Raw genomic sequence first — 72,089 nt, forward strand, 5'->3', positions numbered from 1 at the left:
AAATCGGCTTTTCAGGCTTTCTTTCAGGAGGTGGATACTTCGCATCCTGAGGTGTGGAAGACGATTTGGGCCTTAAAAGTGCCTTACCGTATTAGATGCTTCCTGTGGCTAGGGGTTAAAAATAGATTGCTTACTAATTCTGATAGGAAAAGGAGGCATTTGGTGGAGTCTGGAGCTTGTGGCAGATGCAGAGGTCATGAAGAAACTTTGTGCCATGCTCTCAGAGATTGTGCAAAAAGTAAAGAGGTTTGGAGGAAAGTTCTCCCTATTAAGGTGTTGTCTACGTTTTTATCCCACTTTGAGCTTGACTAGTTTGTGGATGGGATTAATGGGAAACTTTTGGCTGATTTGAAGCATGGAGTTCTCTTATTTGTGGTGGTTTGCCATCAGATTTGGAAATGGAGAAATGAAGAGATTTTTGGAGGAGAAAAGGTTGTTTTGCCTAATGTTTTTTATTTCTTTTCCAAAAAGATTTACACCTTGGTTGATAGCTTTGTTGAGGATCCTTTGGCAAAGGCTATTCAAATGAAAGAGGTCCATCTTTTAGGTTGGTGTAGGCCTAGTGAAGGTATGGTTAAGCTTAACACTGATGACTCTTGTCTAAAGGACGGGAGAATTGCCGCAGGAGGAGTTCTGAGAGATGAAGGTGGTGGTTGGGTTTCTGTTTTCTCTCAGAATTTGGGTATGGGTTCGTCCTTTTCTGCAGAGCTTTGGAGGATTTTTTCTGGCCTTAGGCTAGCTAAAAATTTGGGGGTGAAGAAGCTTCTGGTGGAATCTGATAACCTTGAAGCGGTCAAGATGATCTCGGAGAATAATGCTATTTGCTTAAATAGCCAAAATTTAATCAAAGGAATTAGAAGGATTTGCTCCTCCTTTGATCATCTTAGCTTCGGCCATATTTATAGGGAGCAAAATCGGGTAGCGGACCGTCTCGCAGTTGAAGGTCATACAAGGATGTTGGGCCTCTCAACATTTTCTTCTCCTCCGTTGTTCATTTCATCCCTGATTTTGGATGATTTGGTGGGGGTCAGCTTTCCCAGGCTGATCCCAGGTTAGGCGGCTTTGTTTGTTTTTTTTTCTTTCCTTTCCTACCAAAAAAATTGAATCGAGTTAAAAGAAAATAAAATAGGCTATAAAATGAAAGTAAAGCAAATAAATAGGAAATATTTACCAAGCCCATTAGAAGAAGAGACGGGGGTGAAATAAGTTTGCAAAATCCCATGGATCATGGTGATACAAAATTTGGATTTTTTAGGGTTATTTTACCTCATTTTGTACAACAGCCTCCACATCTATCTTCTTCTTTCTCATTTTCTTTGTTTATCTTCTCTTTCAAAAAGGAACAACAGCTCTTCCCTGCCTAGGCCATTCCGATATGCTCCCTCTCTGTTGGCTTCCTACTCTCTTCTTAGTTCTTCTCGTTTTCAAGCGCATGCGGATGACGGCGACAGCCACGACAATGGCGATACTATCCTTTACGGCTCCATCGGACCTAACCGACGGTAAGTTTCCATCGATCTCTTTGTTTCCTCCTGTTTTGAGATTCAATCTCAGGTTCTCTATTTTCTCCTTGTTATTCTTCCTTTCTTTGATTTTTCACTACGCCAAAACCCTCTTCAGACGACGGTTAAAAACCGTCGTCCCGTGAGATATAAATCTGTCACGGGGCTCACTGCCGTCTATTGCACCTTCAGACGACGGTCAGGTTCTGTCATGTTTCGTCATCACACATGACATTAGTCTATTTTCTTACTGTCATTTTACCCTTGTTACGATGCAGCTTATTTATTACTGTCGTCACCTTTAATGTCATCAAATGACATTTTACAATTAAAACCGCCAGGTTAGCATGTGGGAAATTGGCATATTCAATTTGAGATGACAGTTCGTATAATAATTTCTGACATTATAGCATGTTTAGATGACAGTTCGTATAATAATTTCTGACGTTATAGCCTGTTTAGATGACATTTTTAAAAATTAAAATGTCACTTTATGCCTTCTTCTTCGTTTGAATTTCTGATTTTTATACCTGAATACAGAAACATTCTAAAATATGAAGATGAAATTTTGTATGTCAATGGTTTTAATTTTATTGGAGACCGATACTCATAATATGTTTACATTTGTGCCTAACGTCAATCCATATCAATACATTTCTGAATTAAAACACCAAAAAATAACCAATACATTTGTGCCTAACGTCAATCCATATCTTGGAGTAATAATTAGGCTTATAATCCCAAAGGTTTTGCTATCTGCAAAAGCCAAGCAGGTCATTAATATTACACACAACCCTAAACTCAATAGTAATTACGTGACCCTTCCCCTAACACGGCCTTTCACTTACCACAATCATATCACTATAAATATATGCATCATAATTCAGAATCATACCTTCAACAGCCAGAAAACTTACCAATAATGGATCCCCTTGTTGAAACTCCAGGAGAAATAATTGCTGACTTGGGTAACTTGTACATGGAGAACCCAGAGTGGCTTCTGGCCATCAATGGTACGTATGTCAATCCATAGTTGTTCTGTAACCCTTTCTGGTTTCTTCTATGTATTTCTAATGATTCTTCTTGGATGATAACGTACAGGTCCTCTTGATGGTAACTTCTTCCAATGGTCGATCAGAATGAAAGGCCCCCAATACACCCCATATGAAAGGGGTGTATTTGAAATCAGAATCAGATACCATCTGGATTTCCCAAACAGACCTGCAAGAGTAATATTAACTCAGATCAGTAAGATATAATCCCCTATATGAAACATACACTAATAGAGCTCTCCTCTTATTCTCAGTTTTGGTTCCGAAATAGGATATATCATCCTAACATGGATACTCATGGGTCGATTCATCTTCCCCGTATCCTTAATGACCATCGCTTTTCCACTGCCACGGTATAATGCAACCATTTATCTATTTCATTTGATAAACATACAACATCATATTTTTGTTCTAATTATTCTATGCATTTTGTAGTGTCTGTGGCACATATATGATCTATTTCTACAGCCCCACACTGAGGAGCCATTTCCTAGGCAAGAAGCAGTTGCTGAGCAATACCGCAGCAACAGGGAAGAGTATGAGGGGATCGCCCGGATATGGACTGAGGAGTATGCAAAGTGCATATGAGGGTGTCCAAATCTCCTAAACTATCTTGGCTAAGAGAAAGGAGAATCGGAAGGCAATGTGAGCTCCAAATGTGGTTCTCATTCCAATTCCAAATTTCCTTTCTTTAGTCAAAATAGTTAAGGAGCTTTGGACCTTTAATTCCCTTCCTTTTGTAATATATAACGTAGAGCTTTGTGCTCCTAAACTGACCCTTTTATAATGCTCCTTCCACTTGGTAATGAGGGTTATGATGCTGTCACCACAAGGGACTCTGTTTGTGCTGAATATGAAGGGTGTTCAAATCTCCTAAGCTGTCTTGGCTAAGTGAAAGGAGAATTGAAAGGCAATGTGATATCCAAATGTGGTTCTCATTCCAATTCCAAATTTCCTTTCACTAGTCAAAACAGCTAAGGAACTTTGGACTGTCAATTACAACCGAAAGGCAACACTCATCCCCCCTTTTGTAATATAACGTAGAGCTTTGTTATTCAGTTTGTATGTATGTGCAAGTAGACTAAACTGACCCTTTTACAATGCTCCTTCCACTTGGGTTGTACTCGTGGTACTCTAAACTTGGTAATGAGGTTTATGATGCTGTCAAAACAAGGGACTCTGTTTGTGCTGAATGCATCATAGACCTATCACCATGTTTAATGTTGTTGTTACGATATCAAACCGAGTGGAAAGGAACATACAGTCAAACCTTCATAAATTAATACTTGATAAATTAATAACCTCTTTAAAATAATAATTTCTTTTGGTCTCGACTTGAGCCATATCACTAATTTTATACTCAATAAATTAATAATCTCTATAAATTAATAAAATTTTATGGTCCCAACATTATTAATTTATAGAGGTTTTACTGTAGTAAGAGTATGGCCAATGCACATACATAACCCTTTATGTAGAGCTTGTTATTCAGTTCGTATGTATATGTATATTCTATCTAATCAAAATATATCTTATCATTTGCAAGCCATATCAGTACATGCAATTAGCCTAAATTTACCCTTTAATACATGCTTCATAAACGAATTGCATTCAGAATCCTTACTTATCATTTCAAATAAAAATGAGCCAGTTGAGTTCATAACATTTTCAGCTTTAAGAGTATGCCTAACATGCTATAACAAGTTATTCAAGACAACTTATTCAAGACAACTTATTCCTTACTTATCATCATAGGTCATGTTCAATTTCAAAAAGAGTATGGATATATCTTATCATTTGCAAGCCATATTAGTACATGCTTCATACATGCTCAATGACCCTTTTACAATGTTCCTCGTACACATACTCATTAGGCACCTCAAACATAAGCATCAACAGAACATCAAACATAAACATGTTTCATACACATACACATACTCAATCACTTCTAGCAGTATAACTCATAGGTGTAAGAGTAGTGTCAATCTCAATGAACATTCAAAGCTTTAGAGTATGCCTAATCAGCCACATGCTTAATGACCCTTTTACAATGTTCCTCTAATACTTGATGCATGATTAATAAGCTACATGCCCAAATGAACAATCGTACACATACTCATTAGGCACCTCAAACATAAGCATCAACAGAACATCAAACATAAACATGTTTCATACACATACACATACTCAATCACTTCTAGCAGTATAACTCATAGGTGTAAGAGCAGTGCCAATCTCAATGAACATTCAAAGCTTTAGAGTATGCCTAATCAGCCATATGCTTAATGACCCTTTTACAATGTTCCTCTAATACTTGATGCATGATTAATAAGCTACATGCCCAAATGAACAATCGTACACATACTCATTAGGCACCTCAAACATAAGCATCAACAGAACATCAAACATAAACATGTTTCATACACATACACATACTCAATCACTTCTAGCAGTATAACTCATGGGTGTAAGAGTAGTGCCAATCTCAATGAACATTCAAAGCTGTAGAGTATGCCTAATCAGCCACATGCTTAATGACCCTTTTACAATGTTCCTCTAATACTTGATGCATGATTAATAAGCTACATGCCCAAATGAACAATCGTACACATACTCATTAGGCACCTCAAACATAAGCATTAACAGAACATCAAACATAAACATGTTTCATACACATACACATACTCAATCACTTCTAGAAGTATAACTCATAGGTGTAAGAGCAGTGCCAATCTCAATGAACATTCAAAGCTTTAGAGTATGCCTAATCAGCCACATGCTTAATGATCATTCATACATAAAGTCTATGAGTCCTAGCTTCCTAAACAGTTATATCTAACCAATCAGTTCATACCAATCATTTCATCATCACCCAAAACATCATACATATATGTAATCGTTCAGTTCAAACCCACATAACAATATATATACTAAATCAGGCTAGTTTCCTAAATCAATGAGTTTTAGGTTCCAAAACAGTACATCAAACATACACAATCACTTCTAAAAACATGACCAATCAGTTCAAATCAACATAACATTAATATATATTCAGTAAGTTAAAGAAATCTTCCCATATGCTAAAGGCATGAACCGATTGACAATCTCTTTAGTCAGCCGTCCCATGTACTGTTAGTGTGTGTTTTTGAAAATACAGGGACTAAACAGTGTGTTTTGTCAAAATATAGGGACTAATAAATTAATTACCCAAAAAAAATGCCTGTGGTATACCGGATTTGCGAACTCGGCCCTGTGGTTTTTTTTTTTACAAACGGAGGTCTGTGTTACAAACCGTTAGCAAACAGAGGCTAAATTGACTAACGGTGTTAAAATTCAAAGAGAAAAGAGTTAATTTGGTCCTTATATTTATTTATTTTATAAATTAACCCCCCTAATTATCTAATTATCACAAATAAACCCCTACTTATCTACTTATCTAATTATCTAATTATCACTCAACCCTTCTCCCACTTCAATTTGCACCCCAAATCTCCTCACACAGCTCGCAAATGGCTTCTTCGTCTATTCAGTTTCTCCATCTCCAGATCTCTGCAACTCCATCAGTTTCTCAATCAAATTCTCTCTTATCATGGTTTCAATCACTTCTTTTCTCGCAAAATACGCAATCTCGCAGATACAATCCATGGCGGCTACCTGAATTGACAGATCTTCGGAGGAGTCACAGAGATTGATGATTCTAGGGATTTCTCCGAGTAGTTCGAGTTCGTCGATTAGTGGAATCTTGATTAATCTGATTAATGAATGGAGAGCTCGAATTGAACCTTCAGACGCCATTGAAATCAAAGATTCAACAGTCGATCCCATCAGAATCAATCCGACAAACACATCTCTGTTGAATCTGACTAAAGCGACGATACAAAATGCCGATTGCTCTCGGAGTTCATTTGAGCGAGTTGAATCGGCGATTAAAGCTTCGAGAATCGGAAACCCCTTTGATTTCAGAATCAGTTCTTGAAACTCGCTGTCGAAACCCTGTAACAAACGGTTCTCGAAAGCTCTCAGTCCCTCCAATTTCTCATCCTCGGTGTCTGTTTCTCGATTCAAGTTCGCGAGAATCCGAATGCATTCTCGATCGATTAAGGTTTGAACTTCAGCTTCAATTTCGAATGCGAGTTGGTAGATTCTGTAATTGATGAGTTGGCGGCGGAGGAGGGCTTTGAGGCCATAGCTATTGGAGTTTTTTTAGGGTTTCTAGGCGTGATAATAAGAGAGAAAGATTTGAGGAGGAAGAAAATATGCTTTGTTTTTGAGTTTGAAGGTCTAACAGAGCTTCAATGGCGGGTTGGGGGTTTTGGATGATGAAAATGGAATTGTTCTGTAGATCTTTTGCAGTTTTCTTTAGGGATTGTAAGAATTGTAAAAGAGAGGGATTAGGTTTGAGTTCATCTTCCAAAAGGGGGTTTATTTGTGATAATTAGATAATTAGGGGGGTTAATTTATAAAATAAATAAATATAAGGATCAAATTAACTCTTTTCTATTTGAATTTTAACACCGTTAGTCAATTTAGCCTCTGTTTGCTAACGGTTTGTACCACAGACCTCCGTTTACAAAAAAAAAAAAAAAACACAGGACCGAATTTGCAAATCCGGTATACCACATACATTTTTTTTTGTACTTATCCCTCCTCTTTATTAATCATTACAACATCCACATAATCCTTAGGAGAATCGGGTCCCATAGAAGTTTTTCCACGTGCCAAAGTAGAATTGGTAGGGGCAATAACAGGAATATGCAAGATATTCTCTCCCCCCCTATATACGTGTATATTTGGAATAGAGATATTATGAGAACCGATATCCAAGACTTTAGGGTTTTCAAAAATTGGATTCTCGCTACCTAAAGGTTTGATTGGATGAGGGATTTGGAGGGGTTCATAAGGAAAGGGTTAGTAAGGGTTGATAGAAACCCTTGTTTAGAAGGGGGAAGGGTTAGTAAGGGTTTCTACAAACTCATGTTTGGAACACCAAAAAAATTAGAAAGGTAAGGGTTTGGAAGAGTTTTTTCACTCTAATTTTCAACCTCCCAATTTGGTGGGTTTGGAAGGGTTAGAAATTACCCTTCTTTCCCCTTCCCTACCATTCCCTACCCTTCCTTTATTTACCATTCCCTACCCTTCATCCAATCAAGCCCTAAAGGTCTATCACCAGGGGTGGAACTAGGGGGTAGGGAGGGTCTCCCGACCCTCCGGAACACCCTTGACGAACAATGGTTCAGTCCCGAACAGCCCCCCCAAAATAGTTTAAATTAATACTTATAATGTAGAATGTGATTATATGACATAAAACTAAGTTTGCATAGTTGGTTGTAGTGATAATTAAATGAATCTTTACATCCAATTGGTCATATGTTTGAATCTCACTCTCTCTTAGCTGCCAATGTTAAGGGTAAAATTACACAATTTTAGACGTTAGGTGTAAAATTATTCTTAGATGTAAACATTAGAGTATTTTTGCACCTTATCCTTACTCTATATTGAATCTCAGTTGTTTTGTACCTTAATGTTTCCAACTATGATCAAATTTACCCTTATATTATAAAAAATTTGAAAATTTTGATTTGATACTATGAATCAAAGCCTTAAGTCGTTATTAAGAAAAAAAATGTTCATGCAATGGAGCCCCTCCGAACTTTGAACTATGGCTCCGCCACTGTCTATCACCACCACCATCGCTCGCTTCCCTTAGCCACTTAGAACTGTTGTGATCACCGCCCCTCCTTGTCGAACCTTTGAACCACACCCCTCATTCCCTCTTTAGTTCAATGGACCGTGGTATAATAATTTTTCGCAGAACCGCTCTAAATGACCTAACATACCACACAACAAGTAACAGAACATGCCTAGATGCTCATACTTGAAGAGAGAAAGGACCAATCATCCTGAGACATTCTAATCTTCTTAACTCATTTTAAGGGTTTTCTCACATCAACCCTAACCTAACCTTAATACACGTGAACTATCTTTGAAGTCCATTATTGTTATTCAGATCATACTCAACCAATATGTCAATCAAGTTTGTTATTTGTTTACCCAGATGCTCGAACATAGCACTAATAGGCATATCGTAAATTTGCATCCAAATTTCCATGAAATCCAAGTCCACTTTCTCTAGATCCAATCCTTGCTTCCATTCACGCATGATTAACTTTTGATTGTTAAAGGACCATAAGCCTCCTGCTAGAACATGATCTTTATCCACTTCGTGAAAAAATTGAAAATAACAGAGATTGGCTGAAATTTCCTGAATAACAATACCATGCCTTGACCTCTACAGATTAGCCATCTTGTTTTTCATAGCCATGAAATTCACCATTTTGTCAGTGACAAATTGACCTACGAGGCACAAACCCTTATCCACCACAGCTCATCAGAAGGATTCAAACCAAGATCAATACCATCAAATTCATCGTCATTAATATGTAAATTGGTCATACTGTCTTCCATTTTTTAACAGACAAGAACAGAAAGAAAGAGCAGAGAAAGGAGGTAGAGAGAAGAGAAGGGAGTGAAAGTGGACGAAGATGAACATGGACAATAAGAATAAACTCTCACTAGGGAGAGACGAAAAACCCTCTCACTAAGACATACCACAAAATTAACTCATATTAAATATGTTTTATCATATTTTCATTGGATATACATGGTCGATTAACCAGTCCATTAAATTAAATTCGTCAACTAACCATTTTTTCGGTTTTTTGAAAATGACCACTACAAGAAAAAATGCTATCACCGACGGAATTCCGACAGATACTCATGTGTCGGTGTTGACCTCGTAGGTAAGCAGTTGCGAGAAATTTTTACCGACACAAAAAATTCACCGAGACAAATTGTAGTCGGCATTATGTGTCGGAAATTCCGACTAACTTTAGTAGGTGACTTGAGTCGGAGATCCCGACAACATCACCGACCCACATGTGTCGGTGATCTACTTTTTGAAATATTTATTTAAATAATTCACCGACAGATAATGCGTCGGAATTTTTAAATCATTTTAAATTTATTTTATATTTTCTTTTATTCACTTTATTTGGATTGAAGGAAACTCAAATATATATATATATAAATATAAACACAAATCCAGTTAAACCTTACAAGAAATATACTTCCAACAGCCAAAAGAATAATGTATAACTAAAAAATAATTAAAAGAAAAAAGTCAATCAACGAACACACAGTATAAGATTCTCTCCTATGAAGAAACATGTTTGTCAAAAGCACCTCAAATTGCATTTTCATCTGGAAATATGCAATTTTCTGGGAAAAAAATTACAAGATAAAATCTAACTAAAGATGGTGCAAGAGAATATATAAACCTGCAACTTGGATAAAAATTAGAGTTCTGCAACATTTCAATTACAATTAAACTTGCAATTTTAAATTAGTAAATTCTACAAATTGCATTTTAAATTAGTAAATTCCACCAAGGCAAATGGACATGTTTACCAATAAAACTTCAAAAACATGCTTTTTTCACTTGGTGAATGCTACAAATTAATGCAAGTCCAGCTTAAAAAAACATATGAATCAATGTTAATAATATCGAATGTCAACAAAACAAACAAATTAACAAAGAAAAAAATCTCATGAAAACCGAATTAACAAGCTATTATATGATATTATATATTTGGATAGATATTAAGACTCTTGTCACTTGGACTAAGAAGAAGAATATTGTAAATGTGTCTGCAGATATAATTAATGATGATAAAAATATTTGACTAAAAAGAACACCACAAGGAAACTCACATGATTTTGATCTTTGGAATTCTGAGCATTCATCTAAGGCTCTCTCCAAATCTCAGCATAACAGCCCTAGCACTTTCAATTTGAACAAAAGAGAACGAAATATCTTGGTTGACCAACATTTTAGCAACTTCAGAACCTTGCAATAGAAAGAAAAAACAGTTAACATGGTAGAACATGAAATGATATGGCAATATCAAGTCTTAGAAAGTGTAAAAGCTGAATTATTGTTATAGAAGTTATGATTTTAACATATAATGCAATCTTATGGTTTAGAAAGAGAACAAAACAATGCCAAATAATTAGTAAGTTTTTAACTTGAACATGTGAAATATGGAAAAACAAAGTTGAAAAGCCTCCGAGTAATAGATGCTCCCTGTAGTGACCAAACATTTATTGTAGCTGGGCAAAGAGGTAGCATATCATAGATTAGATAACATCTTAAATCATTTATACATTAAAAACATGCAGTAAAAGAAATCATATTGGTGTAAAAGAAGATTCAATGCAGTAAACGAAAGACTATAACTTAGCTGCCCCTCTTCAACATCAATTCAATGCATTAAAAAGCTCATTTTAGGTTTTTCACAAAAAGATATTCTCTCAACCACTAGAGAAATTTCCAGACCACAAAAAGAAGATTCTTGGAACAGAATTTGTAACACCACCCATCAAGTTGAAAGAATACGAAGAACACTGAGATGCCAAAACAGAGGAATATTAATAAAAAAACATGTTACTTATTAGCATCCTTCTGCAGAACAAGTCCAGCCTCAACAAACACTACAACAAAAATTTCCAATAAGAGGAAGTCTCATGATAAACCAGACTCTTATTAACAAAGCAAAAAGCTAGAACATCTTTACTTGTGTATCATCATTAAAAACGAGACGAGACTTGCTGTGTTTTTCCAGAAGATCAAAGGCATTATGATTTGCAAAATCCTCAAACTGAAAAGAGTATTGTCATTACTTAAAAACGGAATGAGGCACCTCAAAAGAAAAAAGAGAGAAGTAATAGTACTAGAAGCTCCCAGATAGACAGATGCAAAAGGAACTCATTAGAATATTGAATAAAAACATGAATTATGTCTCATTAACTTCTAAGCAAAAATACTTTTTGCTGAAATGTATATATATTCCAGATGCCTATCCAAAAACTAACCATTATATAATTCTGAAACTGATAGACACAAGCAAAAAGACAAACTCAATAAGACCAACATTTCCCGTGGCTGAATGACTTCTTATAAGTTCTGCAACCGATAAAAAATTCAAAATGGGAATTAAAAAATTCCATGAACTGTTCATGGATGCCAAAGAACTTTGATTCATTGAGATCCCTAAAAATTCCCTACCATATCATCGTCATCTTCAGCTTCTTCTTCCTTTGCAGTTTTTGTATCCACACATAGGATAACCTCTGCAGAAGTACAATAAACAGGAAATAAATAACCATATCATTTGACTATCTATATGACTAATTAAATCACGAATATCAAGTTGAAGATTCCAAAGCCTAAACCAATTGAGACTTCAATAAATAATCAACATCTAGCTGCATTGAGAGCGAAACACAGCCAATAATCTTGTAAGGGGAGCAAATAGATCTGAAATGGCATGCTTACTAGAAACAAGAATGCTTACTAGTCAGAGTCATCCTAACAAGTAGAAGTCATAACTAAAGGCACATATACTCAACAAGAGAGCAAAAGCAGATAATAAGAAGCAATGTCTAATTGAACAAATCCCACCTTGACTATCAGTTGTCAACATTCTACACATTATAGGAAGCGAAGTTATTTTACAGGTACTTCATCTTGTGGGTGAATTGTCAATAAGTTTTTGACCTAAAAGACAGGAAAATTCACTTCTTATTACAGCAGTACTGATGAATACATCCAAAGATAATCAAAATACATGCACAAAATATAAATGCTTGACCTCAAAGTCAGGAAAATGCACTTCATACAAGTTATTCAATGCATAACCTCCACAATTCTCCACCAAACATAAATAAAATAAACATGTGGCCTCTTTCATTTTAGCCTATACATAGGCATCTACAATTACCAGAACAAGTCCAATTATATTTGTAGGTTGCTCATAATAAACGGGTACTCTGCTATGCCCATTCTCCAATATCATACTCATCAACTCCCTGACCAAAAGAAGTATGTCATGCAGTAATGAGGGTCAATCTATCTAGTAGAAGCAGTTAGTTTCCAGTTTAGTCTTTTAGAGAATCTTACTTGTCAAGTTTGGCATTAATATCAATGGCAAAAGTTTTAGAAATATGAGTCATGGCATCGCCAGCTGTTTTCTCTGAGAGCTCAAGTGCACCAGCTATAATGGTTGTCTCATCATGGGTAAGTTCTCCACCTCTCCACCTTTTCCAGCCTGATAAAGATCAATAACAGGATTATAAAGCCCATAACAGATACTAAATAGAGCAGGACTATAGAAGCAATAAAATCTATTTGCATTGATGGGGACAGGCGCAGAAGGAAGTTCCAAAAAGTAGATAACAAAATCAGCAAACCTATAAGGAGCTCAACGAACAAGAATACAAGATAAACATCAAAATAGAAGGTTCCATGATAAGCTAACAAACACCCAACAATAGAAAGATATAAACAGTTAGGGGCAGACATAGCATTTAGTATTATGAAATTCAGAAATCAACAAAACGCACCTCGTTACCATCAAAATTTACAAGGGTTTTCAGTTCAGCTCTGCGAAAGAGAGCTACATGCCCAGGACCCAACAGAAAGTCTAGAGAGGAAACGATGTGAAAATCAGAGAGGAAACGACGGCGCTAGTGAGAGGAAGAGCAAGCGCAGCCGCGCTGGTGGGAGAAAGAAAAGGGGAAACGATGCCAGTATCGTGCGAACCGTCGTCGTCTTTATAGAGGCAAGGAAGCTTGACAGTAGAGAGGGTGGCGTTCCATTTTATCGGGGAGGAGGAGTGGAAATTAGGGTTTCTGTAACCAAAGAAAGAAAGAAAAAATACTTTATATGATGATTTATTTTTTTATTTAAAAATATAATAATATTTCTAATTAATTTTATTTAATATTTATATTCACCAACATATTTTTTTTTTGTAGGTCCACATATAATTTTTGTTGGTATCACCACCGACATTTATAATCACCTACAATAAATGTCGGTGATAGTTGAGGGAATACTCCTCCCAATAATCACCTACGCATTATAGGAATGTGTAGGTGAGAGTGTAGGTGATTTCCGACATATATTTTTCATCGGTGTTTCGTCGGTAATTCCTACACAAAAAATTCCATCGGTGATAGCTGTTTTTCTTGTAGTGGACCATAAACCAGTCCTTTATATTCAGTTACCCACTGATAAGGTATGAGACTGAACAAGAGCAAGCCCAATGGATTTCTTTGATCTGTACTAAAAATGGTCATTTGGAACATTCTGACGATCAAGTCACTAAGAGAATATGTGAAATAGAGAGAAAAAGTATATAGAGATAAACTATGATCTCTTGGATGATGTTATGGTATATTTATAAGTGTTGGAGGTAGACAAAATGCCCATAATGCCCCGTCTGCATATAAAGAGATGGAATCTAATGTTATGCTTATTGGTGACAACGAGGGCTTTGTGTGTTTAGTGTGTGAGGTTTTGTTTCGCAGGTCATATCAACCTGCTCTGAATTGGCCTTGGGTCCATATAGGTGAGGGCCTAGATCCAAATGCGTTATCAGAATTCCCTTCCCCCTCCTACTAGATCAGTGCAAGGTATTCGATGTGAGCTGTTAATTGATGAGGAGCTTTGTTGGATATTATAACTACGATAGTTGCTAAGAATGCTCTCTGATTGGTGTCATAATGTTTTGGACACATGTCCTTTAACGTAGTTATCTACTGATTATCTAAACATGCTCATTGTTTTCGAAGGGCTTTGTTTATTTTGCAGTTGTTTCTTATATGAACTTTTTCCTCTTTGCTTTAATAAATATTTGGACCTATTTGTTTATGAGGTGTGCCAAAAGTGACAATATAGTTGGGAAAGATGTTTCAGTTGCCTTCCAGACTTCTAACTTATAGACTTTTATTCAACAAAAAAAATATAGGAAAGTTATAAAACGAAAGACCAAAATTGATATGATGTAGAATTAAAGACAAAAAAAACACAAATAACTAAGGAGGTGTTTATTTACTATCTTTACTTCTTCTGAGAGTTTTAAGTCTTTGGTTAGGAAATTATTGTGTGAGAAAAGTAACTTTTTCCAAAAATAGGTAATTCTTATTGTTTGGGAAACCAGTTTTTTCCAATAGAAAAAAAAAAAATCTTTTTGTAACAGTAAATAGCAATAACAAAACCGCAGTAAATTAAACGGGCCAGCATTGAATTGAATAGATATTCAAAAGTGTAGGTCGATGACAACAGGTAAACAACACCGAATTGGATGAGAAAATGAGCAAAACTTGAAACCAGCCTAGCAATGATGATGGCTTGAAAGCTTAGACGGTGCAGCATGCTTCCAAAAATGCCTAACACCAACAGGTTTTGATTCGTTTATGTAGCAGATCCAACTGCTTGGCTAGAAATGCAATTCCCTCCTGTAATGTTGCTCTTCTGTTCTCATGGAAATTCCAGAGCTCCTTCACAGGGTATCTTCCACTTGCATTATACTCCTTTAATTCTATCAAAGCTTTTCTCACTGCTTTATAAACTTGGTCACCATGCTCAATCTTCAGATATTTCAAGTCCTCATCTTCTTCATCAATAATCTCCTATATAGACATCCACATTAATACCAAATGGGAATCCGATGAATGATTCACTACTTAATCGCTTATCAATATATAGGAATCTAATTAAGCGCATACCTCAACAATATGCCCGTCCTCATTAGTTACGATCTTAAATGGATTCCAGTGCGGATTTCGCAATAAGTCTTCACAGAATGAGCAATCTTTTGCTGCATTCACAATCGCTTCATGACCAGAATATTTCCTCTTGGCTGCAGCATAGAATGGTTCAGAATCAAGATCTCCCATCCTCTTTATACCAATACTATCTGTTTCACAATATTTTCTCTTGGATGCAACATAGAATGGTTCAGAGTCAAATTCAGCTGCCATCATCTTTAAACCAATACTATCTGTTTCATCTGTACTTAAACACTGTATACATAATAAGAAACAGATTAGACATTAATTGGTAAGTTCCGTTAGTGCCTCTACTATTTCATTTTGAACAAAAGCTTCAAAGAGAGATTACATCTATTAATTCTTTTCGAGCATCATGCAGTTCATCGTTTGCCTTCTTCTCCTTAACAATAAGAACTTGATTGAGATCTTTCAAGGCATCTATTTCTTCTTTCACTTCCTTCGACTCCTTCATTGCTTCCTTTTCCTAATGAATCCAAAGAGGCAACCCATTGATGAATGATTTACACGAAAAATGTACACAACAACAACAACAACAAAGCCTTAGTCCCGAAATGATTCGGGGTCGGCTAACATGAACCATCATATAAAACCGTGAAAATCAAGTCGTGTCAGTGACACAGATTCGCTCCCTCCACTCCGTCCTATCCACTACCATATTTTTCTCAATTCCCAATAAACTCATATCACTCTCGATCACCCTCCTCCAAGTTTGCTTAGGTCTTCCCCTACCCCTCACCACTACATCCCTTTGCCACTCTTCGGTTCTCCTAACCGGCGCATCAAGCGCTCTACGTCTCACATGGCCAAACCACCTTAGTCGGTTTTCTCTCATTTTATTCTCAATAGATGTGACCCCTACTTTTGTCCTAATTATTTCATTACGCACCCGGTCCTTTCTCGTGTGACCACACATCCATCTCAACATACGCATCTCCGTCACCGACATCTTATGGATGTGGCAGTGTTTCACTGCCCAACACTCCGTACCATATAACAATGCTGGTCTAATTGCCGTCCGGTAGAATTTTCCCTTCAATCTATTAGGCATGTCGGGATCACAAAGGAAACCCGTAGCACTCTTCCACTTCGACCAACCAGCTTTAATCCTATGAGCAACATCTCCATCTACTTCTCCATCCGTTTGGATAATAGATCCTAAATACCGGAAGCAATCCGAGGCCTGAACAACTCTCCCATCTAGGGTGATTGTCCCTGCCTCCCTACTCCTCCGGCCGCTAAACTTACACTCCAAATATTCTGTCTTACTTCGACTCAACTTAAAGCCTCTAGATTCTAGAGTTTGCCTCCATAGTTCCAACTTCATCTCCACTCCTTCTTTCGTCTCATCAACCAACACAATATCATCTGCAAACAGCATGCACCATGGTATACCATCTTGAAGTGAACTTGTTAGTTCATCCATAACGATGGCAAAAAGAAATGGGCTTAGTGCGGAACCTTGATGCACTCCAATCGTAATAGGAAACTCTTCAGTCTTCCCAACACTAGTACGTACACTCGTGCATACTCCCTCATACATGTCCTTTATGATGTCAATATATTTCCGCGAAATGCCTTTCCTTGTCAATGCCCACCAAAGTACTTCCCTTGGTACCTTATCATATGCTTTCTCCAAGTCAATGAAAACCATATGCAAGTCTTTCTTCTTATTTCGATAGTGCTCCATTAATTGTCTCATTAGATGGATGGCTTCCATAGTTGATCTTCCCGGCATAAAGCCAAACTGGTTTTCCGAGATCTTCACCGTCCTCCTTAGCCTTTGTTCAATCACTCGCTCCCAAAGTTTCATAGTGTGACTCATTAATTTGATTCCCCGATAGTTGGCACAATCTTGGACATCGCCTTTGTTCTTATACAAAGGGATTAAGGTACACGAAAAATGTACACGTGAAACATTATTTCTAACATAACCTTCATAAAATAGCCTACAAACGAAAATGAACACAGATAGGGAGACGAAATCAGAATCACTACTAACTAGAAGTGTAAGTGCAACATAGCTTTTAGTATGACCTTAGCACTACTGGCATTATTATCAGCCTCCAAAATTTTCAATTGCTCTTCTTTTTGGGCTCTCAATTCTTCTTCTAGTTTCTTCCTTGCCATCTGAAACGTTTTACAGTTGATAATTAACAAAACAGACAGTTACTAACACATAGATCCATATACAGAGAGAGAGATTCAAGTTTAAATCCAAAAGGAAAAGCATAGCTTACCATTGAGTCTTCGGCTAATCTTAATGCAATTTCTATACATTTATCCATATCGATCTGAAGATAAAGCAAGCAAAAGTCATGAATAGTGCACAATTTATATTTGTATATATATCAAAAAGCAAAATCTTGAAACTATATATATACAGACATGGTGGATATTAGGATATCCATGTTTGGACCCAAACAAAATACGAATGTTTAACAGAAAAGAAAGATACCGGACCAAAAATTGCCATTATAAAATAAAAACACATGAGATTATATATTATCCCAATAAAATATCCGAATTAACAAGACATGCAACATACAAAATGAGATGGAAAGAGAAATCACAGTGCGAGGTGGAGTTTCAAATTCTAATAAACCTGAAGGGAAACAAGTTGTTTAGTAGAAGGCAGAAGCAGTGAAGAGACCGACGAGAAGTAAGCGAGACTCGGATCGGAGAAACAAGACTCTCGGAAGAAAAGGTGAAGATTAGGAATTTTCCCAATAGTTCCGTTGTAGAGGATTCCGTTAATACATAAGAATCAATCAAAATCGTTCTACCACTCTATAGAAGATTATTGGTGTAATTTCCTTCCATTTTATCTTATGCGGGGTAAATTTCATCAACGGTGTACAACATTTACCTTAAATCACACTTTGATGTACAACCTTCAATTTGTCTCACTAATATGTACGAACTTAGGGGTGACCTCCCACTGTGGTGTACAGCAGGTAAAAGTGATCGGTCAACACCGGTCAACGCGCCACATCATCAATTTTTATTATATCCATTCACTAAAGTGGGACCTATTACATGTATAATTACTAACTTACCCTTAACTATTTTATATCTATTAAGAATTTTCAATTTTCGTACTGAAACTTTCTCTCTTTTTTTCACATTTTCTCTCTCCTATTTTTTCCATCATTCTCTCTCTACCCAGTGAAGCTGAAAACGATGAAGAGTTTGCTAGATTAAATCAAACTCATCAAATTCAATTTTTCCATAAAAAAAACCTCAAATCATCAAATCCTAATCCGAGTTCCTTCCCTCTACATATAGAAAAAAGGGATCAATAGAGAGAGAGAAATTGAAGCTACATACATAAATAAATAAACAAATGAATCAAACAGATTATGAATTGAGAGCAAAACAGTACAGTATTGGATTCCCAATTGGGAATCAAAACCCAAATTGAAAGACAAATTGATCAAAGTAATAAGTAAGGAAACAAAATTTGAAAGCCAAATTGAAAGAAAAAACGAAATGAAAGACAAATTGAAAGAAAACCCTTGCATATACAATATACTAACTAACCTAGAATTAGGGATTTAAAATAAAAAAAAAATTGAAAACTAAACTAATCTGGAGATCAATTTGAATAATAGAGGTTGTGGAAGAAGTGGATGTGGCAGCTGGTTGAGTCTGGTGGTCACCATCTTTGAGCTGGTGAAGAAAACAAACTTATAAAGGGCAGAAGAAAAATCGAATTCTGGAAAGGAGGATAAAGAGGAACTGTTATTTTTAGTCGGTTAACGTCGTTTCAAGCTATTAATTGAAAAAAAAAAAAGAAAATAGACAGACACCCAAAATGGAACTTCATCTTCTTCCACATTTCAAATAGAAATCAGGGGGGCTAGATTTTGAGGTTTAAATAGGTTGGAATTGGGCATTTTTTTATAACTTGAGAAATTTGTTTTAGTTTATTGTATTGCCCTTTCTTCTTCAAATTCTAGCTGCTTACAAAAATTTTAAAAAAAAATGGAGCAGCAACTGATTATGGAAGATGGAGGTATATGAGCCTAGTTTGAGAGAGAAAGAGAAAGTTAGAGACAGAAAGTATTTAGACAATAAATGGAAGATGGAGGTATATTGTTTCTATGTAGGAAGAAACTTATAGGGGGTATTTTAGTAAATGCATATATGGTAGGTCTCACTTTAGTAAATAGATATAATAAAAATTGATGATGTGGTGCGTTGACCGGTCATTTTTACCTGATGTATACCACAGTGGGAGGTCACCCCTAAGTTCGTACATATTAGTGAGACAAATTGAAGGTTGTACACCAAAGTGTGATTTAGGGTAAAAGTTGTACACCATAGATGAAATTTACCCTCTTATACCTCTTATACGGAGTTCTAAGTAAACTCTTTTCAAATTCTTACCATTTAAATAAAGGCTAATTATAAAACTACCCAATTGGGAGATAAACTTATATTTTTAGATCCATTATAATATATATTACTAAATTAGTCACTTTTATTGTTAACTTTTCCGAAATATCCTTATTATCAATGTTATCAAAACCGGACCGGACATCAAACCAGATTGATGACTGGGTCACGGGTCACTTGGTCGGACCGGATGGTTCGGATTGGTCGAACCGGATGATGTAATAAATAAATGGATAAGTTACCAAAATAGGTCTAACGTTCTTGGAAAAGTACCAATTTAGGTTCAACGTTCAAAATAGCACCAATATGGGCTTAACGTTTACAACATGATATCAATTTAGGGTTAACGTTTACAACATAGCATCAATTTAGGCCTCACGTACAAAATAGCACCAATATAGGTTTAACGTTTACAAAATAATACGAATTTAAGATTAACGTTTTACAAAATATATACAATTTAAGCTAAATGTCAACTATATTATATTCTTTTCCTATCAACTTTATATATTATCTTTTTATTTAGTTCTATTTTCTGAATTATTACAATACAATTAATTAGTTTTCTTATCTATTAAAACCTTATATTTGTTTTTCATCAACCATTTCATGACTCTTAAATTTCATGGCTCATGTAATATATGCAAACTAAAAGTAATTGCATATCCACAATATTTTGAACACTATTACATTAGCCATGAAATTTAAGAGTCATGGAATGGTTGATGAAAAACAAATATAAAGTTTTAATGGGCAAGAAAACTAATTAATTGTATTATATAATAAATAAGAAAATAGAACTAAATAAAAAGATAACATATAAAGTTAATAGGAAAAAAATATAATATGGTTAATTTAATTATGACGTTTAGTTTAAATTGGATATATTTTATAAACGTTAAGCTTAAATTCGTATTATTTTATAAACGTTAAGCCTATATTGGTGCTATTTTGTACGTGAGGCCTAAATTGATGCTATATTGTAAACGTTAAACCTAAATTGATATTATATTATAATCGTTAAGCCTATATTGGTGCTACTTTGAACGTTGAGCCTAAATTGATACTTCCCCAAAAACCTTAGCCCTATTTTGATATCTTATCCCATAAATAAATAAATAATATTTATATACATTAAATATATATAATTAATTTAAAATTATTTTTATACATTATATATATCCAAAATAAATTATAAACAACTTTTGGTTTGTTATTTTTTGTTAATTTGAGTCTTAAATATATAACGAATAAATTGAAATATATCAACGTATTCTATGCCATAAGATCTTTTTAAAAATATATTATAAACTCAAAACGGACAAATGATGAATGAAAAATTGATGCTCAAAGTGAACCACTTGAAATGGTTTGGAAGAAGATAAAATGAAATTAAACATTTACATCCCACATAGGAAAGAAAAGAAGAAACTTAACTAGTTTATAAGTAAATTGGCTTTACAAGCCTTTAACCAATTACTAGGAAAAAGGCTCTCTCACGTGCAGGGGGTGCAAACGATTAACCATCGGGTTAGGGGCGCACGACGTGGGCGACGCGAATACCGCACAATAGTAAGGTTCCATAACTTTGACCCCTTTTACAATTTATTTTTCATTGCCTTATAATTCCAGAACATAGCCCGCCCGCCCGAAAAATCCAAATTGCCAGCCCGCCTAACATTTCAAACGCACTCTTTTTTTATTTGTAAAGACTCGGGGTCACGTCGGGTCCCGGTCCAACCCTGGGTCACTTCGGTTATTTCAGCATTGAAATAACCGGACAGGCTCGATCGGGCGGTCCGGTCCGAACGCGATTTCTGCTACGAACAAATATTGTGATTTTGACTTTCATTTTCGACATATTTTTGCATCAAGTTCAAGGGTCATAAAGAATGTAAGTTTTACTCTCCTTGCATCTAATAACAAGATATCATGTGATTTTTGGGGTTTATTAGGGTTTACAGGTATAGTTTTTCGTACGATTTAGGGTTAGAGTTATGTTGAGTAGCATGTTTATGCATTGAAAACTTATTTGGGATATATTTGTGTGATTGAATGTATTATGAATACCCTTATTTCAACAGCTCGATAGTTTCACAGTCATGAAAAACCTTCCACAGTGGAAGCAACTGCGGAGGAAATTCTCCTTAGTTGCTTCCACTGCGGAAGGTTTTTCATCATTGCGAAAATAATTGAGTGGAGGAGTACATTCACAGTCTCATCCACTGCGAAGGGATTGTCGGAATCGCAAATACAATTGTCTCAGTTTTATCATCTATTTTGCAGTTACTTCAACTGCGAAATATTTTAAATTTGTTTGCTTTCGCAGTTGGGTTAACTGCGAAATATTTCTATTTTCTTGTTTCTAGTACACTAAATGCCATTTTTTTATAATGCGAAGGTTTCAACCAATGATTCTTCTAAGAATGATTCCAATAAGAGAAAGAGAGTAGTGCCTCTAGATGATGGTTTGAAAGGCATCAAATGATTCAAGTATCCCTTTACCTTGAATACAAAAGCATTAATCACAGTGAAGGCTAACTTGGAGGTAATAAGGAAAGTAAAGAGTAAATTGTTAAAAAATCAAATGGAAATATTTAAGATGAGTTCTTTCGGACATTTGGTGGATATGGAACTGCGCATATTATCTACTCCCATATGCCATGGTGTAATAACTAGAGAAATTACTCCACTAAAACCGAAACATAAAGAGATATTCTTCAACGCCAAAGTAGTTGAACTCAAATTTAGAAATTGGGAGTTCAGACTTATCACCAGGTTGAGATTTGGTGATATGAAACCAATTTTGAAAAGGATGAGTAATTTAAAGAAGAAGAACATATTGAGAGATATGTAATTTGAAGGAAGTTGGAGCTTAACTCATAAACAAATATTTGAAGCTTTCAAGAACACAAATTGGGATGACGAATCAGATTATAATGCAATATTCATGGCGATGTTGTATGTTATACATCACACCTTCTTCATTATTGATGTCAATAATAATAGCATCAACCTCACAAACTTTCTTAAGTTGTTTGATGAGTTTCTATGGAGAGTAGTTGTTTGGGAGGAGACGTATAGAACCATAGGAAGGGCTATAACTAATTGTTCGTTAAAAAAAAGTTCGAGAATTTCAGTAAAGGAAAGATCGATAACGTCATTCCATATCAACTAATGAGATTAGTACATGCATTCAAGGTATGATTCATATATATTGTTGAATTTAGATTTGTATCAACACAGTTTAATTGATTTGATTTGTATCACACACCCACTCTACCATCTGACAACCTCACATACAATGGTTCAGAGCTCCCGACCGAAATGAGGGGGCTACTTGATAAGGCATATGGGCGAAACCCAACAAGTAGGAGGCAAGGGCCAACAACCTTGGTAAATGTCTGCCCCAGACCCGACCCGCACTCAAGGCCTATATATAAGGCAAACAACCCCACAAGTAAAGAGGATCTGATCTCTCTCTCTCTCTCTCTCACTTACTTTCTCTCTCTAGTTACATTATTTTCCACTACTAACTTGGACGTCATAGTGTTCCCAGGGATCGGTCCTAGTATAGGAGGAGCGTTCAACAGAAAGGTAACTCCAGAAATCTCACATCTCCATTACATGGTAAGAGAAAAATGACAATCGTTGGATTATAATTATAAGTAGATAATTTTTCTAAATATCTATTTCTATATAATTCATATTCAATATTTATACTAACTTATGTTATTATTGATCCTTTTTTTTTTGTAAAATATTATTGATCATTTTAGTAAAATAAAAAAAAGAGGGTTGACAATTTATTCTATGGTTTAGTTTGTAGACTGCTTAGACACTTTTATCTGCAATTCAGGCTTAATACCTTCATCGCCTCCTGAACTTGTCTCATTTTTTCATTTAGCCTTATATACTTTGTGTCAAACCTATCAGCCTCTCCAACTCAACAATGCAACACTTTGTGCCTCTTTATGTACCTACATGATATTAATTAGCCCCCAAAATCACCGTGTGCATCGTATTAGCTCATCAACTCACTAAATGTAACATTTTGTGTCCCTTAGGTTTTTATGTTTGTTTCAAAGCAATGACAGAAGAGTTCACAACAGGATGTAGAAGATGTATTGGAATGGATAAAGAAGGTGTATTGGGAGGTGTACTCAATGTTATGTATGGAAATTTTTGTGTCAAAGAGGCTAATAAATTGATTATTAAATAGAAGAGGCTAAATAATAAAATGAGACAAATTCAAAATTGACCGAGGTATCAAGCCGACAACTTACTATTCCAAAACGTAACCTGTTTTTTAAAAGAAAAAAAAGCTTTATTAATAAGATGTGGAATCCTTACAATAAGTGCTTTCTAACCAATTCTGAAAACAAAAGAGCTAGCATTGGAAAGAGCTTTATGAGCGATAGCATTGTTGGACGAATTCTGCAAGTGCATGGTTTCGCTTGTAGTAATAAAAGATATTGATCCCGTATGGAAAACTATTGACTGTTAAAGAGTTATTAATTTATTAATTCATTTTTTTTTGTTCATAGAAAATGATTAAGTTGTAAATGGTTTTGTTGTACGTAAATATAAAATCTAAACTAAATTTCTATGATTCATTTCCATGCATAGCTCGGGATACATTAAAGGTTTTATTAATTATAAACCTTGTTAATACTTCTCAATCTTTTGTAGTTGTATCAGATATTACAGATTTAATCCAATCTCTCAATTCAGGATTAAATAACTTAAGTGTTTTTAGATAGATAATTCTAATTCCTCGACCTATTGTAGTGAATTAGAATTAATGATTAAAAACGGAATAAGTAAACAATGTTATAAAATTCACTTTTATGAACTGAATCTCTTATAGCTTCAAAATGATAACTATTCCTATGTCTTGCTTATATGGATTTCTCTAGAACATTCATAAAGCAATAATGAAATAAGATAATGAACATAGAATAATTTGCATTTAATTGATTTGATTTTGATAAACAAGTATTGATATTGTTGGTCATATGTCAAAAGTAAAGAATACAGGGAATAAAGACTATAACAGATGAAAGTATAGGGGTTGTGAATCCTTTTTACTGTCTTTGTAGGGTTGTCAAGCCTCAGGTTCGTCTTCTTCTATTATATCTTATTCTTTGTATCTCGAGAAAATTTATCTCTTGATCTTGCTTCCTTCTATGCTTAGATTTAAATCCTTAGAAATATTTGTAACTTGATAACTTCAGTATATCTTTGAATGTCTTCTGTAAATTTCTGTAATTATCAATCTGTATGTTGAATGGAGAGAAAGATTCTTCTTTATAAATGATGAAAGATTATGTCTTTTAATATAATACCCCTTCATATAGGTATGATGAACACACATAGCTAATAGCGAAGAGAAACGTTGATCCAGACAAAAGGACGTGCTCCAGGCATGAAAAATCATGTCTTTTTGCTCTAGAAATACCTGTCACAAACGAAACAGGGGTGTCACGTTCTTGACAAGGAAAAACTACAAATGTGGTGAATTTTGTCTATCACGATCGCGACAGGGGTCACGATCGCGATAGATGATTTTTCCCTCGGGGTGAATTGAAGGCATGTCACGAACGTGACAGATGGGTCACGAAATGACAGTTGATTTTCCCCTAATTCAGACTTCTTTTCCTGTCTTTTGCTCGTGTCTTGTTGATATTTCTTTATATTAAGCTGTCACCCGTATTTAACCTATTTCTATTCAAATCATAAACAACTACGTGAAATCTTTCCAAAACACTTAATAAACTAAGCTAAACGTATGAATATAAACGTGAAGATGTATGCAATAATACGTAAACTTTGGACTTATCAAGCATGCGCAACCCCATTCGCTAACCTTGGAACAAACGACATAGAAAATCCTGGTCTAGAAAATAACATATCTCGGTAGTCTTTGATAATCAGGTCGTAGTCAGAGAAATCCTGAGCATTAGAGACAAGACTATTCACTGTAGCTTAGGCATTAGTTTCAAACACAACATGAGTAATAGGACATCGAGTTCACCCATGTAATGCAATGATGTATAACAATAGCTTCTGATAGGCGAGCATCCACTACTCCATCGTAGAAACAACTGCGAAGCGCAATAAACTCCCCTGCATGATTTCACAACACTGCTCCATATCCATATTTTTCTTCTTCACGAAAAACTGGAGCATCCAAATTGCATTTAATTTGACCTGCAATAGGAGGAACCCAGCGCGCATGAGCTTGATCAAGACGTACCGTCGCAACATTAGGCTATTTTCTCGAAACTTCTTGTGCATTGCTCCAGTTGGAGAGAAAAGACATCGCTATATCCATGGTGTAATGAGGCTGAGTACATCTCCTGTCCCACAGTACGACGTTCCTCTGTTGCTAAATACCCCAAAGAACAATAACCATTTTCCTAACCACCACTCCATCCTTCATAGCACACAGATTCAAGAACCAATCACCTAACTCATCAAACTCACATGACAGGGCGGTAAACCCAGCAGATGCCCAACAATTAACAGTGTATGGGCATCCCAGGAAGTGCTCTAAAACAAAGCTTCCAAAGAAAGAAAATGACTTTTAGAGGAATTTTCAGATCCCACAGTCCAACCCAACCTTCAACAGAAACAGAAGCTTGAGGCTGATTTCTATTAGCCAGTAAATGGTAACCTGACTTGGAAGAGTATAGACCATTTTTAGTGTAGTGCCAAATCAACCTATCTTTTCGAGTTGTATAAGGGATCACCATCTTTCTAATTAGATCCACCTTATGAGGAGGAAAGAGCATATCAAGTTTGCCTCTGTCCTACATTCTAGTTCCTTCCATCATAAACTCATGCACTTTTAGACCTTCAAAGCCCAACATACAAGCAGTTTGCACTAAAAAATTAGGAGCATATAATAACCATGGATCATTCCACATATCAATCAAATCTCCAGTACCCGCGTTCCATCTCAATCCCAATGATAGGACCTCCCTCACACTCCATATACTCTTCCAAACATAACTAGGATTATTGCCTAATTCAAAAGAAAGAAAATCTCCATTTGCAAAATATTTTGCTTTAAAGATTCAGCTAATCAAACTATGAGATGTTGGGGTTTTGTGTCCTATAGACAATTGTTCTAGGATATAAACCAGCTGTAAATGAATTGTTCTTTATGTCATTTGTTTTAATAAGATATAGTTTCATAACTGTATAAAGGCAACCACTTTTAAAGAACTAAATAAGTCTAAATAAAAGGAAATCCCTAAGTTTATTTAAAGCGATTATAAAGTGTTCATACAAGCATGAAATGAGACAAAACATTATAATAAACTAATAAACTTAAAACCACTACAAGTCAAGTGTTATGTTTTGAATAGGGATTGGCATAACACTGTTAAGACTTGCATGTAACAATGTTTTCTGTCGAGATAGAGAGCTGATCTCACAAGCTTCAGATATGTAGATATCTGGATAGTTACATGGATCCAATGAAAGGGTTCATTAGGATTGGAGGCCCGACTTGAGATAACAGGATGTGTAGATTTATCCTTGTCACCTGTTCATCTCATTGGTATTAATAGGTATAAGTAATCTTAAGACTCAAAGGAATGTTAATTAGTGATTCTGGATTATGGAATGTGATGCTTTGATCATGTTCTAACACGATCCATAACAGGGATGACTCTGGGGTGTGTTCGGCAAACGTTGGGTATCACATGAAGTAATTATAGGGTAGTTAACATTGGATTGAACATTTGTCACTCTTGATAAATGAGGGATACGTCCAAGGATCGTTTGTGGAAGACTTGACTCTAAATCCTTGTAAGGTGATAGCTTAAGACTTGAAATGGAGATTTCACTTAACCTATCTAATTGGAGTCTCGGTTTGTACAAGTAAAATGAACGTCTCGCTATATGTGACTTGACATAATCCATAGTCATAAGATTCTGTTCAAAGATGTAGTTGATAAAGGATCGAATTATACTGTAACTAATACGGAAAGGTCAACGACGGAATCAACCTGTCTTCTTATCGCTCTGGGAGAATGTTTCGGATCTGCCAATCACAATTCGCGTACTCATTCCGTTATACAAAGATTAAATGTAATTTTGAGAAATTAATTTAATGGTTGTATACGACTAGAAGCAATAAGAACCTAATGGGTCACACATAAGACTTGGAACCCAAAAGAGAAACAGATGTTAATTAATTGACGGAAGCCCAACTGAGTCCACTAAGGCCCAATTATGGGCGTTTTTTTATGTGTAGGGACACATAAGAAATTAATTTAATTTCGCACAATTATAATTAGATTATGATTATGAATTAAATTAATTATAGGATAAATAAGTTAGGAGGTTTATTGATATTAAATTGCTCCTAATTATTATCCTATCAACAAGTTATTATTATCTTTATATTTAGATATAATTATAGATAATAATAATAAGAGTATTATTCCGAATATAACTCTTATTCAATAACCTAATTCTATCTAACTAGGGTTTAGATACGAGAGGCTATATAAACCCCCTGCTATTGAGAATTTCGGCCAAGCCTATCTATCCCGGAGAGTGCAAAAATCGACCCCAACAGTTGTGGATCGTTTTCTCACCGCTTGCTTCCGAATCAATTGATTTCATCTCTTTCTTTTATTCCTTGATTTTGTGTTGATTAATTAGAGGCAATCTATCTTGATTGTTATTATTCGATTGAGTTCTAATATCGTTTGATTTGTGTTTTTGTTTTGTGCTCGTGAACTCGGATTAAGAGTTGAGGGCACTTCGCTAGCAACGGTAGATAGTTCGTCAAAAGGTATTTCCTTCTATCTCTCCTTATATGAAATAACGATTAACGGATCTTGGGAAAAAGGAAAATAGATAAAATAGGTAAAAAATTTATAATTCCGCTGCGCCTACGTTTGCCTATTTCCCTTCGGATTATGAAATAGTTTCCTACCTTGCTTGCCAAGTAACGAGATATTATAGTCATGCAAATCTCTATACCCGAGACCACCCTTATCCTTCCTATCACACAACTTGTTCCACTTAAACCAATGAATGTTCTTTCTCCCATTATCCTTCGAACCCCACCAAAAATAATTCATCATTTTTTGGAGATCATCACAAATATAACGAGGAATAAGAAAAGTACTCATACAAAAAGTCGAGATAGCTTGAGCTATTGATTTGAACAACACATCTTTACCTGCCATTGAGAGGAACCAGAAACTCCAACTATTAAATCTCTTATGCAGACGTTCTTTGAGAAAACCACATACCATGCTTTTGGATCGTCCAATCAGTGAGGGAAGGTTGAGATAGCGATCTGTGTTCAAAGGAGCATGAACACGAAGAGCTAACCTGATAAATTGTTTAACGCCAGGCTTGACATTTGAACTAAAAAATATGGCCAATTTTACATGATTTATGGCTTGTCTGGATGTGGCTTCGTACTCTGCAAGGATATCAATAATCACCCAACACTCCTCTGTATTAGCCTGAAAGAACAGAAAACTATCATTTGCAAATAACAAGTGAGTAACACTAGAGGCACCTTTTTTTAACGCAGCGCCCATGCAAAGAACCTGTAATTCTGGCTTGCCGAATAAGCCTAGAAAGCACTTCAGAGCATAAGATAAACAGATAGGGAGACATGGGATCACCCTGGTGCAGGCCTCTAACAGGGCTAATCGGACTAATATTCAAACCACCACTAAAAACAGTGTAGGAGACCGAGGACACACATAGCATAATCCATTCTATCCATTTATTATGAAAACCCATTCTTGTCATCACCGCTCTCAAGAAGCCCCAATCCACTCGATCATATGCCTTACTAATATCTAGTTTTAAAGCTACTTCACTTACCAAGCCATTTTCTTCATCTTCATATAATGAATAGACTCAAAAGCTATTTACACATTATCAATAAGAGAGTGACTCGACACAAAAGCAGACCGAGATTCAGAAATTATATCAGGGAGCAACACTTTCAATCGATTAGCTAACACTTTAGTAATTATCTTATACAAGACATTGCATAGAGATACATGGCGAAGCCCAGTCATCAATTCAGGGTTATCATATTTAGGTATTAACACAATGATTGTATCATTCAATGTAGCAGGAAATTCATTTCTATCGAGCCAACCCTTGCAAGCATAGAAAATCTCAACCCCAATCAAATCCCAATAATGATGAAAAAAGCCCGGGTTTAAACTATCCAGACCAGGGGATTTATCAGCTTGCATTTGGAACACTGTAGATTTGAATTCATCAATTACAAAGTCAGCGGTTAACAAATTATTAGTGTCATCAGTAACAAGCCTGGGCACCATGTTCACAGACTCATAAGAATTCCCAATAGGGGCAACAAAGATATTAACAAAGTATGATTTACTCATATTACCCATGATGCTATGGTATGTGTGTAAAATCCCGTCCTCTCTGTGCAACTGATGAAGCATGTTCCGGTTTCTTCTATCCTTGACACAAACATGAAAATATTTCGTGATATTGTCTCCTCCTTTCAGCTAAAACTTTTTTGAATGCTAATTCCATAAGGTTTCTTCAATACCCAGCCAGAAATTCAAGTCTCTTTTTGCATGAAAAAACCAAGCTATGGAGCTTGGTCAATTTTGTTTTGTAGCATGTTAAGGCTCCTTTTGCACCCTTCGATCTTTCTCAAAAATTTCTTTCAAAAGTCACCTCCCCATTACTCTATCGAGGATGAGCAAGTAGCAAGCTTGACAAGCACGACACCGGTTCCACCTTCAACCCATTTTCTCTTAACAAGCTCATCGAGCCCTGCCTTCATGATCCAGGCCGATTCAAAACGGAACCTTCGATTAAACTGGGGTGTAGGTAGTCCATATCTTCCCAGACATGTCTATTTCACCGAGTGGGGATGAGACGACGTGATATACTACGATCACGTATAGAAGTGCTGCCCTTCGGCTCGGTAGAACCTCCCAACAGCTCTGGTTCCTTTATGAGGTCCTATCGGGATAGGTAGGCCCAAGCCTTCCCCTTCCCCTCGACCGAGCAGTAGTTCCCCACGGTTGACAAATAAGAGTTTAGACGGAAACTAATTTGTGCATTTTAATGTATATTGCCAATAAAATGAGTCTTTTGTTGGAGTAAATAATTTAAATATTCTAAAATTTGATTAAATATATTATCTCACTATAAATCCTCCTGCCCGAAGAAGATCACCAAGAGAACGAATTGCACGCGGGTTCCCCAGACACCGACAGTTCCAAGTTAAACAATTCATAGGGCCCGACGAGCCCGATCGACATGCCTCGCCTTTATTTCAGTGGGATAGCTAGTTTTATTTGCATTCATATGAGAAGAAACTTTTTGTCTTTGCTGAAGTTTCCGATATGAGTAGGCCTAGACCCACTTCCAAGTCTATACCTTCTCTTCTCCTTTTTTCTGTTCAAGTAACTCAAGTTCATTTGTCTCAGCGGACCCCATCTCCATGTCATTTTCAACATTGTGCTAACCTGGCGGAATATTTGCATGAGAAATATTTTCAAATGTGACAGTTGTTGGCTTGAGGGTTTGGGTAGGTTTTTTTAGAATGGAGATCCCACTTTTTGTGCCAGAAGTTGAGGGATTCTTAGGGATCAGATTTCTTGCTGCAAAGGCTGCACGACTATGGTTTTACTATAGCTGCCCAACGCTCCTACACCACCGATGCTCGGTTCACGTAACCACCTAGAACCACCATATGCTCCACCTCAAAATGGAGCCTTCAACCATCCCCCTATTCCTTCTCCACATTGTTTGGATTTTCTTTGAATAATTTCTTGCAAAAGTGTTCAGAATGCCCAATCATTCCACACAAATAACAGAACGTAGGCAGCCTCTCATATTTGAACTAAATGTAAATGCCTTCAGTTTGTGATTTCTTAATTCGCTTACACCTTTTCAGTGGCTTCCGAATGTCAACCAATACCTGAATTCTCATGTATAGGCGTGTCCATCCCACACTATTATTGTTATCGTACTTAATGAAATCGCTAATGAAATCGCCGATTTGCTTGCCCGTGACTTCAGACATAAATCCCGCAGGAAGGTCATAAACTTGAACCACAAAAGGGAGCGTAGTATAAAGGAATATCTGATGGCCATTCATCCCAAACAAGCAGATGATTATCAAAAGACCATGGACCACTCGCCACCACTCGATCCCGATCAACCACATGGAAAAGTTCAAAAGAAAATCGATTATCCTCCAGCTCAGAGATCGCTATGCCTCTCCACGATCTTCATAGTTCCACCAACTTATTCTTCATGGCCATGAAATTAATAGATTTGTCAGTTGAAAACCTGCCAATCGCAGTTAGATTGGATCTTTGCTCTCCAACTTTCAGTAATTCCCCAAGAAAACTTAATTCATCATGCTCATCCTCCACAATCGATAACTTATCCATTATCCCCTCCATCGATCGCACGTTTGAAAATCACACAAAAACGTCCAAGGACGTAGATTGACAAAACCTTAATTTAATAGGGGAACCTTAGAACAAAACTCGTACAGGGACGTAAAATGACAAACCCTAATTAGATAGGGAAGGCGTAGAGAACCGCCGCAGAACCGTCTTTTCGTATACCATTAACAACACGTAACCAGTTTATCTATGTAGTAATCATATTATAACCCACATTTTTTTTAAGAATTATAATCCACACTTTTATAACAAGATAAGCCACTATTTTGTACAAAATCAAAATGAAGTTTCATAACCTTATTAAAACCCATTAAATTTTATTAAAACATTCACCAAATACACTATAAATACGTGATTTAGACCTTGTTTTTTTATTTGAAAAATGATTTAATCCTTGTTTGACTGCGAGACACGACGATAAGTTTGGGTCGACTTTTTGTATTATTATTTTTTTTAGAAAAAAGAAATAAGAAAAGGAATCTTGAGTTACTGTGTGTGATTTTGAGATGTAAAAATAGAAAGTAATATAATTAAATAAGGAAGAAGAGAGTGAAGTCTCTCTCAGTCGCTCACATGGCAATAGAATCTCAAACTTTAGTCAAACTATTTATTATGTTACTTCTTCCTCCTCCTCTCTCTTTTATTTTTCTACGCATTTCACCTTCTTTCTTTCTTTCTTTCTTCTGCTTAGGGTTTCTCTCTCTCTCTCTTCCTTTCCTTTTCTTTTTGTTCCTTTGACAAACTGTCTGCCTACAGCTTTCAGCAATCAGAGGTTGAAAATCTAGCGGTTTGTTGAAGCTCAACTTGACCAAGGAGTTCTTCATGATGCTTTCTTTTATGTGCTTTAATTTCACTTTACTTCCACCTTAGTCTATATATTTATCTGAGCTGATAGAAGAACACGGTCGGAGGAAAGCCTGGTCTCCATCCTATGCCTGCAATGTACAGAATTTGCTTCAATTTTAGCTTAAGTTTGCATCTATTGGTTCATATGGAAGAGATTAGATCTGTTTTCAAGTCAAATAATGCCTGGAATTTTTCCTAATTCTAGTTGAATATGAACTAGAACTTGGATCAGCTTCATACTCAAACGTTTACGAAATTTTTGTTTATCCTGAGGTATGTGTGTCTTGGATATCATGTATAATTCTTTTTATTCTGCTTTGTTATTTTCTTTTTGTGACAAATGTGTCAAATTTGTATTTGCAAAAAGGTGTAAGAATGAAATTTGTATGCATTTTTTCATGATTAGTTTATCTGTACTTGCTCTACTTTAAAGGTTGAACTAAAAAGTACTATTCTGTATTTTATATGAAGTTTATGTGCGAATTTAGCTGGTGCTTGTAATTTCTTTTTCCTTTCAAATCATGATTTTTCTTAATTTGAGATGCACTTGTATTTTGAACTCTTGAAATGTGTTTATTTTGGTAAGCTAGAGGCTAAGAGCTGATTATGTGTGTGTTGAAATATATTAAGGGGTTGGTTCAGTGGACGGTGAAGTGCAGAGATATGGCACTTAGATGTCCTGCGCCAGATGCAGCTGAGATTGCAATTGCGTCCATAGGGTGCGGATATGATATCACAGCTGATTTAAGACTGAAATACTGCAAAGGAAATGCAAAGGATTCACAGTTAATTGAGATTGATGAAGGTGGTGGCAGAGAGATTGTTTTGCCTGGTGGGATTTCGATCCAAAACGTACCAAAATCAATCAAGTGTGATAAAGGGGAGCGAACAAGGTTTAAGTCGGATATTCTCTCATTTCAGCAAGTAATTCTTTCTTTCTCTTTATTTAGTGATTACTGTTTAATTTGGTTTTTCAGTTATATAGATTGAAATTTATTTTTCACCATTCTTCTGCATGGTTTGGCTATTAGTTGGCCAGAACCAGAATAGGTAATTCTTGTGCTTTCTCTTGCATTTGCTGCAATATACGTTTTTGGACACTTGGCTTCTCTGCGGGCTGTTTTTTTTTTCTTCATCATTGTTAACATAAACCGGAATTTTGCATCATTAATGAACTGGTGTAATTGGAGATGCAGCATGCTTCTCATATAACAATTCTTTGTACAGACCAAACATTATATCACATGCTTGATTTGGTACTTCTGCATTATGAGTGCCTCTGGAAGAAGTCGCTATGCGAAATCAAGGTTTCTAGCACTTCAGATGTAAGGTTCATCTTTCTATTTGGGTTTTGGTCCTTGGAATTGGCCAAACTGCTAGATGTTTAGGATCGTTTCTGTGTTTTTTTTTTTTCCTGACCTGCTTGCATCTTGATATGAAAACAATTTGCCCGCCGGATTTTATCAATTTGCACATTCCTGGACTTCTTTTTAAAAAAAGCACTGGCCCGAAGTATGGAATCCCAGGAAGAGGCTGGCCCAACTTAAATGGGAGAAAAATTTCATTTTGTTTTTCTTTTTATAAACTGTTCATTCAATTAATTTAATTAAGTCATATCTCTAAATTCTGATAATTTTTTTTGATTTCTTTTTGATTTTATGAATATTAATTATTCCAATTATTTTTTCTGTGTAGTTAAATTTCAATTAAGAGAACGAATGTCAATTAGTGTAAAATACAGGATTCGCGATCCTAGCAGAAAAGGAGGGAAACAGATGGGAAATGCCCTACCTTTGAGTGCGGTTTGAACTATTGATTTACCTAATTGGACCGCTTGTGCGGGCCCTCGTCAATTTCTTTGAGTTTCATTCTTGCGAATCAAGTGTCCAAACTCTACAGAAAAACCATTATTCAAAAAATCAGCACATGTAAAATGTTCACAATGTTTTGGGTGTGGGTGTCTGATACTTACCCTTTTTCTCATCTTATGGTATTTCTTTTTTCATCACAGATGTCAGAACAATTTAACCAGGAAATGTCATTGACCGGAAAAATTCCCTCTGGTCTCTTCAATACCATGTTTGAATTCACAGGTTGTTGGCAGAAAGATGCTGCTAACACCAAAACCCTTGCTTTTGATGGGGTATTTATTACACTTTATACAGTTGCATTAGAAAAGTCTCAAATGGTACTTCGTGATCTTGTTAAGAAGGCTGTCCCTTCATCATGGGAACCTGCAGCATTAGCGAAGTAAGTCTTCACAATTATTTTCAGTCAAATGATGAGATTATAAACTTCACACCTCAGCCGAATTTTAACTTTTCTGATAAGGTTCTTTGGCTTTTCTTCATCCAGAACGTTTAAAAGTTCAAATAATATATATCAAAAGCTTAGGCCAAATTAATATAAGATGACTCTGAAAGGCTACTTCATAATATGTTCCTCCTTTTGACAAAGGTTTACAAAGTTTTGATAAATAGCCACTTTCAGAAAAAAGGTAGTATGTGGTTAAGCCTGATTGCAAAACATTCTTCATAGATGCTATTGATGATCAACACTTTACAAAGAGCTTAAAATGCTGTCCTCTTTTGCATATGTTTTCAGCTGACTATGCTGCAGAAAGAAATAGATGAAGCCTCTGTTAGTTCTGGTCTTCTATCTTGTATTGTTGCAATATAATTGAACTTCTCTATCTGTTTTATTGCAAAGAACTTGGTAAATAAGAAATGATGGTTATATAAGAAATGTTGAAATTTGGTTTATGCAGTTTTTGATAAATATCAAAAGTCTAAGCTACTGTTTTAACTCATTTATGTGTACATTAACTTGATATTTACATCACGAGGTAGAAAATTTATCACCAACGTACCATTTAAAATGTTCAAAAGCTTGCTGTATTGTTTTTGAAGCTGAGTTATTCACTGTAAGTTTGCTGTTCTAGGTTTATTGACACATTTGGCACTCATATTATTGCTGGTGTGAAGATGGGTGGGAAGGATGTCATATATATGAAACAACAACATTCTTCAGTTCTTCAACCAGCTGATATACAAAAGAGATTGAAGGATGTTGCTGATAAGAGGTTTTTAGATACCAATGGACAGTATAGCGTTGCGTCTGAACAAGTTTACCAGAATAACAAGGTTTGTTTTACATTTGTTAAGTATGCTATGCTTTTCTTTTTAAATTTGAGCATTGAATTTTTATTTGTCAACAGTACTCGAATGAATCACTGGTTTAATTTCCAACAAAAAACCTAGCGGACTAATTTGCTGAACGTAGCATATCTAAAATAAACATTATTATCAGTTGGAACCCATCATAGATGATAATATAAATCCATTAAGTAATCTTTATGAATATAGTTTTCAAGGCTTTATTTAAAAAATAGAGCCTTTTTAGATGTTAAAGAATATCTGCAAGAGCTGTTCAAGCTGTACGTGAATTATTAATCTTAGGGGGGTGTTTGGTATGATCATAATTTAGCATGGAATGGGAATGGGAATGCTTGATTCCTTTTGTTAATGTTTGTTTAAATCAATTGAACCTATTAGTGTGAATCACATTCCCTACTATGTGGGAATCAATTATTCCCCTCTCTATCTAAGGAATCAATTGATTCCACCCTCTTTCTCACTCCCATGATTTTCGCTTTATTTTTTTTATTTCTATTTTTTAATCGTTGATATAATCTCTTTCCTTCAACCACCATAAATTCAGTTAAATATAAAATCCGTAATTTTTTTTATTATTATTAGTCGATTACTTTTTTTTTGCTAAGTAAAGCCTTCAGCCAAAATCATTTGTGCCGCATTTCCATCTTTTTTTATTTACCATGATAAGCAAAGTATTTTAGATATAAACAATATATTTTATTTTACGTATCATTATTATAATTTATTAGGGTAATTATTTACCCTTATTATTATTATTAAGTCTTGTTTTGACTGATGTGCATTTTTAGACCATCATGGTTTTTATTTACTTCTGCCAAAAAAATTCACATGAAATTTTATTCTAACTCTCAAAACATCTCAGTGTTTCACCACAACTCCCAAAATTCCTACTCAAGTTTGATGATCCAACTATATAAGATTCATACTCCAAAATCCTAGCACTAAGCTATTAGAGCTTAAGCAATACAACTCTAAAAAATCTCTCAAATACTATCATGGGGTTCAGTGGTCAAGCTCAAAATCCTATGTCATCATCCATAAGCCAAGCAAGATGAATCACTACGCTCTCTTGCGCTTGCCACTTGAAGCTCGTCAGCGCATCACAGGATCAATCTGGGCCTTCAGACGAAGCATTCTCTCATTGTATGAGTCATCAGTAGCAAAAGTAGCCTTAAAATATGGAATAAAGTCAGGAATTGGCCAAACATCAGACGCCTTAGAAGTGTAACCAGGCCAGGATCGGCAGCTATGAGTGGTGAGACACCTATCCCAATTAATCTCTAAATTGGTCACGTCAGGGGCAGTCAGAGGATGAACCTCAATCTTCTCAAGATCAGTAATCAAGACTTGATTCACATTGTATTGCCGACAAACACGAGGTGGGTGATAAAAAGAAGATGAACGGAGACCCGCACAGGACACCTTTCTGCCCCTCTGAAGACACATGCTTCAACTTCCACCATGGACACATCCACATGATATCTCTTTGGTACAATCCGAGTACTTTTTCTTTTTCCATTGATCAAAAGACAAACCTTCACATCAAATCTGAGTAATAGGTGGACTCATCATCTTGAGCTTCTCTTGGAGCCAAATATAAAGAAAAAGGAATGAGAAGAAAAGAAGTAAGATGAAAAGTAGGGAAAGAAGTGAATAATACGTGAAGTAACCCCTCTTGCACTCATCGAGACTCAGCAGTGTCTCCATCAGAATTGTGGGATAAGGGGGGCAACCATTTCTCATCTTTGGGAGCAAAGTCAACCTGACTAAGTTTTTGAACCCGACTGAGTTATTGAACCCGGGAGATGAAGGAGAAATCTTCTGAATGTGATCAAGAAGATTCGGTAGCTTAACAAAGTGCTTCAGGTCGGTCAAAGAATGAAACCTTCGCTACAGATAGCTTAAGAAGAGAACACATCAGTCTAGGATATGATGAAACTAGATCTGGAAAAGCAGGTTTGGGAGGTAAAGCAAAGTGATAACCCATAATAACCTCAAACTCTTCCAAAAGAAGACATAATTCTTGGTGACCGAAGCAAAAAAACATGACACTCGTGATCCCAAATAGTAATAGCAACTCGGTTCAAGAAAGGATCTATTTTGGCACCTTGCAAATATTTCTTAGCAAGTTGAGGCCAATCAGGGGTATTCCATTCAATCCTGCGCATGAAAGTTCGGTAGCATCAGTTTTAGGGTCAGTCATGATTGTTAGGCACAAATCTCAAGGAAAAAATGAAGACCTTTATAGACAATTTTTGAGATAAAGGTGCAAGTGCAAGTCAATGTGACTAGTTTCAGTGTAAGTACAAGTCAAGGTAACTAGCTTCATTGCAAAAGTTAAGGTGACTAGTTTCAGTGTAAGTGCTAATTAAGGTGACTAGTTTTAGTACAAATGCAAGTTAAGGTAACCAACTTCTGTGCAAGTGCAAGTCAATGTGACTAGTTTCAGTGCAAGTGCAAGTTAAGGTGACTATTTTCAGCACAAGTGCAAGTTCATTATAGATGTCCAAAAAGTGAAAAATTTGAAAATCACGAAGAAAAGACGAAAAATCAGGTTTTGTGACAAATAGCACTAAAATATTTGGTATGCAAAAATGTATAAAATCCCAAAGTTTGGAGTATCCTAGACTCAACTATTTTGTCGTCTAAACTACATCAGGAATAAAAAGTTTGGAAAATCTCTACAGTAGAAAAGTCAATAAAGCTAAAACTACAAAGCATAAAGTAAGGCGATAACAATCATAGCCGCCTTGAGTGTCGAGAATCGCCCCGAGAATCTAGAGCAGGGAGATCATCATACACAGATAAAGTCTTAGGAGAAGTAGATCAGGACCACTTTATTCTCTCGTCAGCTCCGGGACGAGTCTCCAGCTCTGGTATGTATCCATGATAGTATTTGGAGAGATTTTTATTGCTTAAATTCACAACTCTGGAAATACTACCCAGAAAAAAGAATTCAGAAACCTTAGACCTTAGGCTCTGATACCATGTAACAGACCATGAAAATACAGAGAAATCCATGGGATACCATGTAGATTAAGAGCCTACATGAATATATTTTACTTGGGAACAATACACAGATATATATATACAAGTAGTAGCTCCTGATATTACTCCTAAAGTCAAGGAGACATACTGACCCTACTAGCAGCCTAAGCATGCCCCAACAGCCCTTCAACAGCCTTATGCATGTTATTCATTAATTACGTTGACTTATACTCTAACAATTACATTGACTTATGCTCTAACAATCGATATACAACTGATATTATCCTGATGTCAGTTTGGGCATTATCACAATGTTGTCTTTGATAGATCATTGAATTGGGTGCTTACTGGTCTATGCATGCACTTCATAAATTTTTTTGGGTAATTTTTGATGTTCAGGAATTCATGGATGCTAAGCTTGCATGTCAATGGGCTCTACATGAAAAAAAGGGGGAAAAAATTAGATGCCAGTTCTCATTAATTAAAATTCGAGAACTAGAATAATAAATACATTTTGGAGAAATGAGATTGTCACTTTATGAAATTAAGAATATACGCGGCCATCATAATCGTTGAAATTGATTCTTCGAAAGAAAAAATCATCTCTTGGTGTAGGATAGTTTAATGGAATCATTAAGGCCATTGTTTGATTACAGTTGTCTGCAAAATCCTCATCAGCCTAGTATTTGATCATTTTCATGACTGTAAAACTAGGAATCTAAATGCCTGTTGGAGCATAGTCATTTTAGGGTGTAGGCGTCAATGTGTCATTTCCTATTGTGAATTGCATAAAACATGAGCTGTTGGCAAAGAAAATGTAGTGTGTGATTGTAATGGCTACAACAGCAGAATGTAATTGGGTATAACAACAGTGATGAACCATTACTCCTTTGATCCTCAAATATCTACATTTTCTTTAAAAATAGATGACAAATGCTTATTTGGTACGAACTATTCTAGGCATCTTATCTAATCATTTTTGTTTCAGATGGAAATCAGGGAGCAGCGGCTGAGGTTTGCTGATACCAGCCCCTCAAGTTCTTATTCTCACAAGGAGGTGTGTTTGTTACACATGTTTATTCTTGATATTATATAGTTATTTTGATGCTCTTGATAAAATCTTGATATCTTAGTAAAAGCCCATTGAAGGGCTTTGCAGATCTATGGGTTTTCTTTATCAAAATAGCCATTTTACGTCATTCTCATTGAATTATTCTAATGGCAGGATATTGTAAGAATTTACAAAAGAAGAGGTGGAAATGATAATAAAGGGCTATCCCATAGTGAGTGGTTACATACTGTTCAATTTGAGCCTGATGTAATCTCAATGTCCTTCATCCCAATTACATCTCTATTGAATGGAGTCCCAGGGAGTGGATTCTTGAGCCATGCCATAAATCTTTACCTAAGATGTGAGTAAAAACTGTTTTTCAGTTAGTTAATTTGGATGGATCAATGTTATTCCTGATTATGACCCAATTGATCTCCGAACTGAATTGCATGTTTTTTTTTTACATAATGCATTCAGTCACAGACGCTGTTGAATTTTCTCAAGGCCTGCTTATCATTGTTGTCCGATGCATATAGAGATCCCTAAACATGTTTCCGATCTGTTAAATCCTTTACGTATTATGCTGTAAGATATTCTTAGGCTACTTTATCAATTTGTTTATTCTCACCAGATAAGCCGCCAATCGAAGAGCTGCACCAGTTTTTGGAATTTCAGCTACCAAGGCAATGGGCACCGGTTTTCAGTGATCTTCCCCTTGGCCCACAAAGGAAGCAACAAAGTACCTCATCGTTACAGTTTAGTCTCTTGGGACCTAAGCTGTTTGTTAACACCACTCCAGTAAGGCCACTTCTCTTATCAGAGTTTGATTGCGAAAGTTTTATGTGGTTTTTAAATATTACATTACCTTAATAGTAAAAATTTGAACTTTAACATGGGCTATGGCTCATAGATGACTAGAATTTCTATGTGCGTGCACTCACCTAATAATGCATTTGTAGGGTTCAGATATGCCACGCCATGTTGATTTCTTTATTGCTGTAATATGAAACAGTATAAAATACATTTAACTGAATTCAGTAATCTGAATAAGATATTGCTGTATGTATATATCAGTGGAAAATAGCTCATGTGCCCTGCAGCATAAAATGAAAAAGGAAAGAAAGGAAAAAAGAAGTTAGGGCAAATTATAAAATAATAGTAATGACGATCAATCTCCATTATGGTAGACGCAATTTTCTTTAAAACATGTCTATCGACTATTTTCTTATGAACTTCCAGGTTTACTGAACTTTTTAACTGATTTTTTGCTTTAATAAATGATCAATGATCATTGTTGTATTACTCAAAGTTTGTGATGAAAAATTGGGAAGGTTGAAAATTGGATCTGTTGACTATTTTCTTTATGAACGTTAAAGTTTCTTGCTTATGTTTAACTTTTTTTATTTAGTTTTTGCTGACATGGTGATCATTGTTTTTATTAACTTCAACAAAGTTTGTGAAGAAAAATCCAGAGGAATAAAAATTGGTGGAAAAATGAGGGAACGTTTGGAAGTAAAATTGAATTTTCCCTTTTTTTTTTTATAAATAAAAGCATTGAAAATTTTAAAATGTTCTCTTATTATTTTTTGCAAATAGAATAATATTATGGCTTAATTTGTAGTTTTCATCATTTCAAATTCACTTTCCACCAAAATTGTGAAGGAAAATGGTGGGTCCGAGGAACAATTTTCATCTCCCATTTCTCTTTCTCGCCTTTTACTTCCTTTTGTGGAAAGCTTTATCTGATTTTCCTTAGATCATCTTCATTTCCGTTTTGCACTCTTCACGAAGTGTTAGTCCCTTGATATAAAAAGATGCATATCTAGATGGACATGTTTTGCTTTCATATGTGGTGATATATCGTCTCTAAATGATTTTCCTTTCCCCCCCTTTTACTTCCTTTTGCGGAAAGCTTTATCTGACTTTCCTCATATCATCTTCATTTCCATTTTGCACTCTTTGCAAAGCGTTAGTGCTTTGATATAAAAAAAAGCATATCTAGATGGACATATTATGCTTTCATATGTGGTGATACATCGTCTCTGAATGATTACAGCTATACGTGCTATTGTTGCTGTCATTATCAGACTATCTGAATTCCTTGTTTCCATTCCATGCATCATTTGGATAAGCACTCAAACCATATTATTGTGTTCGGATCTTTGGAGGAGAAATCTAACTTGAAGCTCCCAAACTTTTGAAATGAGGGTGTTTTACATGAGTCGATTGACACCCTTTGTTGTTATAGCATATTGAACTTGGTACTTGGCCTATTTCCGTCTTCTTCATAAACAAAAAGTATAATATATGAAAATCCGCATTCAGTAGTTCAAAGTTGGAATTCATAAAATTTTCCAATCAATCTCGTTAGCTAGCTTGCACTGCTTATTTAAGAAAAAGGGATCTTAACTATAACGGTGGAATTGTTACTCAAGCAGAATAAAATTTAGAGTGAAGCAACATATGGTCTCACAGAGTTTTTTGCCAGTTACTCATGTTAGTAAAGTTCCTTAATAGTATTATTCGTGTTAAAGTTATTATCAATGAAGGCCAGCAGCTATTCTGGTTGCAGGAACCAGCTTATTAGAATTTAGCTCTGCAGCTTCTTATCTTGTTTTTTGACTTTTTTTTTTTTGGCTAAAACCTGATTACATGAATTACCTGTACAGGTTGATGTTGGTAAGAGGCCAGTTACAGGCCTTCGGCTTTACCTAGAAGGTAAAAGAAGTAATCGCTTAGCCATACACTTGCAGCACCTTTCTTCTCTTCCGAAAGTCTTCCAACTTGCAGATGATCCAAGCGGTAATTTCCACCAGGAGTCCTATGATCGTAGATTCTATGAGAAAGTTCAGTGGAAGAATTTCTCTCATGTCTGTACAGCTCCTGTGGAGTCCAACGAGGATCTGTCAATAATAACGGGAGCACAGTTGGTAGTTGAGAATTCTGGGTTTAAAAACATTCTCTTCTTACGATTGAGATTCTCAACTGTGTTGGGAGCAGTAGCTGTGAAGCATCCAGAGTGGGATGGATCACCCGGGTTGGCTCATAAATCTGGCCTTATATCAACATTAATCAGTCATCACTTCACAGCAGTTCAGAAGCCACCTCCCAGACCAGCGGATGTGAACATAAATTCAGCCGTGTACCCTGGGGGTCCTCCGGTGCCTGTTCAAGTCCCTAAGCTTCTTAAGTTTGTTGACACAACAGAAATGACAAGAGGGCCTCAGGAAACTCCTGGCTATTGGGTTGTTTCTGGGGCCAGGTTAGTTGTTGAGAAAGGCAGGATTTCCCTCCGGGTTAAGTATTCCTTGTTGACTCTAGTAGTACCTGATGAAGAAGATTTGGAGCCGTAAAACTAGTAGATATTTTTATTGCTGAGTGAAAAATGGGAATCACAAGAAAAGTAGCAAAAAGAACCAAGAAATAGAGAAAGATATGACGGCATAAGTTATAGATTATTGTGAATGCAGAAAGAGGTTCCTTTAGATTTGGCAACTGGTAGAGGTTGGCAAATTGTTGTAATACTGTGCTCACTTTGATATTTTCTTCTTGCAATGTAATTTAAATTTTGCTTCTAATGTAGATTCCTGGAGTTGGTGTCTTCAATCAGAAAAAAAGAGTTTTACATCCTGATTCTTCTATCAGGGGGACGAGCATAGCGTATGCTGCCACAGCAGTATGGCTCTCTTGGAATATAAATGTTTAATTGTAACAATTCAATAGGAAATGTTGCTCTGCTAGAAAGGCAAGAAACTCAACTTAACGTGTAAATGGTGTAGCCATGTTGATTGATTTTTTTATTATTATCTTTTTTTTTTCCCCATAATATTTTGCTGATATCTCAAATATGAAACCAAATACTAGGGGAGCGAAGACTGCAAATGTTGCTCCAAGATTGTGAGAGAGAAGCAATATAAATCGAATTAATTGCACTATTTTGGAACTGTACCTTTCAAATATTGGACTTGTCCTTTAATAAAGCATTCAAATACGACAAAATAGACTGCCAAAATTTGAGTGTTCATTCATAACCATTTTTCTATTGTAAATATTAGGTTTAATACGCCAGGAAACCTGGCTCAAAAACTGATATAGGTTTTTAAACTTCGGAAATATCTGGGTAGTTGAAATTGAGGAATTGGCTTAGAGTGCTTAATTTGGGGAAATTATTAAAAGCACATGTTTTTTTTTCATGTTAAATGGATGATCTTATATACATATTTTGCTATGTGTAATATGGATGCACACATATTATAAGAGGCTCTACCATTTTATTTATTAAGCAAGGTCATAATAATGTGAATTGAAGATCCTTCAAGTGACATGGAAGACCATGTGTTTAATATAAGAATTCCAGATACTTAGAAGCCCCTACTTCAAATAGAAATTCTGTTGAAGATGAAGCCATCAGAGAGCAACTAATAGAAAAAACAACTACTAAACTAGATTGGTAGTTGAGTGCTCCTTGTTGTTCGATCTTGCCTGGGTATGAGCTTCTCTTTCCCCAACAACTCCAAAAAGAATCTGATAGGTGAATCGGGCCAGCAAAACTAGACTTTTTTAGGGTTATTCCTCGAAAACTTCTAGGTATTCTCTAGTGTTTAAGACACTTTTAGGTATTCTCCAGTATTAAGGGCCCGAATTTTGAAAGGGGATTACTGGTTAGACTGCTCATGCAGCACAAATAAACATGCTTAATACGCACGATTTCCGATTGAAACTTTCAAAATTCAATAAGAACTTTGGGAAAAACAAAATAAATTCTTATTCAATAATAACTTGTCTAATAGGAAAGAAAATAGAAAAATTACATAAAGGTCCAAAAAACAATAATTTGCGTTTTTGAGGCTATAAACGATGGAATTTGCGAAAATTGACGGAAGTCAGAGTGATTGTGAGTTTTTATCGTTGGCCAGTTTTCAATCAAAATAGGGTCCGAAAACGCAAAAATCCAGTCGCCAAGTCATCATGAAATCTTGTGGTCATATTTATTCAAAAACTTGCAAGCGAATTCATCCACTTCATCATTCTCCTCTGGGTGAACATATTTCGGCCTTGAATTGTCATCATCAGGGGGAATCACCTATAAATGGAATCATCTATAACTGGAATCAGATGCTTGACATTAAAAACATTGACAGTACAAATATGGCTAGGAAGTTGCAAACGATACACATTCAAATAAATCTTCTCAATGATCTTATTGGCTGACAACTTGTTATACTATATAGTAGAGAATTTATCTTTTGTAAGAACAGCCCACACAAAATCTCCCAACTGAAACTCCACATGACAACTGCTTGCTTATATTTGCTGGAAGCTTTTAACAGATTATCATGAACTGCTTGATGTACCTCCTGCAAGCGCTGCACAAAAGTCTCAGCCCTCCCATAAACTCTTGTCTTGTCCGGTAAAGGCACAAGATCAAGTGCCCCCTTAGGAACAACCGAATAGAATACAACAAACGGGCTAAAACCAATACTCATATTAACTGCATGATTATGAGCAAATTATGCTCGACACAACTTCAAATCCCAGCTCTTCACATTTTTACCAACCAAACATCTCAGTAGGTTCCTTAGAGAACGGTTTCACAACCTTAGTTTGCCCATCTGTCTACAGATGGCAGGCCTGCTGAAATTCAAACTCGCATTCACCATCTTCCACATACTATGCCAAAAATGGCTAAGGAACTGGGTATCACGATCAGAAACAATAGACACCGATAAGCCATGCAACTTGTAAACCTCCTTAAAGAACAACTGTGCCACCTTAACATCATCTGTGTTCTTTTCACATGAAATAAAATGCACCATCTTAGAGAAACGACCGATCGACCACCACATAAATAAAATGCATCATCTGTGCTGAATGCATGGCAATCCAAGCATAAAACCCATGCTAATGTCCATCCGAGGCTGAGATGGAACCGGTAGTGGCATGTACAATTCCACATTTGTTGCTGTTCATTTAGACACATGTCAAACCCGACACCTCTGCACCAAATTCTCTACTTCTCTTCGAATTGTAGGCCATAAATAGTTAGCCTGCACCAACTATAAAGTACGGTCTCGCGCTACATATCCCTCGCCATGCAGCTCCTGCATAATCTTCATCCGCAAGATACAATCTGGAACACATAACTGATACCCCTTGAACAGGAACCCATTATGTATATAAAAATCTATTCGTTCTCTTGCTTGAGCCGTTGCTAATACACTAGAAAAATATGGATCAAATTCATACAACTCTGCAAAGGAAGCAAAAGTAGGTACCTCTGTAGAAAACTTTGTCAACAACCCTCTTCGTCTACTCAACGCATCAGCTACCCTGTTAGTCACTCTTGATTTATGCTTCCCCATAAAAGTGAACCGCTGAAGGTACGCAATCCAACTGGAATGTCTCGCAGAAACTTTATATTGGATGTGAAAATGCTTCAAAGGCTCATGGTCTGTGTACAAGATAAAGTCCTGCTGGAATAGATGATGACATCAATGCTTGATGACCTGCACCACATCATAAAATTCAACATCACAGGTGCTATACCGAAGTTTGGCACCTGACAACTTCTCACTAAAAAATTCCACTGGTCTACTTTATTGGCTCAAAACAACCCCAATTCCCAGCTTGGAAGTAGCAAAATGCAACTCAAAAGGCTGATAGAAATCTAACAAGACTAAAATAGGAGATAACTTAAGCGCACTTTGATAAGCTCAAACGCCTTTTCTGCCTCGTCTGTCCAAGCAAACTTGCCATTCTACTTCATACAATCAGTTACAGGGGCCATTATACTGCTGGAGTGAGGGATGAAACACCGAGAAAAAGACGCCAACCCATGAAAGCTTCTAACTTTAGTAATGGTGTTGGGTCTCGACCAATGTTTCATAGCCTCCACTTAGACTCGTCCATCTGCAACCCCAAATCAGACACAACATAACCTAGGAAGAGCACCCTAGATGTCAGAAACACACACTTTTTCCTTGCTGCATACAACCTTTCTCTTCGCAACACGATATGAACCTCCCCAACACAACAAGATGATCCTTCGGGTTAACACTATAAATCAGAATATCATCAAAGTACACTAAAACACTTTTATCGATAAAAGGTCTCAAAACTTGATACACAATGCGCATGAAAGTCTTGGGTGCGTTGGATAACCTGAATGGCATGACCATCCACTCATATAGCCCTTCCCTTATCTTAACTGTTGTCTTCCACTCATCCTCTGCTCGGATAAGTATCTGGTGGTACTCCACTCGAAGAATGTGGAAAACGTTACATGTTTGTGATCTTATTGATGGCTCTACTGTCAACACACATCCGCCATGTGCCATCCTTCTTTAGGGTCAACAGAGTTGGCACCACATAAAGACTCAAGCTTTCCCGGATGTATTCCTTGGCTAATAGCTCTTCCACTTGTCTCCTCAACTCTCCATGCTCCCCGGGATTCATTATATAATAGGGCCGATTGGCTAAGGAAGCCCATGCTCTAGGTCAATCGTGTGCTAGATGTCTCACATTGGGGGCAATCCCTCAAGCAGCTCCTCTGGGAACATGTCACTCAATTCCTTTAAAAGCGGTTTGACCACTCTAGAACCACCACCTCATTCTCTACTAGTCTCCCAACCAAAGCATACACTACCCCAATCTCATGCAACTCATTTTCAAACTAAGCAGAGGACAATTGACTAATACCGCTTTTATTCTCTTCTCGCTTAGGCACTAACACAATCTTCACTTCCTCAAACACAAACTTGTAAGTGTTTGTTTTCCCATTGTGGATCACACCCTTGTCAAACTCCCAAGGACGTCCCAGTGGCACGTGATATGCGTCTATAGGCACGACATCACACAAAACCTCATCTTTATAGTGAGACCCCATAAAAAATGAGACTAACACCCGTTTTGACACATTAATACCTCCCTGTTGTTTCAACCAAGCTAACTTATAAGGTTTTAGGTGTTTTTCAACTACGAGTTCTAATTTTCGGACCGCATCAGCAAAGATTATATTTTCACAACTTCCAAAATCAATCATGAAGTTACACACTTTACCTTTAATGGTCCAGGTCGACTAGAAGATATTGCTCCGTAGCCAATCATCTCCAACAGCTTTCGGTGTCAAACACGACCTTCTCACAACTAGTGCAGTCCCCACATCCACATCCACTATCACAATTTCTTCATCAATAGAACAATCATAAAAAACCGGACCACTAGCAAGCATATGGTCATTATCTATTTCATCATCCTCAGCAACATCGGTGAACACAACTCCTTCTTACCTACCCTCTTACAGTTAGCCTGCATGTGCCCCACCTCACCACATGCGAAGCACTTTATGCCACTACCTCCTTAGTCGACCCTCCTATTAGTACCATGACCCACACCTACTGGGGCTGTTGTCTTTGTGGTCTCGCTTGAATATTTATCTCTGAAAGATTCACTCGAGGAAAACCCAAAGCCAGGCGATTGTCCGATACCACTAGTACACCGGTTCTCAAGTTGCACAACCCGTTGATGTGCCATTGAGATGGGCACTAGATCAAGAACATTAATGGTCTCTCTGAGCTGCTCCCGCATACCCCCAATATATCTGCCCAATAATTGATCTTCTGTCTCTTGCACGTTGTCATGATCAATCAATTGATAGAATTCAGTTTTGTATTCATCAACTATACGACCTCCCTGCTTCATATTCTGTAACCTCTGATACATCACTCGCTGGTAGTTATACGATAAGAACACTGTCCGCATTTGTTTCTTCATCTTTTCCCAGCTTGTAATTTTTGACTTTCCCATCTGAGCCCTCGTTTGTCTCAGTTGTTGCCACCACACCACGACTCTATCTCTCAGTCGACTAGCAAAGGGGCCTTTTTTTTAATCTCCTGGGACACCCTTAAATTCCAGAATCTCCTCTGCCGTGGCTAGCCAATCAAGAAACTCCTCGGGTTAAAGGAAACCACAAAACTCAGGGATCTCGATCCTCATGCCAGCCTCCCAAAGTCTATCATCCCCGACAGCACGCAGATGACGACGAACCCTCGATGCCTCAAATACTCATAATCTGTTTCCTCTTTAACATCAAACTCTTTATCGAAAGGATTCATTCGACCGTCATGATTAGGGTTTCTGTGATGATTATGATGCAGATTAGGGTTTCTTTGCTCCTGTTCAACAAATAAATCGCCCGTTCTTCGTGTCAGCTGATCCATGATAACATCTATCCGTTAACTATCACTTGCTCAACCTGCTGTCCAAGCTTATGTTCAATCTATTGCAAATCCTTATGACCGTATATCTCCTCCATGGGTTGTCACTTTAGAGGCATGGTGAATATGGTTAGGCTTTGATACCAACGACGCAACAGGAATAAAAGTTGTTCCGAATTCTTAAATCGTGCATGATTTCTGATTGAAACTTTCAAATTCAACAAAAATTTTGGAAAAACAAAATAAATTCTTATTAAATAATAAAATGTCTAATACATCCGAAAAAAAAGAAAATAGGAAAATTACATAAAAGCCCCAAAAACAGTAATTTGAGTTTTTAAGGCCCTAAATAATGGAATTTGGCTGCAAAGCGATGAAGTCACAGGGGGGATTTTGACGGGACCAAAATCCTTTACACACCATACTAAAATGTATTTTTGGATTGGCTAGAGAGGCCAAGGCTCCTCCCAACCATAATATCCGTCCGGCCCTTATTGCTGGTGATGTCATTGACCACACTGGCCAGACTTCCAAAAAATAAAAAAGGCTTTTCTGAAAATTACTTGGAGAAATTTAGCCATTATGTCACTGAATCTCAACTAGTTAAATACAATGGCACATTTTTTTTTTTTTCTATTTGTAATTATACTTGAGTTTATTTATTCATGTATACTTCTGTATAAAGAGTGAATTGGACCTGCTCCCAGCCTGAAAATAGATATATGGTCCTTGTAGGGTAGAGGATCACTCAGACTCAGCCAACGATCAACACAGACCCCAAATAAGAACATTTCAAATCTAGACCATCCTAAGAAAGGTAAGATGAAACTTTCTCTGTATTCCTTCTGATTTCTCATAATAATAAATGGAAAAATTAAAAGGAAAAGAAAAGCATCCACTTCATTTTTCAATTTTGTTGATTAAGCCATTGATGATTCAACTAAACACATCAAGCACTCAACTAATCAAAGCCGTTCTCATTTCATCTAAATCTAACTTCTTATTCTTATGTTTCTCATATGACTGTAAACATTTCATTTCAAACGGTAAAGGAATACAATTTTAGATATAGATGGCGAGCTTTTACTCAAATTTGATATTCACAATTGTCTTCTTAACTAGCAGCCATTGTGTGATTAAAAGATCAAAGACTTAATCAAGATGCCTTTTCCAAACAAAAATAAGAGGCAAGCTTTACATATAAAATTAGAATTGATGACAATCACATAATAGAAAAACAAATAACCATAAAATAATTAGATTTTGTATCTAAAGGTAAAAGAAATTCATTGAATTAAATTTCATATTTATTTGATTCCAAAAAGGAAAAAATAATTTAAAGCACTTCTCTTCCCGATCTCCCTTTTTTGAATAAAAAGTCTCAGCAGAAATAGAAGATACTTCTTGAAAGCATTGATATGGGAAAATAGAGTGAATGATGAGAGAAACCAAATAATTTATGGAGAAAGGCAAAGCTACTTAATATTCACAACTGCTAAGCATGAGCTTATAAATGCACCTTTTCTATGAAGAACTAGAATACTTACTGTTTGTTGATGTCAATTTTCCCTCAGGCATCCTGATTCATGCTACAATTCCGGTCAACTCGAATCATTTGGTCTATGCAGCATATCCATGAATGACCACTGACAATATTGATATCAAGCCGACAACATAGCAGTTCGAAACCCCCCAGCAAATGGCATTTCAGAGGAGGCTCAGTCACTTCCCAATTGGTTAGCCAACCGAGTGTTGCTGAAACCTTTTCGGTTCCATGAGATCAATAAGCTACCGTTACCAGAAATCCCTACAATTGCAGATTCCGTCCTTAAAATGATGGAATCGACTTGCATCTCTTACTGTAATGTTTCTTTTGGTGATAAGAGAGATAAGTTTTATAGCGGTGTGACAATCACCACAAACTCGTAAATTCTTAGTTACTAAGATGGGCTTGTTGGGGCTCAAGCTAAGAATTCCAAATGCGATAGCTAGTTTTTCGCTATGATAAAGGAGAATCTGTTCCTTCTCCTCTTCTTCAACATCTTGAAGAACGTAGCTAGATTCGCCATGGTAACCGAACCTTTTCATTTCCACTACTAGTTCTTTATTTTATCTGAGGTGAAAGTGGGTGTGACCTATCTCCACCAACAAATGCATGAACAACCCCTCCTATTTCAATCCAACTACATCCGGGAATTTTCCTAAAACCTTGCTCCTGTTGCATACTTCTAACCTCTGCTGCATCATTCCATCTACCAACTGTGCTATACATATTCGATAAAAGAACAAAGTTTCCCGTGCTTTCGTGTCCTAGGATCTCAATTTTCTTTGATACTTGTTCCCCAAGTTTAACATTCTTATAGACCTTACAAGCAGCGAGCAGGGCACTCCAAATACGAACATCTGGCTCGAATGGCATCTTTTCGATAAAACTAAGCACTTCTTCAAAATGCCCTGCCCTGCTAAAAAGATCAGCCATGCATATATAATGCTCCATTCTTGGAGTGATGTTAAAATCCTTAGGCATGGCATTAAACCAGTATTTACCTTCGGCCACGAGTCCCGAATGGGCACACGCGGACAAGAGAGAAATGAAAGTCACATCATCCGGCTCTAGAATGTTGGCTACCAAACTGTTGAACAACAATACTGCTTCTGTCCCAAGCCCATGAATTCCGTAACCAAGTATCATCGTATTCCATGATACAATATCCCGCTTAAGCATGGTATCGAAAACCCTCCTAGCCATATTGATCCTTCCACACTTCGCATACATGTCAATAAGCGCATTACAAATTGTGGTGTCAATTGTAAAGCCGTGAACAATAGCATACGAGTGGTTGCAAAGGCCGTGCTGTAGAGCAGCCAAATGAGCACAAGCTGGCAGGACTCCTACCATTATAGTAGATTCCGGTTCCGTCCCAGACAACCGCAACCTACGGAACATATGTAAAGCCTCTTCTGCATTTCCATTCTGAACACATCCCGAAATAATAGCACCATAAGAAACTGTGTCTTTAATATCCATTTCGGCAAAGAACTTCACAGCATCATGGACAATCCCACACTTGGCATATGTCGAAAGCAGAGTATTTCCGAACATTAAATCAGAAACGAAGCCTGATTTTATGGAATAACAATGTATGCATCTCCCTCCGCTAACATCAGTTAACTTTCCACAAGCTCGAAGTACAATAGCAAGAGCCACGGGTGATGGGATCATTACCGTCGAATCCTTGTACCTCATCATTTCCCGGAACAGTTCCAAAGCATCCCTCATAAAATCACATATAACATAAGCACCAAGCATAGCACTCCAAGTCACCTCATTCTTGACAACTCTCATCATGTCAAAAACTCTCCTGGCATAAGCTATGTTCTGGCACTTGCCATACATATCCAACAATCCAGTTGCAAGAACCACATCATCAATATAGCCTCTCCTAACACAAAAGCAATGCAATGCTTTGCCATGGATTAAAGCACTGGCTTGAGCAACTGCTGGAAGAAGCGCTGTCATTGTTGATGAATTGGGTCTAATTAAGTTCTTTTGCATTCCTAAAATCAATTTCACTGTCTTATCGTAATACCCTCCGTGCAGAGAAAACCCTGCAATCATGGAATTCCAAGCAACAACGTCTCTATTAGGCATTTCAGCGAACACCTTCTCCGCATCATTTAAACACCCACATTTCGCATACATGTCAACCAAAGCTGTGGAAACATAGACATCATAATCAAGACGTAACCTTCTGGCATGAATGTGAATCTCCTTGCCATCTTCAACAGCTTGAAGAGCTGAACACGCTTTAAGAACACAAGGGAAAGTAAATTTAGAGGGCTGAACACCCAATTCAAGCATTTTGTAGTACAAATTAATGGCTTCATCAAAGGGTCCATCCCAAGCATATGTCCTTATCAACAAATTCCATATTAGAACATTTTTGGGCTTTTGGGGACTTCTATCGAACAGTCGGCGTGCAAATTTAGCCTCTTTACAGGCTGCATATAAATGCGTAAGCTTTTCAAAAATATGGTTGAAGTCCAAGTCTTTACTGTATGAGTAGGAGGTTTTAATGAGATTTTGGTGGATTAGCTTGCCTTGAGAAAGAGACTTTGACTGGATGCAAGCCTCCAGTAGACATGCATAATCTGCAAAGCTGAAACCTTTATGAAATTTCGATAGCATATCTCTTTACAAATTTTCAAGTTACATTCTTTCCCTCCTCTCTTCCTTAATTCTGTAAACTTATAAACTGTAAAGCAAATAATTAAAACTAGTTTTTGGCTCGTGCCACGGAAATATTAATAAAAATACAATCTGACATAAATGTGTTATATAAATTAAATATTATTATTTGATTTTCACATTTAATTTAAATAATATTTTTATAGATAAATATAATAATAAAATAAAAACTAATATATTATATATTATATTATATTTTTTATCAGTAAAAAAAAGGAGGAAGTGATACCTCAGTTCCATCGTTACTGTTTTATATTATATATAGATATGTAGAGAATTAGAGAGATTTTAGGGATTAATTTAAATTCTGTAGTACTCTTAGATATATGGAGTAAAATAATCTTTTTATAGATAAATATACGTAATAAAATTAAAATTAATATATTAAATTTTTTATCACTAAAAAAGGAGGAAGTGACACCTCAGTTCCATCGTTACTGTTTTATATTATATATAGATTATATAGAAAATTCATTTATCATTAACTGTTACTATTTCCATTGGTTAAGAAAATCATTAAATTTCTTAACTATAAGGTTATTTTATTAATTTTTTATAAATATTTTGAATTATTAATAATTTTATTGTAATCAATTTAAAGATATATTGAAATTTCTTTATTAAATATTTGTATTGATTCTACAAAATAAAAATATTTTCAAACAAACAATTTTTTACACTATATTATATCAAAAAATGGAGGATGTATATTTCTAAAATAAAATCCTGAATTGGTGCATTATATTATATATTCTTATCTAATTTTATTTTTCTAGAAATGTAACACTGATTTTTGTTTGAAATAATAAACATAACATCTTAATTCCTAAAACTAGAAAAAGTTATGAAGGTACATTGAACATTATTTAACTTAAGTTGTGAATATAAAATATTAAAATGAGTAAGCTGTTTTTTTTAAAACTATATCTTGATTAGTCATAGTTAAAGATCATTGTCTCGTGCCAATGTGTTAGTGGAGATTGAGCTTCAAAGCTCTTTTCACTATCTCTCGAGCAAATTTATCAATAGCGTTTATGGAGTAGTGTTAATAAATTTGAAAAATTGAATTTTTTTTTTTTTTGTGAGTAAATTTAGTCCAAAAAGTGGTAGAGTCAACATTTGACTGTCTGGAGTGCAGAAAGTAAACCTAACCCATATGAACTCGGATTAATTTTTCATTTTTGTCCCTACTAAGCCAAAACGACGTTGTTTTGGCGTGTGGCATAAAAAGAAAGAACGGAAAAAGGATAGATGCACAATGGTGCAATTAGTACTCCGCTGATAGATGGAGAGGTGGTTTCCGAAGGTCGGGAGTGCACTGGCATCCTTGTTCCTCCTCTCTATCTTTGGACCTAATAACAGTTGATTTTATGGAGTCGGAAATGTGAATGACAAATTTTAATTACTATTTGTGAAGGTTAACCTAAATAGCATGTCCCTCAAATAAACATTTGAAGAAGCATAGATATGATATGAATGAATTGGTCCACTCTACATCTTCAACATACAAAATTTCCTTTCCTTAAGCAAAGTGAAGAAAATAGAAGAGATGAAGTATAAACACCAAATTCCAAGTATCAATTAAATTGATAGCATTAACATATGATATGTGTAATAATTAAGGAAATACAAGGTTGTTATGTTGACGATGATTAGGCCATAAAATGCCTTCCCTCGGACAAGGAAGTGGAGCTGGTTGAGCAATGTATGTCGGATACTTTTGTCCTGGCATCACTACTGAATAATCTGATGATGCATATGATCTTCCTACCTACATACCAATGCCATTAATCAAACCTTTCCTTTTTACTTTTAAACTAACATTTCAATCGAAATAAACTTAACCACTTACTGTTTGCGGATTTCCAAGTTTATCAACTGATCCGAGTTCTCCACGCCTTCTGTTTGTCGTCTGAGGCGAAGAAAAAGAAGGATTCGGCCTAAATAGATGCTCGAAAATAGCCATGATCAAGAACATTGATATTAGTATAGCTGTTGCTACAAAACCAAAGGCAATTGCATTCATTGATGTTCCAAAATTTTTCCATGGTGCTTCTCTGTCTATTGTCTGGGACTGGGATGGTGTTGTGTCTGAACTTGTGTATATGTTCCACGCCTTGGATCTTTCCGACCCGAAATCATTCATACTTAGATGAAACTGATTGTTTAGCAGATGTTTTGTCCTTTAAGACACAGAACAAGTTTAGTAGACTTGAAAACCCAGTTGAGATTCTAGTAAATAAATAAAAAATGGAAAGAAAATGTAGAGACAAAGTTAAATGATAATCCTAAGAGTTGACACATAAAAATAAGAAAGGGTGTTTGATGCTTAACTTAATGGATACTATACCTTGTCTGAAAGAAGCATACTTAAAAGAAATGAAAAGCATGGCCCTTCATGTCTAAAAAATAAAGCTAGGCTGATGGATGCTTTATAAAGTTTTAATCTTTATGTGCTGAATTACATTAATAAGAGGAGATTATTATTCACATAATTATAACACCCCACATTCTCATATTTTTGTTACTGATTAGACCCTCCAGCCAGACTTTATAATTTCTATCCTCTAATTATGAATTTATATATGCACTAATTCTCACTAACCACTACTTGATCAAATTTCACATGACAAATGATTATAACTATCAAGTTTTAATGCAAAAATATACATGCAATGCAAGGAAAATAAATAAAGGTAAAAGTAAAACACATGGGTTTGTGTTCAAACAAGATATTTACTTGTTGGGGATATTATATAACTAAGGATAAAATCTAAATTTGCCTTCAATATTTTCTTGGAAAAAATAGATTTATCACTGACATAAAAATTAATAAAAATTTTTCCTACACGTTTATAATTTTGGGCACACGCAATAGCGAGTTACAAAAGATAAATCCAATATATATAAGCTAAGTTCAACCTTTTTTTTTTCCTACCTAGATCAAAATAACGTTGTTTTAGTTAAAATTAGGAAAAAAATAATGCACAACCTTCTGTTTGTTGGGTTGTAAATCAACAACCTATAGATGAATATGGAGGATAGGATAGGATAGGATAGCGGTAGAACCATCCCTTAAACGCACACTATAAAATGGTTCTTGACGGACGGAGTACGCAAGCATTCATGTGTTTTTCTCTATGTTTCTAGGCGTTAGTCATGTATTATGACTCTTGTTACTTGGGTTCAAAATTTTACTTGTTAAAAATTTAATTTTGTTGTTCTTCCTTTAGAAGTATATGCAGAAATGTTCACATGCATCTTAATGACCAAGTGAATTTGGTCATTCAAAGTTAGATCTAAGCTTATTAAATCTAAGCCTCGTGATGCTTTGAATCTCCACCTTAGGAGTGAATGATCAAATTCTAGGTGGTCATTAAGGTGCATGTGATGAAGACTGATTTGAACTCCACCCAAAATGATAATAGTAATTACATAGGTTGTGGATAAAAGATTAAAAGGGATGGGGAAATAATGAATGGGTAAAGCTTAATTAAAAAATGGAAGATAAGTATTGAGAGGTAATAATGGGAGTAGGCAGCCAAAATCTTGAACATAATCACACATAATCTTCCACTGAATAAAAGAATTAAAGCACAAGGTAAAGAAACCAAAAGCTGCTACACATTAACATAACATAACATTTTATTTTTATTTAATTTTTTTGAGTGTTGTTATTCAATAGGCATGTGCACAAAGGCAAAGGCTAAGAATAAGAACAAAGAATTTAAGGAAATATATATATATAAAAAAACAAAGATTTAAAGGTTTGGTACCTTACAGCTAGGCAGTACCAAAATGCCATGATTCAAGAGAAGAAATAAATGGGTGAGGTGAGAGACTTGCAAAAAGAATATAAATAGAGAGATCTACAATATAAGAGGATGATGTATTGTAGACCACTTTTATTTTATTTTTCATTAAAATTGAGAAAACCATAACTTTTGTCAGAAACACTAAGAGCTGCATCATTTTGAACATGACACCAAACTAATAATCTTTTTGCTGGATTTATTTCATTCTTTTCAAATATCTCATCATCATAAATATTTTATAATCATGCTGTTTCTTTCAAATATATATCTAACTTAGATCCAACTGATTACATTATTAGATATTCTACAAATTAAAGTCTACACCTCAATTATAGTTCAATTCGTGATGAGTTAATAGATGAAAATGTGTTAAAAATTATAGATGTTTTTTTTTTTTTTGTGGAGAGTAAGCATTGGGCGCGCAATTTCCCCGTAAATGCTAAATGCAAAATCTGTCTTGAAATTCTGAATAAACTGTAATTATAGATGAAAATTTTACATATAACTATAGAAAGAAAAAGAAAGAAATAAACTAAGAAACTTGCATCAAGAAAAGTTGAAAATTGAGTATCATTTTATTTATATAGAAAAAGGGCAAGAAACAAAAGAGAAAGAGTCTTTATTTATTTATTTTATGGAAAGAAAGAGGCTCTTTTCACCTACACAATAAATATAAATAAGATTATTTTCTTTTAGTGAAGATAGGAATGATCAAGCTTGTCTCGTAATGATATGAAAGCCTATATTACCTATCTAATCTAATACCTTATTCCTTTGATTTTGCTAAACAAACACCCTTTATATTTTTTTTTTTGTATATTAAGAAAATAAAATAACGTATGTAATTCAAGAAAAACAATATTTTTTTGGTGCATGCAACCAAGATAGTAAAAGACGTTAGACGCTAGTCGGACGGATAGTACCGTTATTGATTAATCAAAATTAATCGGATTTATATTTTTTATATTATTTATTTTTTATTAAATAAAATATTATATATATATAATTAATATATGAATTATACTATGTAAAACTAATAATATAAAATATTTAGGATAGAAAAACATAAATATTTTAATATTATTTATATTAATGTCCTTAAAAAAATAACAAATAGATCAATAAAATAACATTTATAACAATATAAGTCAAAATAAAATAAAATTAATATTCTTAAAAATATATTTGATATATAGTTTAAAGTTTTTTTTAGTTTTTTTTGTTATTTAATATTTTATTTAAAATTAAAAAAATTAAAAAAACTTTAAGGGTCATATTTTTCAAAACGGCCGTCTAGGACTGCCTCGGACCACCTAGACCCGTCTAGGAACACCTAAGATTCGACTAGTAGAAATCGGAACGGTGTTCTAAAAATCCCCATCTAGACATCACCTTGACTGATTTTTAGAACACTGCATGCAACCTAACTCTCTAACTCTTTAATCTTAGTAACAAATAATAATAATAAAATCCCATATTTTCTTCTCCAAGTGAAGAAAATAAAATATTGATTTCAAGTTAAAGAAACTCAAATTCCCTGCCTTATTAATAATGTTAATTTTATTTAGAATAAAAGATAATATTTGATTACAATTTCTTCTCTCATTATATTACTATTTTTAATCGTGGCCAAAAACGTACAAAACCGATGTTTTTAACATCGGTTCAAATGTAAAGATAAATGTCAAATGTTAGTTAGAATCTGAATCTTAACACTGGTATCAAATGTCAAATATAATTCTTAACATTTTGTACGGAATTCGGTGATTGAATCGACAAATTCTGTATATTAAAAATCAGAGTTTAAACATCAGTTTTATACAATATAGTATTAGGTCTTAATTTTTTTAATGAGAATCTTATTTAAGAAATTGATCACATAATAAACATTATATTGAAGAAAAATCCAAAAAGGAAGAAGAAAGAAAAAAAAGATTCAAAGATAGGTAAATGTTTGAAGTAAGACATTTTAGAAAAGAGAAAAAGGGTCCCATGAAATGAAACCACTCTAAAGCAGACGTTGAAAATAGATTGAACCATAATATTTTTCTCCTTTCTTTTGTCTTCCTGTCTCTCTTTTTCTTTATTAAAATTTTAAAACCCAAAGACTCCATCTCAAGCAACCCCTTTCTTGCTTTTCCCACAATTTAATCAAATTATGTGTTTTTATACATTCAAGGGAGTTTTTGGTTCAATGGATATATACATGCTTGCATATTGATTTAGTATAATAAAAAGCTGGACACGTGGACAAATGAGGTGTTTTTATGTGAAAAGCATAATCGTTAAGACATGTGTTCTAATCACATGACCGGATTTTAAATATACGCTCTTAATCCCTAAGAAGCGTCATGATTTACGATAAAGGGAGTCATGCACAAAAGTGTATGAAATATGCACCAACCGGACATTGACACGTGGAGAGCTACTCATCAGTAGGTACCTTTCATGTGCATCTATAAATAGTCATTCCTAAAGAGGCATAAGGTACGCAATCAATTGTGTCTTCACCCTGCTTTCCAAGTCTTACTTTCTTCCTTTGTACTAAAATCAATAACTTAAGCATCAGAGAAGGGACATCGTATACCGACCCTTCTCTGACATTTTGTTAAATCCTCCTCAGGTTGCTCCAACTCAGCCTATCAAGCCTACTTTGTAGATTGAAAGACATCAATTGGTGTAGTGAATGTGGATCTTACTTCATGAAATGTCTCAGATAAACAGTTTCATACTCCAACCTATCATCTAGCCAGTTTTGGATATCCTGAGCACTTCAGCTACTCACACCAAAATTGCGGCCTCGTGCTAGTGACAACATGCTGGAGTCGTTGCATATTACTCCGATATTGGACCAGTAGATAGAAGCCTACTTAGGATCTCTAGATCATAAGCAACGTGGGTTTATGGACAGAATTACAAAACATCTCATATACAACATGGTCTCCATTGAATAATCTATGAACATATTAAGAGCAGAGCATGTAATATAAATGGAGATTATGCGAGCAGAGCTCAAGAAAGCACAGGAGAGGCAAAAGAAACAAGTAACCAGATTAATAGACATAGTTCCATGGCCTATTTTACCAGACATCATATTCTGAACTTGTCTAAGGAAAAGAGGTGTGTCAAATTTTGAATTAAATTTTTAAAACCCAAAAGACTCCATCTCAAGCAAGTCCTTTCTTGCTTTTCCTACAATTTAATCAAAAAATTAAGTGTTTTTTTATACATTCAAGGAAATTTTTGGTTCAATGGATATTAATACATACATGCAGTGGCCGAGCCAGGACTCGAACCTCGGAGGCTCCATTGTATGTACTTTTTTTTGTATGATGACTTCTGAATTTGATTCGTATTACAAATGTATTTATATAAAAAAAGTTGTTTTGGATTTTTTTTCCGGTTTATTCACAAGTCACTAGTAGTTGATTGAGCTAAAATCTAAAAATACCTAAACATCACTAATTCAATTCAATCAAAATCCCTAAATATCACTAATTCAACTCAATTCACCAATTCAATTTAATCAAAACCCCTAAACTAAAATCCCTAAATATCACCAATTCAATTTAATTCACCAATTGAATCCAATTCCATCCAATTTAATTCACCAATTCAATTTAATCAAAATCCCTAAAACCCTATCACATTATCAATTCAATTTAATGAAAACCTCCTAAAATTTAACATATTATCAATTCAATTTAATCAAAGCACCTAAATATCATAATTTAAATTAAAGTAAATAGAAATATTTAAATTATACCCTAAATTAGAAATCGCTAAATTAGATTTCCTAACTGAAATTCTAAATCCCTGAATTAATTGTAATTACTAAATAATCTTTAAATAAACAATATATTAATAACCTTCTATTAAACCCTAATTTAGCAATTCCTAGTTTAGAAATAAAAGAAATAAAAGAAAGAACTAGACCTAGAAATAAAAATAAAAGAAAGAACAAAAAAACTTACTTGAAAATTGGAAGTTGAAAGTTGATTAAGTGAGAATAGATAGACAATCGAAATTTAAAAAAAAAAAAGAAAAAGTGTGGAGTGATTTGGGAAATTTTCTCCAAAATTCCACTCCACACTTCTCTTAAAGCTTCTCTTTTTCTCTCTCTGCGTGAAAGAGCCCAGAAAGAAAAAGAGAAGGTTTTAATTTCTTTTGATAACAGATAGGAAGGGCAATTTGGCCCTTTCCGTCTGTTATTTTTTTAAAACCTAAAAGGCACAAAACCCAAAGCTTGGTTAAGTTCAAGTTTTGAGATGAAAGATATGGGAGAAGCTGCATATATCCTTAGGGTCAAGATCACAAGGGATAGCTCAAAGAAACTATTGACCTTGTCTCAAGAGACTTACATCAATAAAGTTCTTGGGCAATTCAATATGCAAGACTGTAAACCCATAGACAGTCCAATGAGTAAAGATCATGTTCTGAGCTCAAAGATGTGCCCCAAAATACAACAAGAAATCAAGAAAATGGAAAATATTCCTTATACGAATGTTGTTGAAAGCCTTATGTGTGCAATGTTATGCACTAGGCTTGATATCTGCCACGCTGTTGGGATGGTAAGAAGATATCAATCCAACTCAGGTCAAGCTCATTGGTATACTGTAAAAAGAATACTGAGGTATCTCAAAGGAATGGCGGACCATTTTTTGTGTTACCAAGGGAAGAATTTTCTACTTAAAGGATACACAGATGCAGATTGGGCAGGAGACTTGGATGAAAGAAAATCCACTTTCGGCTGTCTTTTTACTCAGAAATAGGGCAATTTCATGGAGTAGCAAGAAACAGACATGTATAACATTATCCACCATGGAAGCTAAGTACGTGTCTTACTCATCTGCAGCCTAGGAGGCCGTTTGGTTGAATATATTCATGGATTACCTAACCGTTGTTACAACAAGCTCTCTAGTAATAATCAACAGTGACAGTCAATCTGTTATTGTTTTTTCTAAGGATCAAAGATTTCATAGTAAAGCAAAGCATATTGAGATTAAGTATCATTTTGTTAGAGAATTAGTTGCAAACAAAAAAGTCTGTATGAAATATGTTTCGATTCATGACATGGTTGTTGACCCTCTAACAAAACATGTCAAGAGAGATGTTTTTGTGAAACATATTAGGTCCTAGGGATTATTTAGGATCTAAACATATTTCTACCACATGTAACTTTTGTGACATGTGTTTCAACTTCAATAAATTGTCTTTTTGAATCACCTATAATATACGTATATGTAAATATTATATGTTAATGTTTGCAATTGAGCATGTCAGACAAAATAGCAGCTCACTCACACGAGTTCTTACCTTTATTTTGTTAATTGTGGCGACAAACATAAGAATGAGGCGAATTTTTGAGTAAATGAGAACTTACTCAATAATTGACGCTGTCTTGCAGTAACAATGGATCTAGGTTCATTAGCTTGCAGGATATAAATATACATATGAATGGTGGTCCTATAATTTGAGATTTCAACCAGAGTTGCTTGAATGAAATCTTCTGTCTTAGATAGCCGAAGGTAGTCCTATAATGAGATAGACAAAGGTTAGTTGGTATAACATATCGAAACCGAAACATTCATATGATGTTGTTTTGAGCATAGACATGAGCTTTCTTCAGATGGAAGGATTAGAACACCATAGCACATGTTTTTCATACCATGTGTGCTTAGTGGGGTAAATTACATATGTGGTGTACAACCTTTAATTTTGCACACTAAAGTGTACAAACTTTAGGTGATCTCACACTAAAGTCTACACCCGGTTATTATGACCGGTCAACGATGGTCAACGCTGCCACGTCATCTAAGTTCATTTTCTGCCAAAAAAAAACGTGCCCCCCCAAATACGAAAAGACCCTAATACCCCCTTTCTTATTTCCCTAAAAAAATTATAAAAGCAATCAAATTCTCTCCCCTCTCTCTCTCATATTTCATCTGTCATTACGTATTCCTCGTTCATCCATCGTTTTTCTTCATCGCGAGAACTGTAAAAAAATGGGGAAACCCTAATCTTCAAAAATCGCGGCTTTACCTGTACTCACAATGCAAGGGCTAAAGGCTGCGAAATCCAAAAAAAGATCCAAGATGCCTTCTTCATCATCTGCGCAGAACGGACAGAACTTTGGGGGAGGATGGATTTGCCATTGCGGAATCCAAGCACCTCTGTCAACGTCTTGGAGCGATTCAAACCCAGGGAGAAGATATTTCAACTGTAAGAATTTTGGGGTAAGTTCTAAAACAAAAAATTGCTTCGTCCTCTCTATGCTCTGTTAAGCTCTGTTAATTTTTTTGTTCTCTCTGTCAGAATCGAAACGCATGTAAATTCTTTGAGTGGAAGGATCCTCCAATGAACGATAGGGCAAAATCTGTCATCTTGGGATTACTGCGGAAGTTAGATAAAATTGAGAAAGAATGTGAGAGACTGAAGAATTGTGAAAGAGAAGGAAACGATGATAATTGCTTGCCAATGGAAAGAGAAACAGATGAAGGAATGACACTAATCCGGAGCCAGGGAAATGAGAAAGACAGCAAGAGAGGACAAATGTGCAACTGGGTTGGGATTTTTTGTGCTGTTTTGCTTGGTAGCTGTATTTCTAAGATATTGCTGGGTTAGATAGACTTGATGGTATTAGGTGCATTATTTTGTGCTTTTGTTGGTTGTAGTTCAATGTAAACGAATTCTAATGACAGTGTATGAAAGGAATGGTTATTTGGTGCATTATTTTGTGCAATATTTTCAGAATTATGCGTTTTAGTTATCGTGTGCATTATTGTGTGGCATTAGGCAATACCGAGGATCAATTGCTAAAAAGAATGGTAATTTGGTTCATTATTTACAAAGGGCATTATTATGGGTCATTTGGCAGTACACATATAGGAATGGCCATTTGACAGCAGGGTATTATTATGGGACATAATTACGGGTCATTAGGAAATACATTGTTATGGGGCTTAAAACCAACATTTATATTCATCAACTTGAGCATACTATAATATGATCCAACAAACTGCTTTCATTGATAAAAAAACAGAGATTGCTATCATTGAGCAAAATGTGTTCAAAATATTTACAAAGGCACTATTGGGTATACACATACCATAACAAAAACAGGTCCCAAAAAATGCACTATTGGGTATACACATACCCTAATCAAAAACAGGTCCCAAAAATTTACAACTTCATCAGAAACATGTGCCAGAACACCAAAAACATGTGCCATAACACCAAAAAACATGTGCAAGAACACATCAAAAACAGGTCCCATAACATATCACAATTAACACTTAACGCCATGGCCTTTGGGAACTTCTTGTGCATGGTCTTCTGCTTGAATCATTAGTTACACTGCTGTCTTGAGTATTGCCTACTGCAGTGTTCCTTGTGCTCCTCTTTGGCCTTGAATCATTTGTGTCCTGAGTGCGTGCCTTAGTTTGTGGTCCACCAGCATTAGTTACGGATTGAGTTGCGGGAATGCTCTGGCTTGAACCCTACATCAACCATTTTAATAACATCAGGCTCTTAACAAAGTGCAACATCAATTTATCAACATGTAACACAATCATGCCATAAAAGGTACACTTACATCCATAAACCATCGAACAGTGGTTGGTTGTGCAGATGTGCTAGGCACATTTGAAGGCATTGGTGTACTAGTTCTTGCCCTCTTTGACTGCAAACATATTCAATAACAATTCAATAGCAACATACTCTGATATCAATTCAATAGCAACTCAGTCACCATTTACTAGAAGTTCAATATAAGCTCATACACAATTTCCATAACCTTTACCTGCGGGGCACTTGATGGCTGTCCTTGGGATGAACATGTCCTCTTGTTATGACCCTTACCCCCGCATTTCCTACATGTCATGTACATGTTCCTCTTTCTACTCAATTTGCCCTTCCTTGCTGCCTCCTCTAATTCTTCTGCTTCTTTCCTCCTTGCTCTCTGTTTTCTGCCACGCTTTGTTCTAACTGGGGATGGGGGTTCAGTGGGAATTCTTGAATCTGCTTCTGGCCACATGTCCATGCCATTAGTTGGCTCAATTATAAAGCTATACACCTGTAAATACGAATTAAAACACATTGTCAAACAAGGCATTGTTGTAAACATACACACGAATTAAAACACATTGTCAAATAAGGTTGTACATATACCTTCAAATATGTCTCAACTGAGTAGCACTCTGCTAAAAAGTTCTCTGCATCATCATTTTGAGCAATTATGGCAGCACATCCATGGCAACAAGGTATACCTGTTAACTGCCACCTTCTGCAGCTGCATTCACGATCATCCAAGTTCACAACATATTGCTCACCTAATCCATTTATCTGTACTCTAGGACCACCAGAGAAGGTTGGACTAAAATGTCTAGCCCAATCCTTGTTTGCCTCTAGTTTTTTCAGAATCTTAAGACAAAATCTTCTGTTACTCCTCCTCATCAACTCAGCATTACTCTTTATTCTTTTCATAAGCTTTACTTTAATCATCTCGAACATCGTAATGATGCCCTTGTCTCTTGCATCAAGAATATACTTATTGAAGCATTCACACAAATTGTTCAATAACATATCACATTGTGCCCTGTTAATACACAATTACACAATTACATAGTGACACAACGTCAAGTATTACACAAAGCAGTAACAATTTATACGTGTGCATCCAGATACCTTGATGAGAAGCAAGCCCTTGCCCAATGCTCACTGGGCCTCTGTCTTAACCATTCTCTTGCTTCGGGTGAAATTGCTGCTATCTTATCTAGCCACTCCACATGTTTGGCCAAATATGGTGCCTTTGCAGCATTCCACAGGAGATCTTTTAGCTCTTTCCCCTTGAATTTCGTTCTGAAATTGGTGTACATATGACGTACACATAACCTATGCTCTACTTCTGGGAATAGCATCTCCACTGCTCCAATCAACCCCTAACCAATGCATACCAATGTAAGTATGGACCATCATCAAATGAATGAAACCAAAAACAATGTGCCAAATGTTAATTACCTTTTGTCTGTCTGACATGAATGTCCACTGGCTACTGTTATTGATTTCCAAATCCTCAGCTAGTAATTCCAGAAACCACGTCCATGTCTCCTTACTCTCCGTCTCCACCATTGCATATGCTATGGGGAATATACAATCATTGGGATCTATGCCCACAACAGATAACAACTGGCCTCCATACAAGCCCTTCAACCAACATCCATCTAGTGATATGAGCTTTCTACACCCTGCCTTGAATGCTGATTTGAGTGCACCCAGACATACATACATTCCAACAAATTTGGTGTCCTTCCATCTGCCCTTAACATTACTGCCGGGATTTGATCTTAGTATCTGATTTATAATCTCTATTTCCCTTTATGTGTTAATGTTTATTGCTTGTTTTGATATTGATAATTGATTATTATGTAGGAGAACGCGATTACCGCCGCCATTCGGGCCATCTTTAGGGAGTTATATAGGTGTTGCCTTACCGGAAGTGACAAACCGGAAACCGTAGGAATTGACAAGCCACGGAACTTACGGGCCCTAGTTTCTAATTCCCCCGCGTTAGACACGCCTTGACTAGGAATCACGTAGTCTAAGTGCTTCACGGGTCGGTTCTACTACACTTGGTCGTCTTTGCAAGAGTAAACTATTATCCGTATACATTTAGAGTCATTATTTATCATGGTTATAACTTATCATACTCATCTCACTTCATAGAGTTTTAGCTACATAAATCTGTGTCGCCAATAGTGAGGAATAGTGTGCAGTTGTGTCTTACTTAACCCAAAGTAATTACCGCTTAAATAACATGCGAAACCGAGTCGTCTAATACTTGTAACTATAAATCCCGTGGATTCGATACCCGGTCTTAACCGGATTATTACTTGATACGACGGGGTACACTTGCCCCTAAGTAGTCGTGACGTCTAGTAGATATAAAGCACTTAGAAAGACCACATCCATATTCGTAGCGTAAATATCGTAATATACATTTTGTCGTAGAAAAGCACTACTAGCATCGCGCTATCAAGTTTTTGGCGTATCGCTAGTAGTGCTTTTCTACGACAAAATGTATATTACGATGTTTGCGCTACAAATATGGATGTGGTCTTTCTAAGTGCTTTATATCTACTAGACGTCACGACTACTTAGGGGCAAGTGTACCCCGTCGTATCAAGTAATAATCCGGTTAAGACCGGGTATCGAATCCACGGGATTTATAGTTACAAGTATTAGACGACTCGGTTTCGCATGTTATTTAAGCAGTAATTACTTTGGGTTAAGTAAGACACAATTGCACACTATTCCTCACTATTGGCGACACAGATTTATGTAGCTAAAACTCTATGAAGTGAGATGAGTATGATAAGTTATAACCATGATAAATAATGACTCTAAATGTATACGGATAATAGTTTACTCTTGCAAAGATGACCAAGTGTAGTAGAACCGACCCGTGAAGCACTTAGACTACGTGATTCCTAGTCAAGGCGTGTCTAACGCGGGGGAATTAGAAACTAGGGCCCGTAAGTTCCGTGGCTTGTCAATTCCTACGGTTTCCGGTTTGTCACTTTCGGTAAAGCAACACCTATATAACTCCCTAAAGATGGCCCGAATGGCGGCGGTAATCGCGTTCTCCTACACAATAATCAATTATCAATATCAAAACAAGCAATAAACATTAACACATAAAGGGAAATAGAGATTATAAATCATAAATTATAAATATGGAAAGTGATTAGATGAAATACAACCAAGCCTAGTACATAGGAAGAGTACAAGCTAATTAGCAAGTAAAAAGGGAGAATCCGCCCTTGGAACTAGCTAACCGGACTCAAAGCCGTCTCCTAGGTCGTGGAGGTGGAACTCTCGAGCTTGGTGACGAATGGTGGAACGGAGCGTCAATGGAACGCCGGAACAAAGAACAAGCTCTCGAGGGGGAGAGTTTAACTTACAAAATTTGAATCTAAATTACAAGGAAAGAAAAGAGTATAGTGTAGCTCTCTAGTATGTAATTGGTGTCTAATGAAGTTCAAGAGCTTCTTATTTATAGACATCAAGCAAGGGCAAGTTTGTAATTTCACAAAGCACAAGTATGGAGCAACATTATTTGGTGCAGAAATCCCATGATACGCCCCGCGTAAATTGGTCTACGCCCCGCGTAAATGCCCATTCCGTCAGAAATCTCCTGCATGTGGACCAATTCGTTGTCTTGTTGTCTCAAGCACGCCCTGCGTAAAGGATTGTACGCCCCGCGTGTTTGAGTCTCTGGAGTTTTATTGCTTGAATTGGAGCTTTTACGCCGTGCGTAGCTGAAGTACGCCCCGCGTAAAAGAGTCTCTAATCTTTTTACGTTGAAGAACTGCCTTTTACGCTCCACGTATATGGTGGTACGCCCCGCGTAAGGAGAGTTGACTCTGGGAGACAATGCAGTCTGACTTTCAGGATTAGGCCAATCATTTCCGACATGTGTCATACGCCCCGCGTAGTGTGGCATATGCCCCGCGTATGCTGAGTTAGTTCCACATGGCTTCTGCGGATAAGGCAATCATTACCGACACCATGTTTCACGCCCCGCGTAGGGGATTATACGCCCCGCGTATGGAGTGGATTTTTGCTCCTTTCTCGTACCTGAAATACAAAACTTGAGAGCCGAGTTAGCTTGACGATTTTATTTCCAAAACTAATCAAAATGAGGAAAATAAATTGAAAGTACGAGATTTATTTTTATTTCTTTATTTTATCAAAAACACTTTATTTTTGTAACTAAACTGATTTATTTTATCCAAAATCAATCCATAAATCACGCTAAAAGATAGGGGTAAAATACCCCTATCAGTATCTCAGCTCTATGTCTATTTAGTGTTAAACAAAAACAATAGCAATAGTTAGTGCACATTAAACATTTCATAACATCTTGCTCTATATGATTTGAGTACACAATACCTGTAAATGTTGTCGTATTGGCTCCTTTCATCACCATGGATTATCTTCAAGGCATAACATTTTGCTCTATACGCTGTCATCCTGCCAACTGTGAGTGACATCACTCTTGATATGTCATCCATCATAGCCTGATACTTTCAATCAGCATCACTCCTAAAACTCTCCAAGTATTTCTTCCCTATCCACTTGTAGGTCATATGGAAGTTTTTATGGACTTTGCTGCATTGGTGATTGAAAGTCCCACTCTTTAGTTGCATTGTGTGATTGGATTTATCCTTCCTGTCTACTCTAGAGGCATATGCTCTCGATGGACACTTCTCTTTCCTACCCACCATTCCCTTACAAACAGCCTCAATCTTGATTGGTGTGTTCAAGGGGAACCAAAGCTGAAACCTATTCTTAATTCCGTGCTGCCTGCAGGCTTCCTTGAACTCTTCGCCATTGTTAAAAAGCATCCCAATCACAAAAGTGGGGTCTGCCATATCTCTCTCTGAATTAAACTCTGGGTACCTAGGCCTCCTTCCTTCATCTTCAGATTCTTGCTCAGAGTATAATGAATCAGAGTTTGCATATTCTGATGAATTATCGTGCACCTCGAAGTTGGTGCTTGGATCAACACCACTGCTCCTAACATCCGATGTAGTAATCGGCCTTCCAGTACGAGCATTCTCAGCACAACTGCTCCTAGCCTCATCTCTAGTCCTTGGTCTTCCAGTACGGGCATTCTCAACACCCTCGACCAAATCTGCATCATCATCTTCGAGTACATAGTCTGTATCAACAAACTCTGGCTCTGCATCGGGGATTGGTGCTTGTGAAGTACTTGCTTCATGTGCCTCTTCTCTATTGCCAACAATCTCTTCATGGACATCTTCTGCTTCACCATCAGCTCTATACCCAGCATTAACTTCATCATCAAAAGTAACATTATGATGAACATCAACTTCATAATCAGTAGCATTCATGTTATCCAGTCCTGCTTGATCCTCTGCCACCATGCTATCAAACCAATCATCATCACCTCCTCCAATATTCTGAACCCCAACATTCTCACCCCCAATACCCTCATCTCCTCCAACATTCTCACCCCTATTATGCTCCTCTTCTACCACATTCTCACCCCCAATACCCTCATCTCCTTCAACATTCTCACCCCCATTATCCTCCTCTTCTACCATATCCTTACCCCCAATATCATCCACCTCATCCCCAAAATCAAGCTCTTGACCCCCAATACCCTCATCTCCTCCAACATTCTCACCCCCAAAATCCTCCTATTGACTCCCAATACCCTCCTCTTCTACCACATTCTCACCCCCATTATGCTCCTCTTCTACCACATTCTCACCCCCAAAATCCTCCTCTTGACTCCCAATGCCCTCATCTTCTACCACGTTCTCAAGTGCAGCAAAACCACCTCCCACATTAGTACTTGCACTAGCTTCTCCATTATAATCAAGACACAATAAACCACTTGACACTTTCCTTTTTCCTTTACCCTCCTTCCTAACAGCAGTAGTCATTTCTTTCGTCTATCTCTTCTAACACAACTCCCCTTGCCACATAATTATCTTCAATGACTATGTCCTCTGTAGTCAATGGCTTCACAAATATCTGTATCTCATCACATTCTACACCAGCCAGTGCCATACGATAAACGTCATCATCTGATCCTAGATGCTTCAGACTCGTAGAGATCTCTTCATCATATCGCATCCAGTAATATTGGAAATGGCCAATGCATCCCAAACTGACCACTTTAGCTACTATCCCGAAAAGAGACAGTGTATCCCAATGTGCATCAGGCCATATGTATACCTCTCCCCCATAATAACCATCTCTATTCAAATGGCCATCATAAAATAAGATGATATAGAAATATCCATCTTCAGGATCTGCAAATCAATAAACGAATACTCACATACATGATTTAAATAATACAATATAGACAATGGCATACACCTTTATATATATTAACTACACTAAAGTGTACATTATAATACATTATATACACTTAAATGCTTTCCTAGAATAAACAATGACATCCCTTACAACTTTTACCAAACAAACAAAAGACATAAATAAACCCAATCATACAAAGTGTGAATGTCCATTATTAAACAATAAATAAATCCAACTTTTACCCTAAATATCCTACCACATATATATTAATTACAAGAAAGATTAAATTAAAATACTCACATGGTCTGTCTACGGCAGACACTGTTCTTCCTTTATGTCTACTGGTCCCCGTAGAAGCCTTGGTTTTCTTACATCGAGTCATAATACTCAAATGGACCTGCGCATATAAAGAAGACAACTTTGGTGTTATCATCTGTCACAATCTTCTTTCAGTGCCAAGTTCCAACTTTTTTACTCAATTTGTAAGTTTCATGATGTCTCATTACGCTTGATATTCTACTAAAAAACAGAACCAAAAGTAAGACACAAAAATCAAAATCTCAGAAATGAAGGTGAAACAATCGTCAAACCCAAAAGAAAAAAAGTTGGAAAGTCCTTTATAAAAACAACTGTGTAAGACCGAACTAACGATTGTTTACAACAAACAAGATAAACTTTAAAGACGAAAGAAAATCCTTTAAGAAAGCTTATGCGTTAACCCAATAAAACATTGTTTGCAAACCGATAAACCTTACAAGTTCGGAAAATCCTTTTCAAATAAAGAAA

General features: G+C 36.0%; 3 protein-coding genes, 1 long non-coding RNA gene and 1 pseudogene across 14 annotated transcripts; 1 reads left to right on the forward strand and 4 right to left on the reverse strand.

The window, feature by feature from the left end:
* Window positions 1-10,164: 10,164 nt before the first annotated feature.
* On the reverse strand, window positions 10,165-13,300 carry LOC136225742 (DUF21 domain-containing protein At4g14230-like). Of its 10 annotated transcripts, XR_010687272.1 has the most exons (8): window positions 13,016-13,300; window positions 12,573-12,720; window positions 12,394-12,481; window positions 12,075-12,170; window positions 11,679-11,743; window positions 11,486-11,576; window positions 11,188-11,271; window positions 10,165-11,104 (listed from the first exon to the last, which is right to left on the reverse strand). XR_010687272.1 is itself a non-coding variant. In XM_066013844.1 (7 exons), the coding sequence occupies exons 4-7, from the start codon at window positions 12,103-12,105 to the stop codon at window positions 11,042-11,044; spliced, it is 243 nt and encodes an 80-aa protein (XP_065869916.1). In that variant the 5' UTR covers window positions 12,106-12,170; window positions 12,394-12,481; window positions 12,573-12,720; window positions 13,016-13,300; the 3' UTR covers window positions 10,165-11,041. The 10 variants fall into 10 exon arrangements, 3 of the variants coding, with proteins under 3 accessions (XP_065869916.1, XP_065869917.1, XP_065869915.1); XR_010687275.1 differs by lacking the exon at window positions 11,188-11,271 and having other exon boundaries at window positions 10,165-10,460; XR_010687270.1 differs by having other exon boundaries at window positions 10,165-11,271.
* A 4,005-nt stretch (window positions 13,301-17,305) lies between these two features.
* On the reverse strand, window positions 17,306-17,946 carry LOC136226309 (uncharacterized). The gene is made up of 3 exons (XR_010687684.1): window positions 17,853-17,946; window positions 17,488-17,541; window positions 17,306-17,377 (listed from the first exon to the last, which is right to left on the reverse strand). It is a non-coding gene; the product is annotated as an uncharacterized lncRNA (long non-coding RNA).
* A 14,742-nt stretch (window positions 17,947-32,688) lies between these two features.
* LOC136226188 (MACPF domain-containing protein At4g24290) lies at window positions 32,689-43,762 on the forward strand. 2 transcript variants are annotated; one of them, XM_066014536.1, is made up of 8 exons: window positions 32,689-33,228; window positions 33,586-33,879; window positions 34,967-35,205; window positions 35,897-36,098; window positions 40,108-40,176; window positions 40,345-40,531; window positions 40,802-40,968; window positions 42,840-43,762. In XM_066014536.1, the coding sequence occupies exons 2-8, from the start codon at window positions 33,619-33,621 to the stop codon at window positions 43,521-43,523; spliced, it is 1,809 nt and encodes a 602-aa protein (XP_065870608.1). In that variant the 5' UTR covers window positions 32,689-33,228; window positions 33,586-33,618; the 3' UTR covers window positions 43,524-43,762. The 2 variants fall into 2 exon arrangements, with proteins under 2 accessions (XP_065870608.1, XP_065870609.1); XM_066014537.1 differs by lacking the exon at window positions 32,689-33,228 and adding an exon at window positions 34,183-34,280 and having other exon boundaries at window positions 33,748-33,879.
* A 6,836-nt stretch (window positions 43,763-50,598) lies between these two features.
* LOC136225792 (pentatricopeptide repeat-containing protein At3g16610-like) lies at window positions 50,599-53,600 on the reverse strand (annotated as a pseudogene).
* Window positions 53,601-55,116: 1,516 nt separating this feature from the next.
* On the reverse strand, window positions 55,117-56,086 carry LOC136227553 (uncharacterized). The gene is made up of 3 exons (XM_066016253.1): window positions 55,985-56,086; window positions 55,487-55,817; window positions 55,117-55,405 (listed from the first exon to the last, which is right to left on the reverse strand). The coding sequence occupies exons 2-3, from the start codon at window positions 55,778-55,780 to the stop codon at window positions 55,253-55,255; spliced, it is 447 nt and encodes a 148-aa protein (XP_065872325.1). The 5' UTR covers window positions 55,781-55,817; window positions 55,985-56,086; the 3' UTR covers window positions 55,117-55,252.
* Window positions 56,087-72,089: the final 16,003 nt, after the last annotated feature.

Source organism: Euphorbia lathyris, chromosome 4 (assembly GCF_963576675.1).
Source record: "Euphorbia lathyris chromosome 4, ddEupLath1.1, whole genome shotgun sequence".
NCBI lineage: Eukaryota > Viridiplantae > Streptophyta > Magnoliopsida > Malpighiales > Euphorbiaceae > Euphorbia > Euphorbia lathyris.

Excerpts from the sequence above, each read along its gene's own strand:
- LOC136225742 (XM_066013843.1), bottom strand. The coding sequence starts at position 12,625 with ATGACTCATATTTCTAAAACTTTTGCCATTGATATTAATGCCAAACTT. Across the intron at positions 12,482-12,572 it reads ATTAATGCCAAACTTGACAA|GGAGTTGATGAGTATGATAT; the intron begins GTAAGATTCTCT and ends TCTTTTGGTCAG. Across the intron at positions 11,272-11,678 it reads CTGAAGATGACGATGATATG|TTTGAGGATTTTGCAAATCA; the intron begins GTAGGGAATTTT and ends TACTCTTTTCAG.
- LOC136226188 (XM_066014536.1), top strand. The coding sequence starts at position 33,619 with ATGGCACTTAGATGTCCTGCGCCAGATGCAGCTGAGATTGCAATTGCG. Across the intron at positions 33,880-34,966 it reads ATATTCTCTCATTTCAGCAA|ATGTCAGAACAATTTAACCA; the intron begins GTAATTCTTTCT and ends TTTTCATCACAG. Across the intron at positions 40,969-42,839 it reads TGTTTGTTAACACCACTCCA|GTTGATGTTGGTAAGAGGCC; the intron begins GTAAGGCCACTT and ends TTACCTGTACAG.
- LOC136227553 (XM_066016253.1), bottom strand. The coding sequence starts at position 55,780 with ATGAATGATTTCGGGTCGGAAAGATCCAAGGCGTGGAACATATACACA. Across the intron at positions 55,406-55,486 it reads AACTTGGAAATCCGCAAACA|GTAGGAAGATCATATGCATC; the intron begins GTAAGTGGTTAA and ends ATTGGTATGTAG.